General features: G+C 43.2%; 2 protein-coding genes across 3 annotated transcripts; both read right to left on the minus strand.

Moving 5' to 3' along the window:
* Window positions 1–10,950: 10,950 nt before the first annotated feature.
* Window positions 10,951–52,507, minus strand: atf7ip (activating transcription factor 7 interacting protein). 2 transcript variants are annotated; one of them, XM_080854312.1, is made up of 15 exons: window positions 52,381–52,507; window positions 23,106–23,166; window positions 21,387–21,978; window positions 19,696–20,218; window positions 19,081–19,286; window positions 18,479–18,616; window positions 18,154–18,228; window positions 16,223–16,275; window positions 15,882–15,952; window positions 14,993–15,733; window positions 14,675–14,718; window positions 14,304–14,355; window positions 14,045–14,140; window positions 13,329–13,399; window positions 10,951–12,770 (listed from the first exon to the last, which is right to left on the minus strand). In XM_080854312.1, the coding sequence occupies exons 3-15, from the start codon at window positions 21,969–21,971 to the stop codon at window positions 12,240–12,242; spliced, it is 3,186 nt and encodes a 1,061-aa protein (XP_080710438.1). In that variant the 5' UTR covers window positions 21,972–21,978; window positions 23,106–23,166; window positions 52,381–52,507; the 3' UTR covers window positions 10,951–12,239. The 2 variants fall into 2 exon arrangements, with proteins under 2 accessions (XP_080710438.1, XP_080710439.1); XM_080854313.1 differs by lacking the exons at window positions 23,106–23,166; window positions 52,381–52,507 and adding an exon at window positions 22,499–22,530.
* Window positions 52,508–57,744: 5,237 nt separating this feature from the next.
* Window positions 57,745–67,648, minus strand: septin3 (septin 3; the record flags this gene model as incomplete). The annotated part of the gene is made up of 9 exons (XM_080855372.1): window positions 57,745–58,000; window positions 58,531–58,582; window positions 62,507–62,603; window positions 63,881–63,976; window positions 64,128–64,245; window positions 64,910–65,047; window positions 65,337–65,418; window positions 66,914–67,042; window positions 67,420–67,648. The coding sequence occupies 9 exons, from the start codon at window positions 67,646–67,648 to the stop codon at window positions 57,868–57,870; spliced, it is 1,074 nt and encodes a 357-aa protein (XP_080711498.1). The 3' UTR covers window positions 57,745–57,867.
* Between the last annotated feature and the right edge of the window lie 4,441 nt (window positions 67,649–72,089).

Consider the following 72,089-nt stretch of genomic DNA (forward strand, 5'->3'; position numbering starts at 1 on the left):
TCTCTTTCTCTTGCTCCCACTCTCTCGCTCAGTCTCAATCTCTCTCCTCCCTCTGTCTCTCTCTCGCTCAGTCTCAATCTCTCTCCTCCCCCTACCTTGCTGGAGTGAGAAAAATCAAGTGGGAGAGAGAGAGAGAGAGAGAGAGACTGAATATGAGAAATAGGGGAGGGAGGAGGCTTATGGAATAGTTTGAACGCTGAGAGATGGGTCCCTCTACAGGTGCAGAGAGGTAAGTGGAACAAAAATAAGGGACGCAATGAACAGACACACAGAAAAACAGAAAGGTTGATGGGGGGGTTAGGGGAAGAGGTCAAGTTCCTGGAACTGCTGCGTCCATGAAATTGTACGTTGATTCTGGGTGAATGAGAACTGTCCTCTCACATCTTAAAGGGTTGAGCCTGTCTATCTTTGTAGTCTTTTTCTGTCTCCATCTGTCTGTCCCGCTCTTTCACACACAAACACACACACACAAGAAGTAGACAATAATGATCTTCCCATCCACCATGGCCCTCTTTCACAAACAAACAAACACACACACTCACACACACACACACACACACACACACACACACACACAGTACACATTCAAGATCTACTGTATCTATCTACCCATCTGTTGTTGTCTGGTGTGGAGCAATGCCAGTTCAAGGCCAGCTGTTATATCAGTTACTGCTCTCTGGTTTCTTTTGATCTCTATTTTTGTCCTGGCACCTGTCCTTATACGGATGCTTGCTTCAACTCCTGTCCAGAAAAAAAAAATCTTGAAAGACACAGATTTACCACAAAAGTGTGAATAAAAAGACCAGACAGAAGTTCAAACCTGCTGAAAATGTCTCAGAGTGAAAGAGCGACTGATATTTTCATCATAAAATAGCAGGATAAGAAAACAAAAAACTTACTTCGAGATAACGGACCAGATGGAAAAGCAATGAAGAGCATTGCTGCCATCTAGTGGTTAACGTGGTAAGCTACACATTTATTGACTGTAGCGCAATGACTGTATATTACTGTAGATTCACAGCAGGAACCGGATGTTCCTTCTCAGTAGCGACCTTTTGCGGTCTACAATGTTATACTCTCTACATCGTTATTGGTTTTACTGTATTTAAGTACAAGTGGAATAATACGTTTTACAGTTCAATCATAGACACATGAAAGTCCATGGATCTAAGAGCTATGCTCCGCTTACGTTCTTTAAACATATAAGAGAACTAGTATTGTGGGCCTAAAGCATCCAGTGATCTATACACTATAGAATTTTAAAATCAATTCTGTAACTAACTGGAAGCCATGGTAAAAGGGAAAATATTTTTGAATGGTCTTGTTTAATGGTCTTTTTGGAAAGACCAGTTAAGAGACTGTTACAGTAGTCAACCCTTCTTGAAATAGATAGATAGATAGATGGATACTTTATTAATCCAGAGGGAAATTTAGGTCATCCATAGTAGCTTATACATTTATGCACTTGTGCAACTCACAGACGTACATACATAAATCACATACACATAGGGAGAACATGTTCACAAGGAGTGGGGTGTTTACAGATACAGGAAAGGATCTGACCCTATGGTACATTATACATAGATTGGGATGTCCACGAGTAAAGTGTTCTTGTGCTGCAAGTGTGGATAGTGCAAAGAAATAGTGTTCATGTGCTTGTGTGGATAGTACAAAGTTCTTGTGCTTGTGTGTGTGTGTGTGTGTGTGTGTGGAAAGTGAAAAGAGATATACATTGTTCAGTCTGTGCAAGGGGCTAGAATAGCCAGTAGAGGGATGGACAGTGGGATGGTATATGAAGAGATGAGAAGAGGAGGGCAGACTGAGGTAGACTCATGCAGAGAAGTCCATCTCCTTCCCCCTCCCCTTCTGCGTGGCGTTATAAAGCTGAATGGCCCTGGGGACAAAGGACTTCCTCAGCCTGTCCGATGAGCATGACAGTGAAAGGAGTCTGCCACTCGCTATGCTCTTCTGTCTGTTAAGAGTACTGTGTAATAATTAAGACCTTTGTCAGGTTTTGAATGGCACACACGACACCCTGGAACACACACACACAAGCAGTGCAAGCACCTGAGCCACCGTGCCGTGTGTGTAGTGGGTGGTGGACATTGTCCAAGATAGTCAGAAACCTACTCAGGGTCCTTCTCTCTGCCATTGTTGTGAGGCAGTCCAGTTCGATGCCAACAACAGCTCCCATTTTCCTCATCAGCCTGTCCAGTTGCCCTGCATCCCTCTTCTTTATGCTGCCACCCTAGCACACCACAGCCTAAAAGAGGACGCTGGCAACCACAGACTGGTAAAACATGCACAGGTGTTTGTTGCAGGCATTGAAGGACCTCAACCTTCTCAAGAAATAGAGCCGGCTCTGACCCTTCTTGTAGATTGCATTAATGTTGGCTGACCAGTTTACTGTCCAGATGCACTCCTAAGTATTTGTAAGTGTTGACCACCTCCACACTGATCCCCTTGATGGAGACTGGTAGCAGTCCATCACCATCTCCTCGGTCGGTGGTTGTGCCTGCACTACTGCACAAAGTTGTCCACCAGGCTCCTGTACTTACCCTCCTGTCCATCCCTGATACATCCCGCACAGTCATCAGAAAACTTCTGGATGTGGCATGACTCCGTGTTGTAGGTGAAGTCTGATTTGTACAGGGTGAACAGGACAGGTGAGAGCACAGTCCCTTGTGGAGCGCCGGTGCTGCACAACACAGTCTCAGATATGCAGTCTTCCAGCCTGACAAACTGTGGCCTCTCTGTCAGGTAGTCAGTGATCCAGGATACCAGGTGGACGTTCACACCCATCTGCACGAGCTTGGTCAGTCTGGAGGGGCTGGATGGTGATAAAGGCACTGGAGAAATCAAAGTACATGATTCTCACAGCACCTTTCCCCTTGTCCAGATAAGAGTGTGCCCTGTGCATTAGGTAGACGATGGCATCTTCCACGCCCACCTTCTCCTGGTAGGCAGACTGTAGGTGGGTCAAGTGCATGGCGTACCTGAGGTCTGAGGATGGGAAGCAGCAGTCATTCCATGGTCTTAGATAAATAAAAGCATGGATGAGCTTCTCTTGGTCTTTTTGGGATACTAAACCATTTCCTTCAGGCAATATTTTTAAGATGATAGAAGTCTGTTTTGGCTATTCCTTTGGTATGGCTGGTGAAAGTAAGATCCGAGACTATTAGAAAGCCAAGCCAAGATTTCGGACTTGGTCCTGGTTTTTAGATCCCGAGAGTCGAGGTGTCTATAATGCTAATTCTCTTCACTTTGCTGCCAAACACAATAATCTCTGTTTTGTCCTTACTTCATTTAAGGAAAATGTGGCCCATCCAATAATTTATTTGCTGATCTTTGTTTTAACTACAATGTGAATCATTCTCCCCGAGAGATAGATCTTGCTTTACTATCAACGTCAAACCTTGCTGGAGGTCAGAAATCTCGGATTGCTCTTGTTGTGTTATAATATTCAAGCTATTGGTACAGAATTCTAGCTTGACGATGTCATACTCATAATTCTAGTCAGAATAGGAGTCTGATACTGCTCCATTGAGCTGTGATTATGGGGCGTGTTTCAACGAACCAGGGAAAAAAATGCCTCTTCGCTCAATTGGATACCTAGAACCAATCAGAGCAACGTAGTATGACCATCTGATACATTAAACTTTTATCAGATCCCGTAGGAAGGACGGCAAAAACCTTGTTCACGTTTCTCTGATCCTCTTTCAAAATGAATGCGCTGTCAATATCTGTGAGATATGCATGCTCACGTTATACTTATTAGCAGCAAGGCTAGCTAGCTACTATGTGTTTCAATGGATTTTTGGTCTAAGCGTTAGCAGTAACCTAATAATAATGGTCTTGAGCTTCAGCTAAGACCTACAATAATCTGCAACATTCGTGTAGCACATACACAACTAACCTCGTCAATGTAGACATAAAAAAGTCGTGTAGATAGCTTAATTCACAAAAAATATTTCCCACTAACAGGCTCCCGAGACCCCGCCATCTTGGTAGAATTTCGAATCTACCGTTAATTCAACTCAAGCGTTGGTTGATCATCTGTCCATCATCTTATAAAACCCACCCTGACAATTTCATTGGTTAGATCATTTTGCTGAAACTGATCATTTCTCCCCAATGGAGCAGTGCCAGTCCAAACTTCCAGACCTCAAATGTTGTGGGCGGGGTTCGTACTGGTATCCAGGCTAACTGAATCCAAGTGAACTATAGTTCCTGTTTCGTAGCCGCTGACATTGCCTTTGTTTGAAATAAGTTATCCTTACTAGGGGTGTAAATCACACCCATCATGGCGATTCGATTCAGTATCGATTTCCTGACCCAACGATTCGATTATTTTCGATACTCATGAATACACCACGATACGATTCGATTTCGATTCGATTCGATTAATTTGTTCTTTTTTTTACCTTACAGGCTAGACAATGTTTCAGATTTGAAATAAATCAATGAAAGCTGTTATATCGTTATGCATTTTATTTGAGAAACAACAGCCAGTAACAGAAGTAGAAAAGTTGTACTCCACCTAGGCCTATGACAACCTCATTCACTGAAAAATAATAATGCCCCTGTTATAGATTCTGAAAGGCCTTGCATCAAAAAGTACTGTACAAAGTACAAAGTGTTAAGTAACAAAAATAGGCCTATACCACATTCACTATAGAATAACAATACTCAACAAAATCAGTGCAAAAGTGCACTAGCAGCAAACGGTAACAAAAAATAGGCCTGTAGTTAATTCAATTTAAAATGACAATGCTCCACAAAATCAGTGCAATGAGTGCAAATGTGCACTAGTAGCAGCAAATGGTAACAAAAAATACCCCTGTAGGCCTACTTCATTCACTATTAAATAAAAATACTCATCAAAGTGCACTAGCAACAAAAAGTAAAACAAAAAAAAAACAAAATTTTTTTATTTTTTTTTAAAATCGATACTCTTGCGGACGTGTCGATGCATCGTATCGTCGGCTGTTGGATCGATGCATCGATGCAAAACGATTCTTTTTTACACCCCTAATCCTTACATGGCCTATAGTTATCCAAAATAGCCTTCTTACTGGAAGTCTGCCACCAACAACATTCAGGCCTGTTTCACACTGCCTGTGTTGCGTGTGCGTGGCAAATGTGCTACCTGTTCTTGTTCACAGGTTATAGCACATTGAGGCGCCCATGTTCACAGGTTAGACTAGAGCATGCACACTGCCAAATGGAACTCTGCCAAAAAGTGTATTTAAAAGTTTTCTAGTTAGCATAGCAACAAGACAACCATAGCAACCAGGAATCACCGTTTGAACGCCTGAAGCGAAGTTTCATTTCTCAAAATCAGCTCACCAATGAAAGGTCGTCTTGGGTTCAAAGTAGGGCTGTCAGCGTTAACGCGTTAATCTATGAGATTAATGTGACCGCGATTAACGCGTTAAGATATTTTAACGCCGTTAACGCAACTTTGTTTACTTCCGGTGTGCGGAATTAATCACCATAATACAGATAGCGCCGCAACAGCTAACTCCCGATTGTACAAACAACACTTTGTATTTTCCTGCACCACTATCCATGGAGATGTTGATTTTGTGTTCAGAGCCTGGGAGTGACTGACATGTTAAGTGAAATGCAGCACGTTACTACAATCGTGAACAATTGCTGTGCCTTATCAGAGCTAAACTCTCCTGTCTTAGTTAGTGTTCTAATAGTTAGCATGCAGAAATAATAATTATAATAGAGCTATCTGTTGACATTACACTGTAGGAATATATACTCATTTTTAAGAATCAAGATTCAACACAGCAAAACTGACACCTAGCTGGCTCCATGCACCATCGAATTACCTTTAAAAAGAGCCCAGATTTAAGAAATTTGAACTTACATGAGAGAAACCAGACCATTAAGCATTATATGTATATCGCTGGATTCAAATATACTGGCGGCGCCGTCTTTATTTAAAATTCGCCGTGCATATGTAAACTATAGCGTTTTTGCCGGTTTTCAGGGTCAAACACTAATAATTTAATTAGCTCATTTTTTTTAATCTATTGACAGCCCTAGTTCAAAGTGATCACAAAAACTTGTGAATGATGTTAAATGGCTTCACATAGACGTGAAACAATCATGCAAGAAATAATGGGACATAAGTGGAACTAGGGCATACTCTGATAATGATGGGGGAGAAGTCCCCCTCCCCTCTTCTCGAACAGATTAATTCAATGATTATGATTTATGGTACAAGGTTTCCAGGGGATTTATTTACGATTTAAATTAAACGTTTAGCGCCCATTTCCACAGACTCCATAACACCAATTTAATGCTCCATAAATGTTCTTCACTGTGAGTTGAAATGAGGTATTTGTGTGTGTGTGTCTGTGTGTGGGTACTCATGTGGAGAGAGGGTGTAGTATTTTTTATTGAAATGCCCATTCTTATTTCATACAACTTTTAAATGGCTTTAAGGCTAGCGCTCGCACCTCAACTACAACTTTTACCTGACAAGATCAACAACAGTTGCACTCAATGGTGGTTAGCTACTTGCGAGAGGATGCCAAAATGGGCATGAGCCAAGTCTTTGCCTTGGCAGCAAGAGATGTACATGCAAGTCTACTGTAAAGCGAGAAATGTACTACAATCTGACATTAAAGAACCATCCCATCATCATAAAAACTTGTAAGGGAGGTTACATAATCAAAATTGGAATTAACCTAGACACTCTGGAGAACTTGGGTATTTTCATGATTTATTACACAACTGTCCCAGAGGAGCAAGAGATATCCATTATATCTTCACTGTCCATGATCTACTGTCCTAGAGGAACAAGAGGTATCCGTTATAACTTTATTTCACTTGTTCTCTCAGCATCGTTGGTCTCTTCCGTCACAAACATTGAAGGCAAATTTGCAACAGCTACTACATTTGGCCTAATGTAACCTCACAGCTGTGTGTCACTTATGAACACCCTTTGGGCTGAAACACACCAAACCCGTTTCTAAAGACACAGACGCTTCAAATACATCTTCACAGGCGCACCAGGCTGTTTTGCCCGCCGCCTATGAAGCGGAGCTGCGTGCGCAACCTGCCTGGGCCGTGTGTAACATTGATAAGCAGTGCACCTCCGCGCCTTGTGCTAAAAAGTTGAGAATATTTCACCTTTAAACGACCTAAAAAGCGATAGAAAGACGTGATGCACAGTGGATTTAAGGCGCACACGAAAGGCACACCGTACCATAGGAAACAATTGCTTTGCTAGTCACGTTTTTAGAAACGCGTCTGGTGTGTTCGTACCCTTTCTCTGCCTCCTACCTAGTGCTCTGCAGACTTGGCCGTTGCTGTGAGCCCATCGTACCCTTAGGTTTCATAGGTGGCCAGGGTACCCAAGGAGTTCAGTGACACCAGAGAGGACACGAAACTGAAGACTGAGAGTGTTAATACTGGCCCTGGTGTGCTACCTGCATTGCAGGTTACTAGGGCACTTTATGTGTGTGTGTGTGTGTGTGTGTTTGCTAGGTACACCTCCTGCTAGACCATCTGAACGTCAAGAGGCCAGAGGTGGTCTCTGCTGGATAACCTTTCCTCTGTGTAAAGGACAACCACCTACAACTGCCACCGAATTCAGAGTCTTCCCTGGGGGGCAGGGCATCAAATACTCAAGGTAAATTAGGGAGTGGAGAGGAAATGGTTCAGAGTGCGCCTTTCAGGTGTCTTCAAACTCAAGGACAGCAATCGCACTAGGATAAGCTTCGGTAGTACTGGTCGATTGGTCAATTTTATGAGGGTTCTTACAGGTCAAGCATGGGTGAAAATATTAGTCACTTCGATTGGAATGTATTTGTCGGATTTGGTTCATTTTTTTTGGCTGAAACATTACACTGAATGACCCTTCGAACCTATTCTTGTAGAAATTCAGGCTTTTCGACTTATGAAAGCGTTAGATCCTAGATAAGGTGGGATGCCCTAAATGGCAAAACCACACAGCAGAAATGAATCATCATTTCCATCCAAGCTTGTGTATTGCCTTGATACACTTGACCGTTGTTATTCCCAGTGTGACCATCCCTTAGTGGGGTAGGTTGCACAGTGGCTCTTATCTGGTAGCTCTCAGGAACTTTTTTATGTTGGGTAATAATCTACAGCTGCCTTTGGAGCTAGACTACTATAGCCTTGAACTCCCCTTAACATCAGTGTAACGGAGTGCCAAAGAAGAATTTGGCATCGTGTGGTGGGATGGATTCTTCCCTCCTTTTTTAAGTCTTCAAATTCAACTTCCAAACCAATCAAGCTCAGACTAGCAGTGCTGACTCAAACAGTGAACACGACAGCGGGAGATGCATTTGCCAAGTTGCAGGCAGCTTTAAGAAGGAAAGCGAGTTCTGTTTGCATTGACAATTCAGTACCAATATTTAGACAAGTATACCCCCAGACTGTGTCAGTTCAGTACCAATATTTAGACAGGTACCACCCAGACTGTGTACCAAATTCAGAATACTGGTTACAGATTTTCAAGTAAGCCAGCTAGCTACTGCCCAGGAGTGGGCCAGCCTGTTGTCAAGCAGCGTTTCCCAGCTCTAGCCCCAGCAAAACTGGTCTTAAAGCTGGGCGACAGTGGGTCAGGAGGTAAAACTGTTGTATAGTTATCGGAAGGTTGCAAGTTCGATCCCGAGTCCTCCAAGACACTGAACCCTACCTGCTCCTGATGCGCAGGTTGGCAACTTAGATAGTACCCTCTGCCATCGGTGTATGAATGGGTAGATGTTTGATGCATAAATGTGTAAAGTGATTTGAGTGCTCTCGGAGTAGAAAAGTGCTATTTGCCATTGCCATTTCCATTTTAAATCTGCATTGTTCGGGAGAGTCTCATTTGCACACAATTGGTTAATCTTGTTTTAGCTTGTTGTGTTTTTTCAGCTGCAGCAAGTTACGTTTTGCAGTCCCGTCGTCTCCATCAGCTGTATAAAGAGCAGCAGTCACGTCGTCTCCATCAGCTGTATTAAGAGCAGCAGTTACATCGTCTCCATCAGCTGTATTAAGAGCAGCAGTTACGTCGTCTCCATCAGCTGTATAAAGAGCAGCAGTTACGTCGTCTCCATCAGCTGTGTAAAGAGCAGCAGTTACGTTGTCTCCATCAGCTGTATAAAGAGCAGCAGTTACGTTGTCTCCATCAGCTGTATAAAGAGCAGCAGTTACGTTGTCTCCATCAGCTGTATAAAGAGCAGCAGTTACGTTGTCTCCATCAGCTGTATAAAGAGCAGCAGTTACGTTGTCTCCATCAGCTGTATAAAGAGCAGCAGTCACGTGGACTCCATCAGCTGTATTAAGAGCAGCAGTCACGTCGTCTCCATCAGCTATATTAAGAGCAGCAGCATTTTAAAGCAGATCGAGTTCCTCAAGACCAAACTTGCTACCGTGTCATTAACACAAATAAACTGTATTCATATCCTGAGAGTTTTTCGGTCATCCGACCTACCTAACCTGGTGCTTCACCCATTTGATTTTTTGAGTAGGTTGTCTTAGTGTGTGTGTGTGTGTGTGTGTGTGTATATTCTCTAACTGGTGTGATTCACAAGGAGTAGGACATGCCAATGTCACGTCTGGGTCACTCAAGACAGTAACAGGATAGGTAATGTTCATGGTAAATAAGAGAGAGCATCCAAACTGATGGTCTCCCGATCATTGACCAACTTCCATAGCAAACTACATTTGGGTTTGCGTCGGCTCAAGCATAAGCTCTCCACTGCAGTGCACTGCCCCCTTCTGGGTGATCAACTACACTGCACCTACAAGTAAGAGAGAGAACATCAAACGTGATGTCTAACAATTGTTATGGCTTACCACTGAAAAGACTATTCCATCTGAATAGAAATGTTAGTTTAAGGCACGAAGGGTCGAAGTCTCTGATGTTGGTCAAAGCAGCTATAGCAGGTTAGTCGCTATGCAGGACCTTCAACCTCCCGGACATCAATTAGATGCAAAACGTCATCCACTCTATCAGTTAGGGATTAAGATGACTGGATAGCATTTGCTACCGACAGATCACACTCATTGATCTATAGACATCACATGAGTTTTGGTCATCAGTTATCTGGGTAATAATGCTGAAGGAACAGATGAAGGCAGTGTGCATTTTATTGACATGATGTGGTAGCAAGCTAGCACACCGACTGAGCGGTATAGAGCCATATGCACTTTGAGGTTCTCAAGGAGCTCCAGCACAAGTTCCAGGTTGCTTCATGGCCAAATTATAGCAAGAACCGTTGAAAGGGTTTTATGAAAATTCCTCGGAAAAGGTTTGGAGGTAATCCAGAGAGTACCAAGTAGTTTTCACAAATTGCGACCAAGGATTGGGCAAGTACATCCAATGAACACGGGTAAGGTTTAAAGTTCATTCATTCTATATTGGTTGAGAAGGTCAGCTGCCATCAACATCTACTTAAAGGACTCTTCACCGCAAGAACAGGCTGAAGGCCAAAGAACCTTAAACAGAGTTCTGTTTGAAACAAGTCAACCGGTTTTTACAAAATTCAATAGAATATTCTGGAGAGTCCAGTTCATTTCTCTCTAGAGGAATGACAGAAACTATTCGCACCAACACGATTGGTCCTCCACAGCCAGAACATAACAACTCGATTGGTCCTTCAAAGCCAGAACATAACTCGATTGGCCCTCCACAGCCAAACTCGATTGGCCGTCCACAGCCAGAACACAACAACCGACGGCTGAAGAACCTTGAAGAGAGTTCTGTAAAAGAGACTGCCACCAGGAAGCTCCAAGCAGGGTAGAAGTGTACTTTAGGGTGCTAAAACATCACCCAGCAATGCAGAACAGGTGAACATAAAAACAGACGCCAGAATAAGCTTTAAGAGACTTCTGTAAAAGAGACTGCCACAAGGAAGCTCCAAGCAGCCAACAGGTGAACACAACAACAGTTTGCACTTTATTATTTTTGTATCAACACTTTTATTCATTGTTTGCACTGATGTACCGTCTGGTTACCAGACAAAAACCATAGAAAAATTAACACCATCCTTTTACAGTAGCTTCAAAGAGAGGGGGCCATACTCTTCTGTACAGTGTTCAAAGACATGGCTGTCAATTAAAATAAACAAGGGCATGAACGAAACAAAGGCATGAAAGTAAACAAATATATATGGAATTAGGTGAACATTTAACCTCTGTACAATCAAGCTACATACAAGGAAGAAAAACAGTTTTGGGGCGCAAAAGGTCAAAGGTCCTACCCTTTGCAATTCAGCCATTCCCTCTTTGCTGGATAACGTGTTAGTGTCTCATGTTCGTGTTTTTAGAAGGTGCCCGTAATCTAACGCATTCTCTCAGCCATGCAACACTTAAGCCTGTTCTTCTGCAAGCATAAAAAAAAACTAAAATAAGACAAACAATTAAAAGCATAAAAAAGACAATATACAGTAGAAAAAAAAGAAAAAAAAACTGAACCAAAGCAGGGCCATTTAAACGGGCTGAATCTGAATTGACCTTGTTTTGCCAAAAAAGAAAAAAAAGTGCCATTTCAGCTAAGCCAGGCCCACTGGGTAGCAAACTGTGTCAGAGAGTGTGTGCATACGTGTTTGCACATGTTAGCATACAGTACTTGACAGTATCTAATGCATAAAACTCAAACCAAAAAGAACACTGGTCCCAAGTTCCAACACAGGCTATTCACACACACACACTCTGTGGTCGCTTATGTCCCAATACTGCAGAGTGAATGTCTTTCCTGACATCATCCTCCTGTCACATTGACGTCCTCTCAGCGCTCGACAGCAGCAGGTGGAAAGGAGAGGTGTCTGGGGGTGTTTGGTGGACGAGGGCTGAGGTAAGCGGCGTGATCTCATCTCTCAACACCGCTACATTCTCCATTGCTGAAAGGGGGGGGGGGGGGGGGGGGGATTCTTGTCAATAACCTTCCATTGAACCAGAAAGTGGAGCTCTTCATTAGTAAAAGCATTCCAGTGCCCGTCGTTTTCCCTTAACTCTTCCTTCCTTAACCTCCGTTTGCCTCTCCAGGTCTCATATGATGGAGGCGAAAGGTTTCCACCTAGTTTCTGTCAGTGGCTGTTGGTCAGCCGGACAGGCAGTAGAAAATGTTTTTCGTGAATACTAGCTTTCTCCTTCTCTCTTTGCTTATCTCAGATGGCTACAAAACACTAAAATACCCAACGTGGAAGTTTATTATTATTGTCATTGTTCAGTCAATCCTTTCTTCTCTCGCTCTCCATCTCTCTTCATCCAGAGGTAGACGAAGCTGCTGCTGCTACGGCAACACTGCTCGTCGCCGCGCCGATGACGTCAGTGCACTGCGGCTCGCAGAAAGGCCCGAAGCGGCCGTGCACGTCCCGACCCCGCACGGCGAAGTAGTACGTCGACCCCGACACAAACTGCGTCAATGTGCAGGCCATGGGAAGGGGTAGAGCCTTCACCTCGCCGATCTTCTTCCAGTGCAAGGTACTGCCGTTGCTGCCACTAGCGCCCCCTGCAGGCGCCTCCTGGTGGTAGGCGTAGAGGTGGTAGGAGTCGACGGCTGCACAGCTGTGGTTCGTCTCGGAGACGCACCAGGAGAGCACGATGCCGTTCTGGCTCTGCACGCGGCCCAGCTTGAGCTGAGGCTGCTGCGGAGGGACGCTGAGGGCGGCTTCAGGGGAGAGGCGAGGATGTGCCGGGGCAGAGGGGAGAGGAGGGAGAGAGGAGGTGGCGGAGGAGGAGGAGGTAGGAGGTGTGGAGGAGGAGCTGCCGAGTCGTGATTTGGAAGGAGAGTCCTGTGGAGGAAAGAGAATAAACAGGGGGGGCGGGGGTGGGGGGGGGGTAAGAAAGGGAGAAAGAGATTTAATGTCACATTTACATTTTTACATTTAGTCATTTAGCAGACGCTTTTGTCCAAAGCGACGTACAAGGGAGAGAACAGTCAAGCTAAGAGCAATAAAAACCTGGTGTAACAATAAATACTGCTTTTTTACGACATAGAGAGAAAACGAAGTGCGGGACTGTCAATGCTTAAGTGCAAGTTGCCAGTTAGGAAGGGACACACATGTCACACAAGCCACAGTGACGATACATAAGGCAGAATGGGATGTAAGAAATGCTAACGTCACAGAAATTAAAATATGTCAGCTATGAACACTGTAGTAAATACAGTGTCAGTCTAGGATGATCAAATCTTTTTGCCTCTTCGCTGATGGTCAAGCAGCATCCTATGTATCTCTGCTGCAGCTAATGTTCATTTCGACCTCTTCATCCACTTTGAAAATCTCAGTTCACAAGAGGTACTGGCTTTTAGTTGTGTATGTGACATTGTATGTTGCAGTTCCTGGACCTACCAGAGGGGGGCGGTGGTGCACTGTGAGCAGAGGCCGTTGGCTGTTCTGTGGTGAAGCCCTGGCGGTTGTACCTGAAAAGCAGATGGATGTGTGGGTTAGCATTTACCATTACTCAACTCGAGGGAACAACACAGGTATGTGTGTTTCTGTGTGTGTGTGTGTGTGTGTGAGAAAGAAAATAGCAACTAGCTCTACACAAAGGAAATAAGACCTACGAGATATTTAAGTATATAAGACAGAGAAGTTTGAGCAGGGAGTGTTAGAAAGAGACTCTCAGGCCCTTGATTGCACGGTCGTGTGGATAAGGTACCAACAAAGAGGGAAATGTATTAGCTGACAGACTGTCCATACTGCAACCCCTAACCCTAACACTGACCCCAACCCTAAATCACCGGTGCGGATAAAGAACATAGATCACTAAAAACAATAAGCATGAAAGAAAGAGGAAGAGTCTCTCACACACACGCACGCACACACTCCACAGAAGGAATGGCAGAGCCCTTGAGAGAGGGACAAACACAGAAAGAAACAGGGAGCTAACGGGACAGAAAGAGCGAGAGGGGTAGAAGGAGGGAGAGAGAGAGGGGGAGAGGGAGACGGAGGGAGAAAGAGAGAGAGAGAGAGAGAGAGAGAGAGAGAGAGAGAGAGAGAGAGGTAGAGAGAGAGAGAGAGAGAGAGGGAGAGAGAGAGAGGGGAAAAAAGTGAGGTAAACACACCAGAGGCGGAGATGAGGGGTGGAGGAGGCCTACTTAGACGTTGGGCGGGAGTAGTGGACGCAGTGATGGGAGCTGGGCCCTTCTTCATACCCGTCACTGTAAAGAGAGAGACACATATTTAACGTTAACGCTAAGTTACTTACATAAATTAAGCCTTAAAATCATTTCCAACAGTCGGTTAAGATGAAGAAACTGGAAACTGGAAGAAACAAAAAAGGAACCGGAAGAGATGAATAATATGAATGAAATAAGTCGTTACCTAGGACATCATCGTCATCCTCCGTCAGATCGATCACAGGACCTTTTCCAGGCTAAAAGGGCAAGAGAGAAAGAGAAGAAAGTGAACGAATGAAAGTCGGTGAATGAACGAATGAAAGTGAGTGCACCATTAACGTTATGTAAGGGAAGATAACACGCAAAGTTGACCGGTGACAAGTGACGAGTGACTACCGGAAACACACGGATGTGTCAATGTCAAAGCAGAAGCAGATTTCATACATACTGTGCAAGTAGAGAACGAGACATAAGAAAGGGCTTTTGCCTGGAGTGCTCGCACCCTGTTGCTGCTATGACAACCCCACAGCTACGGTCTGGAATTTGATGTTTCTGTAAGGGGGTCGGAATAGTTACCTGAGCTGCAGGTTTGGCGGCTGTGGAGTTCGATGCTTGATTATCTGTGGAAAACACGAGCATTATTGATTAAATATATATTGATAGAAATTGGTAGGTAAAGCACTGCTTGTGTGTGTGCGCTCTTTGGCAGTTAATAGTTTTTTCTGTGCACTTTTTCCATGCAAGCTCACACACACACACACACACACACACACACACACACACACACACACACACACACACACACAAACACACAAGCTAATCTCACACACACACTCACACACTAATCTCACACACACACACACACACACACTCACACGCACTCGCTATTCTCACCTGTCTTTGAGGCCATTGCACTAGCCGACGGCGTGGCTGAAGCCGCTGCTCCTGTCGCCGCGGGAACGCTGCTTGCCGGGTTGGTTGACGAGGACGTGGCCACGCCCACCACAGCTGCTGCCATCTGGGTAGGCGCACGGGCTGTTGTCACGGAAACGACCCCTCCGGCCCCTCCGCTCGGATGCAAGGCTCGGGCGAGCATCACCGGTGTCCCGGCAACCCCCGCACTAACAGTAGGGGAAGACGAAGCCATCACCGGCGAAGCTGTTACCGCCGACACAGCCGACGATAACGGCGTCACAATCTGGGTGCTGGCACCGGGGGTCGTCGCCATGGAGGCTGGCTTGGGGTGCAGGATGTAGGCGGTGGTGGTGGTGGTCTTGGAGTTGCACAGCGTGTTGGCGACGGTTTGCAGGGAGGAGACGGGGATCAGGTTGCCGCCCGCCATGATGAGCATCGGCTGCAGCGACGTGCCCGGCTGACCGCCCGCACCCGTCGTCTTCAGCAGCAGCGTCTGGCCGCCCGCCTGGATGGACTGCATCTGGTTCTGACCCATGTGGGCCAAGACCTGATGGTTAGTGGTGGCGGTGTTGCTGGTTGTCGTGGCGAAGCTCGTGGTGGTGCTGGGCGTGGTGCTGGTGAGGATCTGGAACATGGGGGTGGGGGCGGCGGACGAAGCCAGTGGCGAGGAGGTGGTGGGGGTAGCAGAGGTCGAAAGAGGCTTGGGCAGGTTTGGGGGCGCTTAAGAAAGGGAGGGTGAGAGAGGCATGAGGTTAAAAGTTGTTTGGACTTCCCCGGTACTACTTTGGATAATACTGCTCGTTTTTGTCCCTAGTGGTTGAAGTTGGTATGCCCGCCCAGGAGTAGTCTTGATGAGTCCAGCGCTTACCTGTGGAGCTGGAGGCCGCCAACGATGGGCTTTGACTAAGGTGCTTCTCTTCAATCAGTGCCCGAACAGTTCTGTTGAAAGGACGAGAATCCAGAAAAAAAAAAAAATAATAATTACTAATTTAAACTATACTAATACAATACTAATTTTAAACAAAGCCCATGACTACACATAAAAATGAGAGAAAGATTTATCACTGATTCACAAAACACAGTAAAAGCAGACAAGCATTCTACTGGACAGTAGGCTATAAAATATTTATCTATAAGACTGTTAAGGATTATCAGATAGCCATTTTATCCTGGCATAGGCAAGTGTGCTAGTCGTGTAAAGTGGCATACCTTCCAGCAGTCACAGTAGCAGTCTGTACTTGAGGCACAGTCTTTTTGACCGCCTGAAGAAAAAGAAAAGAGAAGAGAAAGAAATAATGTGTGTTAGTTTTGGACACATCAATGCTGCCAACGTACGGTTGATTTATTTGCAGGTGTTACTACCACTGTGGTGTGATTGACCAAGATAAGATTAAAAAAAGACGTGCATTATTATTATTATTATATTATTATTATTATTATTAATGTGATTGTGTGTTAGTCTGGACGCATGCTGCCAACGTACGGTTGATTTGTTCGAAGGTGTTACTACTACACTACTTACACTAACTAGCAGGATTGTCCATTTTCACGGAAAAGAGTAAATGTTCTCATATGGAAAGCTTCAGGTGTCAACCCTTTTAAATCTTGCAAATATATGAGACTGGGATAGTGGAAGAATGAACAGGTATGGATGCCAAAAATGAACGTCACAACTAACAAACTAAGAAAACTAAGTAAATAAGCAAATAAATAAATATATCGCCTTGTGGCTTATCCAGTTCTTTTTAAGAGGAACGAGGGAACTGTGTTAAAGCGACCCTTTAATCTCTCTTGGCTTCAGAGTGGGAGATCAAAGAATTTCTTTGAAGCTCCCTGTGATTCTCCTGCTTGGACTGGATGGCGACATGTTTTCTTTGTGTCCCCCTTCGGAGCGAGATCTGCTCTCGGACATATTTTCTCCGCATCGTCCTACGGAGGGAGATCTGCCGTCTAACATGTTTTCTTTGTGTCCTCATACAGAGTGCGATCTGCCGTCTAACATGTTTTCTTTGTGTCCTCAAACGGAGTGAGATCTGCCGTCTAACATGTTTTCTTTGTGTCCTCAAACGGAGTGAGATCTGCCGTCTAACATGTTTTCTTCGTGTCCTTGTACGGAGTGAGATCTGCCGTCTAACATGTTTTCTTCGTGTCCTCGTACGGAGTGAGATCTTCGTCTGCTTTTTAGATATGTTTCCCCCGAGGAACAACCCGTGATGAATATATAAATAGGGGGACAAGATGGAATTTCTGGTCACAAGGATGGAGAAACCAGCAGTGAAGTCCGACGTCTGGGTCTCACTGATCAGTAATAGAGATGAGACCAAAGAGAGACACCAAAGATGGATGGACTGGCAGCTGTCCACGAAGACAGGAGTCAGACGAAAGTAAAACAGAGTGGAGGGATCAACACCACTGCAACTTCGAGTCTCTAAAAGTTTGACCAACGGTCATCGACTCTCAAGTTTAAGCATAAAGAGGAAATCCATCTGGCTCTCCTTCCATCACCTAGACTTTTTTTTTTTTGCAATGCAACATCAGACTAAACCTGATATTCTGTTTATGTGTTAGCCCTAATGCTGTCAAAATAACTAATATTTCATATTTGTTCATTCATATTAATAATGGTTAATTTTTGCAATTAATTTGATGTTAAAAAACAAGCTTCAACCTTTGGCGAATTGTGTGTTTAATTAGTTAATATATTTGTAATCGATTGACAGCACTAGTTAGCACGCACTGCTGAAATTGTTCATTAAGACCAATGCCCTTTTCCAGGTGAGGTCGATGATGAAGGCTTTTGTTTAAGAGGAATTTAACCTAAATTGTAAATTACTTTTTAGATCCGACGGAGTCATTTTTTTTTAATTCATTTTTTTAATATTGAAGACCATGTGGTGGGCTACATAAAGCCAGGCTTTAATCTCGATTTTGTTTACTGGGATTCGAATGATTGGTGGGTTTTACTTCCTCGTCTTCCAGGACATTCAAGAAATTGTTTTTCGTCTGCTAAAGACAGGTTTGCTATACAAGACTTTAGGTAAAATAGTTTGGGTCCAGGTTTGATATATTGTTTAGTTGCATTCAAGACTTTAGCTACAGCCAATCCTGTATTCCGTACCAACATCTGCACAGTCACTCACCTCCTGGGCCATCCTGCTGTTTTCCGATGACTGGTTAGCAGCTCCAAATTTCTTGGCTAGTCGAGCGATCTTGGCCTAGAAAACCGGGAACCGACAAAAAGTGAGGTTACGCGCAATCAGGCTAAATCTGGTAAATATTTATGTCACATCTTCGTTAAAATCAACATCTAGCCATGCACTCACTTTGTTTCTGTAGCCTCACTTGTACCTTTTCTGTGCTAAATGTTCTTTTTAGTTAAACCTCTACTGCACTGCATCCCAGCCTGTGCCTGTGCCTTTGCCTGTGCCTGTGCCTGTTTTGGGGTGAGCCATTGCTGTGTCTCACCTGTAGTGTGTTGAGTGTGCCCTGGTGTTTGGTAGCACAGTCGATCTTATCCACGCGCTCCTTCAGCTCCTGGAGGCTACGGTCGAACACGGTTAACTCGAGCACGCGCAGCCGCTCCTCCACCAGCTTCTGCACCATCTGAGCGAAGAATAAGATGGAGGGAGAGGAGGAAGGGATAAAAAAAAAAAGAGGGAAATCGTAAGACAGGAAAATGTATGTGAAAAGTCAATTTGTGAACAATCTGTACATATGTTCCAAACTCCATGACATCATAAGAACAAACAGGGCGGTGATACCCACATTTTACTTTGGCTACATACAGCACATCAATCTGATTTCAATAATTCAACAATTTCAATTCGCCACAAAGGCGAGCTGTGCTAAGCTACATCTATTGTTCTCTAGCATGCACACTACCAACGCAAACAGATACAAACACAAACACAAGAATATGACGTGATCGCGTGCATTGGCACATAGCTATATCTTCTGTCGAACAAACACAACATGTTTAAAAAAAATGTTTTAACAAATACAAAAAATGAGGACTGTACGACACTAAAGCGTGTGTGTGAACAAGTTCCATGTTCAGTCCCACTGACCTTCTCGAGTTTCAGGCGGCTGCCAGCACTGCCAGCACTGTCTGTGATCTTGAGCTCCAGCTGGGCCTCCAGCTCAAGGCCCTGCTCTACCCTGGCCCGCTTGCCTCCCCTCTCCTCCGCCGGCGGCGACGTCGTCTTCTCGTCGGCCTTCGTGTCTTCATCTGCAGACAGGCTGCGCTTCTTGCTCGAGGATGTGCCATCAGTGGCTGCTTTGATCATGGGGACACATTTATAATTCTTTTAGGCACTGAAGAAAAACCTGCACCATTATAATACGAATAATAATAACAACAACAATAGCATGCGTTGGTGGATCAGAGTGGTCTTCTGACTATTAAATTCAATGATTTTTTTTATTTATTTATTTACATCGTGCCAAAACAATAAAATTGTCCCAAGGAGCTTATCTATCCTTTTTTAGTTTTTTTGTTTTGTGGGGGAAGGGGCTGAATGGTCTCATGCAACACCTGCACTGTAATAAAAGTGCCAAACAAAAAGGTCTTTGAAGCGAGCGCAGTAGTCACAGAAAGTAACTCTACATAAACCATATCTTCTATTTTTCTTCTTTTTTTGACTCTCTGAGCCAGAGGAGTCCTTCCAGAACCCTTCACCCACCTGGACCAGCAGACACCACCGCCATTGGACTGGAAGATCGAGAAGCCTTTCCCTCCTTCCTCTTAGCCTTCGTCTTGTCTTCCACCTTCGTCTTGTCTTCCACCTTCGTCTTTTCTTCCACCTTCGTCTTTTCTTCCACCTTCGTCTTGTCTTCTACCTTCGTCTTCTCTTCCACTTTCTCCTCCTTCTTCTCCTTCTCTTTCTCTTTGACTACGTCCGTGTCCACCTCCATCTTTTCCTCCGCCTTCGGTCCTTCTTCCCGCTCGGCTTTCTTCTCTTCTTTCTCCGGCGGACACTCTTCCTCCTCGCTGAGGAAGAGGAAGCCCTCCTTCACTTCCGGGTCGGACTCCAGCGTGGCGGATTTAGGGGAAGGGGGCGAGGACGGAGATGGGGAAGACCTTTGGCTCTTTGGCGTGGCCTTTTCCACCACGGTGGTTTTGCCGGAGTCTGTGGCCTTTGACTCTTTGCTGGCCCCGGTCTTCTCATTCGAGGCGACGGATGGGCTGGGTGATGGAATGACCTTCTGTGAAACAAAACAAAAAAAGAGGAAAAATTATGAAAAAATGTAAATGAACAGGAGAAAAAAATAAAAATCTATACAAAAATAACATCCATTGACAAAATAATCCACAAATAATCTGAGAAAAAGCAAAAATAGCACAAAAAACTGCATCCACTGACACAAATAATCTGAAGACTCTCACTCTATTCTGAACATACGCTTGAAAACACCGTCTTCTCCAGGACAACCTTATGATTTAGTGTTACAACCCCTTTGATGGGCTGAGGAAGACACTATGCAGCCATTAGTGTTATTACTATTACTGCTCCTGCTCACTAAGCCCCAACCTTATCTATGAATGACCTGCACTCTTTCACAGGAGGGGATGAATCATACAGTCATTACCCACAGCGATAGTACGAGCTCTAATGTGCTTCTCTGGAGCTATTAAAATGTCTGGGTCATTAGTTAATTGGGAAATTGTGTATGATTGGAAACCCAACTAGCCAACATGAAATCCACATGTCTTGAGGTGCTCAAGGTGTATGTACCTCTGATCTGGCGAAAGCCTTGATTTATAGTCATCGAATTAGTGAACAATAGCTAGTAATAAGTATGTATTTATTATTAGTTGCACCTCTCCTCAGCTCCGCAGCTGCAGGCAGAGGATGATTTAATCCATAATTTGCCCCTCACGCTGCTGCACAGGCACAGAATCCGTTAACTTTGATCGATTTTCAGAATCAAGAATTTTTTTGTGCCTCTGGTCCTCAACTGATCCATAATTTTAACCAACAACCTTTCTGTGCCCCTAGTACTAGTACCAGGGACCAGCTAGAACCGTGTCCTTTTCTGTGCCCCTAGTACCAGTACCAGCTAGAACCGTGTCCTTTTCGGTGCCCCTAGTACTTGTACCAGGGACCAGCTGGTAACATGTCCTTTCGGCCCCAGAGAAAAAAATCCACGTGAATGAGGAACTGGAAAATGTATACACTTTTTTGTATTTAAACTCATCCTAATATTAGATTAGGAGCAGACTGCTAGATTATATTGAGATAAATACTAGATAAATGGACTGATAGATAAAATGAGACTGCTATGTAATTCATGTCATTCCCTTCCACGTAGCATCCTTTGGTCTACGGTTCACTCGGTTCCCTCGACATGCACATACGTCTCTGCTACACACCTTCTCTTTCTCCTTCTCCGATTTCTCCTTCTCCGATTTCTTCTTCTCCTCTTCCTTGCGTTCTGACGAGGCCTCCTCCTTCGAGCTGTCTTTGGTCTTCTCTCCTCCCTTCACGCTCTTCTCTGCCTTTTCGCTCTCCTTCGGCTTCGGGCCGTTCTTCGTCACTTCCGAGGTCTTGGGGCTCTGGGCACTGGCCGTGGACGGGGAGGAGGACCGCGACAGGCGTGGAGAGGCGGAACTCAAAGCAGAACCGGGCGAGGTGGTGGCGGTCATGGCGGAGCGCAACACTTTGAGCGGAGCGGTCTTCTCCTTCTCCTTTGCCTTCTCTTTCCCTTGTTCTTTGCCTTTCCCCGCCGCGCCTTTCACGCCCTCTTCTGAGTGCGTGCCGTTCACCATAGGGGTCGCGGTGGTGGAGGAAGAGGAAGAGGAGGATGAAGGTGTGGTGGCAGTGTTCGGCGGGGAGTTTGCCGACGTGGTCGACAGGGTGTTGTGCAGAGCCTCCAGCTGCTGCCGATCACTGGTCTTCATGGTTTTTCGGGCGCGAAAGATTTTCTTTTGCGGCTCCTCTGGGACGGCGACTTCCATTTTTCACCTGAGAGAGAGAACGAGATAGATAGAGCGAGAGAGGGAGTGATAGAGCGAGAGAGATAAAGACAGACAAACCTCCATTAGCCAAAGTGGGCCCAATAGACACAGCACTACAAGGTTAAACAGCCTAATGATGTGACAAGCTGGGCACACCTGAGGATCAATGCTCCTGTGAAGCATCACTAACAAGGTCAGTGACTGCCCCCTTCCATGTCTGCAGTACCCAAGCTCATTCACTAGGGGGCACTGTAAAACCTCTGCAGTCACTTCCCCCTGGTTTGTTTTCTAGAACCTTCTCTTGGCCTAAAACCAGCTGAATCTAATAATCTACCTGCTATACCATTCTGCCAATCACAAGCAAGGAAAAAACAGGTGTCCAATGCACTCCTGCATCACAAACTCTTCAAACCCACAAACCGAAAAAAAAAAAAAAAAAAAAAAACAGGTTCACTGAAACACCTGGCTTTCCAGGATTTCTAGAAGACAAGGTCACAATCAAGGCGAGCAGCCCTGTCCTAACCCACCCTGGCTCTTGGCCTACTCCCCAGGACGCCCGTTAGGAAGGATTTGCTTGTTGAAGCTGAAGCAGAGCAGCGCTTCTGTGGTCTGACGCACCAAGGCAGCAGGAAGCACAGAGACCTTGCCTTTGTCTCCTCCCCCTGATCACTCATTGGTTACTCGCAACAGCCAATCGGAGAGGCAGTCTACGCTGTCTGCTTTTTTTGCGACCAAGAGGGCAGGGATTATGCAACGCTGTCGGTATGGCAATATAAAATTCCATCTGCGGTACATAGCTGGAGACCTGCCTGAAAGGTTTCTCTACGCAGGGCCAGGGGCAAACAATCTTTTATTTTATGGGCAGGGTTCCACTTATGGTGAAGAATGTTAACAACAATGTTGACAAAAAATATTAATTACGTAGAGAACGATGATTTATTAAGTAAATTTATGAAGTGATTTATGAAGAATTCATAACATTTTCAGTGCCGTTTTGCAATACTTATATGAAGGCTTAACAAAGAAAATTGCACAAAGTCTAATGCACACCCGCTCATAAACCAGCCTAAAAAAGCTGCTGCTCTCTCTCTCTTTTAAAGCTTATGCTAATTACAGAAAATTTCAATGTCTTACCTGAGTGCTAGGATGCTTCCAGGTGTGCTGTTCATGGATCATGCAAGCAAGATTCCGGAACCTAAAAGGTGAAATGACAGAAGGAGAGATGGCAGTTTAACTTCAAGGGCTTTCAGACCACAACAATTCCAATCATTGTTCCCATGGAAACCCATATAACCTAACCTTCAGTGTTACTCTACAGTTTAGCATCTCTGTTGGTTACTATGGAAAATCTGCAGATCAACTTAAAAAAAAAAAAAAGATATATCCCCCAGATTAAATTGATAACAAAATGGGGCAATCAAAAAGAGATAAGTCGACATAAAATCCTTAGTAAATCAGACTCCACATAGGTCTGCAGTATATTTAACCCATGTGGAAATAACCTAAATAATGGACATATATAAAGTATAATAGTCAGGTCAGATGGTAAGGTCAATGCCCACTGGGACGTTCGGTGGTGCGATGAAATGCACACCTATTAATAGTGATCCGGTCAAAACGGTAAAAACAAGACTTTTTTATGCGATAGTTTAAATCCTAACAATGACAGAAACACAGCGTTTCAGTGCAATTTAAACGTACTTAAATAAAATGACTATGCCATGAAGCCATCACATTTATTAGCTAACTACTTGCTCTACCTGAGTATTGTTAGTTATGTTTACTAGTGGTAATTGTTGCCAAGGAAAGAAAAGTCATGTGCCATAAAAGTTGAAGACGGTAAAAATACATGGCAGTCCCCCTCGGCAACTGGCCTTTAAATCACCACAGTGCAAAGCCTTCATTGACAGCTGATTGAGGCCCGTACAAACATGTCAGCAGCAGGATATGAGCAAAACAGATCAAACCGATAAAACAATATTGCACCCTAGCAAAGGGCCCCAATTGCTCAATCCTCAGATAAGGAACACAAGTATGACGGATGATGACTAATGTGCCGACCGAGATAAGAGAATCAGCAATAACATTTCCACAGATATGACTGTTAGTTATGGCTAAAGCATTAGGATGTACCACTACAACCCCCCAACACACACACACACACACTTCCAAACAGGAGGCACCAGAAACCCCTTGCAATGGACGCTTGGACCAATGCTTTCTCACAACTGTGTGACTTACTTCCTTATCATTTTTGACTGGCAGGTGCCACAGAGGATCATTTCTGCACTAGTGACAGGGGTCAAAAGGTCAGCCTCTGCAGTGCCGCTGTCGAATCGCCGCTTAGCTAGACTGGTCTGCCTCAGCACTGCTGGGTACATACACATGTATCTCCCCCGTCTCTGCCGCAGTGTGCAAAAATCAGTATCCTCATCTTCTTCCTGGTAGGCTACGTCAATATGCTAACCTTCAGTAGCACACCACAAGCCCGGGCACGCAGAATTGATTAGGCTAGCCTATATGTGCTAGAAAGGGCAGCACAAATTGTGTTATATGTCTGCTGTTGCTGCCTCTTGAGTTACACCCGTAATTTAATAATAACCAATTAAATAAAGGACAACATTTCGGATGATGCTCATAGATCTGGGCGCAGTAAAGCTTGTATATGTACAGAATGTCCTCATTCCGCAGTATTCCCAGGCACAGCCTGCATCTGCAGGACACGTACGTTTAACACTCTACATTTAACACTCTGCAGTCAATTCCTTCTCAGGCTGAATTGTATCTCCCTACTCCGCTGCCCGTGATGGCTGACTGCTAACCACCAGGCGTCCCCCATAGGTTCCAGCTACTGGCTAGCGCTTCAGGGAATGTGTGTGTGAGTGTGTGTGTGTGTGTGTGTGTGTGTGTGCCTGGCTAGTGCTTTAGGAAGTGTGTGGTGTGTGAGATTGGCTAGTGCTTCAGGAAGTGTGTGGTGTGTGAGATTGGCTAGTGCTTAAAGGAGTGTGTGGTGTGTGTGACTACAGGGACAGAGCCTCTTCCAGGGAGAAACTCCATCTCAGCAGCCATTGTACTGGCTGTTACCAGTTAACATCTGGTGGAAGACATTGAATAGACTAAAGGGTATATAACCATGTCGAGACCATACTCGGAAGGATTCCCTTCAAAAGAGGCTGGGGTAAAAGGTACACTGCTTGGGTAAAATACCCAACTGTATAAAATTAATAAATTATAACATTAATAAGACCCTGCAACCCCACCCAAGCGTAACATAAATGATAGCCTATACGTATACGTACCCAGGCAAAGAATTGGCATTCTTTTGCATCTGCATTGTATTACCTAGATTTATTACATGTATAATATAGTTATTTTGCATTTATATCCTATTACGCACATACAATTTGAATTAGCATCACATTTCACTCACTACACTTCAGTTCTGCACTGGCTGCATTTCACAACATAGCAGCTCATTAAAGGTAATTATTTCCCACGGTCTCCACCTGTTACTTAAGCCTCGGGTGGTGTGACTACCTTGGCAGAGCCTCCCTTGATCTTGACAAAATACTTAACATGCTAGGGCGCATAAACTACTGAAAGACTCCTAACCACACACTAGTGCAGTACTTTATTCTCTGACATACTAGATTGCATAAGCATGCTGTAAGACTCCTAACCACACACTACTGCACTGCTTTATTTTCTAACATAATAGTGCGCTTATATAAGCATGCTAAAAAGACTCCTAACCACATACTAGTGCGCTTATATAAGCATGCTAAAAAGACTCCTAACCACATACTAGTGCGCTTATATAAGCATGCTAAAAAGACTCCTAACCACATACTAGCGCTTATATAAGCATGCTAAAAAGACTCCTAACCACGTACTAGTGCGCTTATATAAGCATGCTAAAAAGACTCCTAACCACGTACTAGTGCGCTTATATAAGCATGCTAAAAAGACTCCTAACCACATACTAGCGCTTATATAAGCATGCTAAAAAGACTCCTAACCACGTACTAGTGCGCTTATATAAGCATGCTAAAAAGACTCCTAACCACATACTAGTGCGCTTATATAAGCATGCTAAAAAGACTCCTAACCACATACTAGTGCGCTTATATAAGCATGCTAAAAAGACTCCTAACCACATACTAGTGCGCTTATATAAGCATGCTGAAACACTTCTTACCACATACTAGTGCGCTTATATAAGCATGCTAAAAAGACTCCTAACCAGTAACCACAAGGTAGTCCACTACTTTAATCTCTAAGCAAGGTCTGATGTCAGTCAGGTAATAACCATCATCAATAACACTCTACCCAGTGTAGCCTCTTCATACAGACTCCCTCATTTTACTGGTAGACTCAGGCATTACATTGCACCGGCAAGACAATCAATGAATGCAAGTCTGGGCAAGGCTGTATTTCTGCCCACAATGGATGACTGCTGTCCTTCAGACGTTCCAGCTGTTTCCACCTGCTAGCTAGGACTCTGGGGGTGGTGGTATGTGGTGTGTGTGTGTGTGTGTGTGTGTGTGTGTGTGTGTCTGTGTTTGGTGTGTGTGTGTGTGTGTGACCACAGTATCTGAGCATCCATCAGGGAGAAGCAGATTCAAGGCAGAGCCTGCGTGTAACCGGCGCATGTCTCAGGAAACCACTGAAGAGACTACGGTGCACAGTCTGCACACTGAAAATCTCCTCAACATACTTGACCAAAAGCATGAACACCATTTCACTCTCTTAGTAAACATGAAGGGGAATAACCTCTCTCTTATATATCGCTGAGGTACAATCACCACAAACATGAGACAAAATAACAACAACAAACAATAAACAGTAATAAGGAGCTCCCCAGTCTCACTTATTTGCACAAGAAGACTCCCTCTCTTTCCTTGGCAATAGATTCAAATTTCATTGGCTATTCCACTGGCATAAATGGCACACGGCCATCAATTCTGCACGGGCTACATATCGGCTGCATCGCTGCTCATGACGGTTGACTAATGCAGACCAGGTTCTCAAAGCTGTACCCAGCTGCTAGCTAACGCTGGAGTGGGTACGTGCCGGGAGCACAACGGCTTGGAGTACTGCCGCAGAGGGAGAAGATCTGATCGAAATACTGAACGGATTAGCACGCGCGCATACATCATACATGCACAGAGACCCGCACACCATACTTTAAGGACTTAAGCACTAGGTCATGCACAGAGAAGCCACTGGGGCACTGACTGCAGGATATCACTGAGGTAAAATATTCAAATAAATGCACTTGCTTTTAAATAGGAAATCTGATTACAACAGGGAATATAGATAGTACGCCTGTGCATTAGCACATAAGAAACATTCTACACCATTTTTATCAGTAAAGGAGACACCATTTCATTTTCTGAGCAAAAATACCAGGAGTGCCCAGAGAGGTCCAATGGGTATATAAGCATACTGAAACCCTTTACAGTGCATTAGTCTCTTCTACGGGTTCTCTGTTGGAACCCTCCACTGTCTGTCCCAGAGGTTTGGCTACAGTGATCACTGGGGATCGTCTTGACCACATTCCTACCCTTCCAGTGAGCAGGCCAGTCGTTTCCTGCGTGCTGCGTTAGCGCAAGATTTCTCCCCCTCCCCCACACTTCCCCTCTGTTGTCATGGTTGCAGCGTTGGCTGCTGTTCAGTTTCTAGAGCAGCCATCTTAGAGAGCCTGTACAAACAGGCCAAGGCTAACTAGCCTGGGAGGTACAATTTCAACTGAACTTGTTGCTAAAACGAGGCAAGGCCACCCCTCTATCTCTCTCTCTCTCTCTATACAAAAAAAAAAAAAAAAAAAACACTTCAAAGATAAACTTTCTTTTTTTTCTCCTTTACTCAACCCCCAGATCAAATAACTCCCTTCAAAAGACACTGGGGTAAAAGGTACACTCAGATAAAATTGAACAAAGGAAGGTTTTTTTAATTAAATTTTTCCATTTCAGTTGAGTAAACACCTGACCAAACCATCAGAACTCCAGTTTAGGTCTTTAAGATTAAATCTTGTTCTTTTCCTTATCTTATTTTGTCTAAGGCTATTTGGAGTCAGATCCTCAACTCCAAACACTGACCTTTGTCTGCCCTGCACACTTCCCTCCTCTCCACACCACCAACAAGTACACCGTGTTCCCCTTAGAACACGTCTACACCACCAACTAGTACACTGGGTTCCCCTTAGAACACGTCTACTCCACCAACTAGTACACTGGGTTCCCCTTAGAACACGTCTACTCCACCAACTAGTACACTGGGTTCTCTCAGCATAGGCCGTGTGACCTGTCCCAGTTTCATTTTTTTTTTTTTTACGGACTTCCGTCCTCTACTACTACTGTAGTTCCATGGGTGGTCTGAAACTCAGTGTTGTATAGACTCCATGTTATGCCTACTACTATTCCTACCTTATAACCCATCACCACAGAAACCCAAACTGCTGTAAACTCACAGTAAATCCATTAGAGAACGACGTTGCAGCTGTGGGAGCCCATTCACAAAAGCAACACTGATCTGTCACATCTGAGCTAAACAATCGATAAGATAATCGATGACAACAGGATGGCTCAGGACAGCTTACATATTACATACAGTCCAACACAATGCAGAATGTAATTTTGATATAATTTTTTTTGAAATTGTTTTTGCCCCCAATAGCCATGTAGTGTTGTAATTCTAAAATCATCTCTACTGATATAATAACCTATTCTAAATGATAAGCTTTTAAACCGTGCCACCACACTATACATGTAATACAGGCCTATGCGTCTCCTGTTTTAAAGCAATCATTAAGCTAGCCTATCATGCAAAACCATTAGTTTGGCTAATGGCTGAATTGGAAGAATTTCCCTGTCACCCATTTCTCTCTTTGCAAATCTTAGCGCTCGCATACATTCATCTTCTCATTACTCTGTCAGAGGGACGTGTTTGCGGTACAAACAAAGAGGCGAGAGATGCCTGTTGGCCCCGAGGAGCCTCCACTCTGGACATCCTGGATCCAGAATGGAGGCAGTGAGGAGAGGCAGTGAGGAGTGGCAGGGGACAAGAATACTTAATGACGCCGTCAATGACACACAATCTGCTGTATTTGAGCATCATGCCTTATTTCGGGGCACTTGTTTATATTGTATTTATTCAAGACACAATTTGTAATTCACGTCGGAGAAAAGCGTCTGCTAAATACCATAATCATAGCCATATCTGCCATAACCGTAGCCATGCTACCATAACTATAGCCATAAAACCATAACCATATCTGCCATAACCATAGTCATAATAACATAACCATAGTCATATGACTATTACCATAGTCATAACTCCATAACCATAGTCATAACCAGACGCCTGGGAGAACAAGGGGCAGATAGACACACAGGCAGTCAGATCTGCCGTCTGAAGGGGAACCCCCCTGGCAGATTTCCACAACACCAAAAGCAGACATGAACAACAAGCTGTGTTTCCTGCCTGTGCTGATCATGATGTGCTAGGACATAAGCCTGCACACCAGCCTCTCGGGTTGCCACGCCTTAATCATTTGCCCTTGAAAATAAATGTAAAAAAAACAATGACACAACACTGCCATTGTTCAATCTGTTCATTGTTTATTTGCTTATTTTGCGCAATGCCTGGTGGGTTTTGCTCATGAGTCAAATGTGGCAGTTGAAATCCAAACATGCACACAGACACAAAGGTGAAGTTAGCCGTCTGCACTGCTGTACCCTTAGCAAGCAGCTAGGACCTATTTAGGCACAGCACACATGGGTGAAATAGTGAATTAGTGCTACTGTTAATAATAATGTATAGAAAAATACTACATATATGTCCCAGATCTTTGCTATTTTTTACATTTAAGGCGTTGAAAACGCAATAAAAGGAAACTGCATCAGCATAACTAAATTAAACTGATCTAAAAAGTTGGACATGAGCTGAAAAAGACAAGTAAAGAAACAACAACAACAAAAACACAGGCGAAAAATAGCTAGCTTTGCTATACTGCACAAGCAACAACTCTTAGAGGTTGTCCTGAGAGACACAAACAGGGTGGGGGAAGGGAAATGGAAGCCAGGACTGTACCATTTGAGCAAGGCACCTAACCTTGCTCAAGTGTCCTGCTTACGTGCTGTATTGCCCAGTTATTGCCCAGTTAGTTAGTTTAGTTAGACCTACCAAACCTGTTCAAGGCACATAGCTGTCTCCTCCTCCATTCAATAATGATGGAATATGTGATCTTTCTTTGCTCATTTGTCCCCATCAGAAGAGATCAATGACATGTGGTGCTGTTGTTTAACACTATTTTCACAAATGGTCCTAAAAGATGTCATGTGAGGTCACCTTTGACCTACCAAACCTGTGCGGACCGCACAAACCGGGCAGCACAGCACGTGCGCAAAAAAAGAAAAAAAAGGGAGAAAAAAAAAATCCCCTCCCCCACTCCAGTGTGCTCCGACTGAGCTCACCAACTGCAGAGTGGAAAATTACAGAACTGAAGATGCAATACCAGGATAAAACAATAGGGGGCAGATAGGCTTTAATGTCCATGTGAGAACTTGGCCTAGGAACAATATTTAGAACTAAATATACGATATATCTGTCTCAGATCTTTGCTATTTTTTACATTCAAGCCGTTAAAAACGCCATAAAAAAAACTGCATCAGCAGAACTAAACTTAACTGGTCTAGAGGTCAGACATGAGCTGAGAAAGACAAGTAAAGAAACAACCACAAAAAAATGCAGGCGAAAAATAGCTAGCATTGCTGTTAGTGCACAAGCAACAACACTTAGAGGTTGTCCTGAGAGACACAAACAGGGTGGGGGAAGGGACATGGAAGCCAGGACTGTACCATTTCTTACAGGGAGGGGTAAAAGCATGTGCTTCAGTCAATGTAAGAAGGCAATTCATGCCCCAAGTGAGGCTATTAAACCCTAAAAAATTGTATTAATGAATAATTGCATCCATTTGATGTACTGTTCAAGGCACAGAGGTGTCTCCTCCTCCATTCAATAATGATGGAATATGTGATTTTTTTTTTTGCTCATTTGTCCCCATCAGAAAAGATCAATGACATGTTGTGCTGTTGTTTAAAACTATTTTCACAAATTGTCCCAAAAGATGTTATGTGAGGTCAACTTTGACCAACCAAACCTGTGCGGACCGCACAAACTGGGCAATACAGCACGTGAGCAAAAAAGAGAGAAAAAAACCTCCCCCTCCCCCAGTCCAGTGTGCTCTCACTGAGCTCACCAACTACAGAGTGGAAAATTACAGAACTGAAGATGCAATACCAGGACAAACCAGTAGGGTACAGATAGGGTTTTGTGTCCATATGAGAACTTGGCCTAGGAACAATATTAAGAACTAAATATACTATATATCTGTCTCAGATCTTTGCTATTTTTTACATTCAAGCCGTTATAAACGCCATAAAAAAAACTGCATCAGCAGAACTAAACTTAACTGGTCTAGAGGTCAGACATGAGCTGAGAAAGACAAGTAAAGAAACAACCACAAAAAAACGCAGGCGAAAAATAGCTAGCATTGCTGTTAGTGCAAAAGCAAAACACTTAGAGGTTGTCCTGAGAGACACAAACAGGGTGGGGGAAGGGAAATGGAAGCCAGGACTGTACCATTTCTTACAGAGAGGGGTGACGAGCATGTGCTTCAGTCAATGTAAGGAGGCAATTCATGCCCCAAGTGAGACTTTTAAACCCTAAAAAATGTAATTAATGAATAATTGCATCCATTTGATGTACTGTTCAAGGCACAGAGGTGTCTCCTCCTCCATTCAATAATGATGGAATATGTGATCTTTCTTTGCTCATTTGTCCCCATCAGAAAAGATCAATGACATGTGGTGCTGTTGTTTAAAACTATTTTGACAAATTGTCCCAAAAAATGTTATGTGAGGTCACCTTTGACCTTCCAAACCTGTGTGGACCGCACAAACTGGGCAATACAGCACGTGCGCAAAAAAAGAAAAAAAAGAGAGAAAAAAAAAAACTCCCCCTCCCCCACTCCAGTGTGCTCTCACTGAGCTCACCAACTGCAGAGTGGAAAATTACAGAACTGAAGATGCAATACCAGGACAAACCAGTAGGGGGAAGATTGGGGTTATGTCCATGTGAGCAAAACTTGGCCTAGGTACAATATTAAAAACAATCTAAGTAAATGCCAGTCTGCTCTCTTTGACCTACCAAACCTGTGCGGACCGCACAAACTGGGCAGCACAGCACGTGCGCAAAAAAACTCCCCACTCTATGGTGCTCTCACTGAGCTCACCAACTGCGGAGTGGAAAATTACAGGACTGCAGATGCAATACCAGGACAAAACAATAGGGGGCAGATAGGGTTTAATATCCATGTGAGAAAAACTTGGCCTAGGTACAATATTAAAAACAATGTAAGTAAATGTCAGTCTGCTCTCTTTGTGCTTCTGCAGAGTAACAGCTATGGATACTGCCTTTCCGAGTCATACTATCACACTGCATGGTGTGGGAACAGGTATTTTTCACAAACAAGATTTTTAAAGATTTATCCAAGGCCTATCTGTTTCGAGCGCAATAACTGGGCTCAATGTCTGTATTTGTGTGGCAGCTAGCAAGAATCCAACAGCAACACATTCAATGCACAGTTAAAAAACGATGAGGCAGGGTTAGGGTTAGGGCAGTAATCACAACAGGCAACTAGGGTGTTACCAAAAAAAAAAACTAAATACTATTTTTTTTTTTTTTAAAGGAGGTTAAAATAAAATACCATAGTTGATGGCTGAGAAGATAAAAGATGACACGTCATGGGATAAATTAATTAATTAACGGACCCGATCGCATAACCTCCTTGCTGGAGGTAATAATAAGGTGTGATGTACGAGTATCAAAACAGAGGTAACCAACAGGGAACAGCGCTCAAGACATCCAGGAAATGTACTTTTTTTCAGTTCCTCCTGTCATCACAGAAGCCCCCCTCACAGCTGAAACACTAGATGTACTTCAGCTCAGGTCAGGCTGGGGGATCCGAGGGTTCTTACTTCACACTCAAAGTGAATCAGGGGCCAAACATTAAAGAGTGAATCATGGGTGGAAAGTTAAACTACCTCCAGATTTTTACAGTTTGGACTTTATTTTACCTTTTAAGAAGGCATTTTACGAATTAAATGTTCTTCATTGTAACAAGACAGCCATGAACTGGGGGGGGGGGGATTCTTTTGAGTGAGAGAACACGAAACAAACTACATCAGTCTCTCAACCCTCACAACCTGTAATCAATTTGCAGTTGCAGGCTTACTGGGACTCACACTGTCTGTATGCATAAGGGACTCCGAACAGCAAACACTGTATGGACCAGCATAGCTGCTCACATACGCCTACAACGCGTAGTCTCATCAGTGTTTAAAAAATGATGGATTCCTTGGGAGTCCATTTGTCTGATCACTGCCGTCAAGCCCGAGAGGATGGTTGTATTCCCTTTGTTGCCCAGGATTGGTGGTGTAATTGTTGATGGTTGTTTATCAGGGGTGTAGGTTTACGTTCATATTTATTCCGTTTAGCGGAGGCATCTGCTTAGAGCGACTTTGAGGCACAATGCAAGCAAACAAGAGATGCCCAAATACTAATCAAAAAAAGGTGCTGCAATGCCCAGTGCAATTCCATTCCACTCAATACACCTGCAACATCATTGCAGTTTTCGTCTCACTGCTGTGCGGAAGATTAACGGAACTGTTCACACTCGATGCTGGATGATGGATCTAACCATTGAGGAGCAGGCAGATGTTTGGCTAACCCAAAACTGCCTTTAACTGGGTCTCAGATGATTCTTCTTTATATATTTTAATAATTTCAATGTCTGTGTGTTTGTGTGTGTTTGTGTGTGTGTGCGTGTATGCGTGTGTCTGTGTGTATGCGTGTGTCTGTGCATATATGTGTGTGTGTGTGTGTGTGCATACATATATATGTATGTATGTGCGTGTGTGTGTGTATGCGTGTGTCTGTGCATATATGTGTTCGTGTGTGTGTGTGTGTGTGTGTGTCTGTGCATATATATATGTGTGTGTGTGCGCACAAGAAAGAAGGCTCCAGATGTGTAACTTGCGCATAGCTACCTAAAAAAAAAAAGTACCGCTGTGGCAATGGGGACTAGAAATAGAAGAAACTGCCGAGGAAGTGGCAATGTTCACCGTGGCTCTAAGCACCAAGGTGTTGCCAAGCGCCTACTGGTTCCGGAAGGGGAACTGCTGCACTCCAAACTGAGCAGCACCCAGTGGTCTGGCTTTCCCAGAGATCCGTTTCCACACCAGGAAATCAGAGTTGATCATTACAGTTTACTGGATTGAAAAGGTACCACTGCAATTTGACCAATAACATAAAATGAATAGAAATTTGAAAACTCTCATGCATCCGGAAAGTAGATTTTTTTTCTCTCTGCATTTTATCTGTGATAAAAAAGTGACGACGAAGCTTTCATTTGGCTACGGGAAAACGCAGTCCTTTCCTGCCTTGGAAATAATATTAAGCTATGTTGTGAACTTTGTTTGTATACTGTGAAAACAAGTATGTGCCCTTAGGCTCAGTGGCATTCAAACCATTACAAAAAAAAATAAACATTCTTTAAATATTTATATTGTAGCCTAATACTGATTACATTACGAGAAAAGAAATCAAGAAAGGTCTCCAGTGCATTCATCTGCACTGCCAGCCAATCAGAAGGCTGCACAGCTCAAACCGGTCGAGACCGGCTGAAACCTGCCCGGGTAATGATATCCTACGGAGAGGAAAGAAAGGCTTTTTACCCCCTCAGTGCTTCTATTGTTCTGCTACTCAATGTAAATTTCACACCAGTGACATTACTGATACTGTCATTTCAGTTTTTTTGTGTTTTTGCATTTACAAAACGTTCCTCCAATGACACATATTAAAGGGATGTCGACATATTAGCTTATCTCTGTTCATATTCAACACTGCCTGAAAAATTCGTTATCACAACCAATTAAGTAATACTCCAAATATTACTATTATTGTTATTATTTAAAAGAAACTGGTACCTATATGCTCACTGTAGTACCATAAAAGCTCCAACAGCAGCAGCGATTCCTCTAGTGACATTCACAGTCAGTAGATCTACTAGTCTCCCAGGAGAGGTTATTAATTAAAATCATTAAATATTAACTTGCTAAAATATTAAATTACTCCCTCCGGCAGCCTAGTAACTGGAATTTAGCTTTTCTTTGTAAATGGCTATGCATCACTAGCACTGCAGTCATATCTCCAGTGGTTAACTGCTAGTCATTTGCTGTGTGAGAATGATTTGATCAGTTCAGTTTCCGTTTCTGTGTGCTCTCGCTGTGAAATGCAGTAGAAATGTCAACTAGTGTGCTTTAATGGTTTTGCACATTTCAGAAGAGTACAGACATTACAAGACTGTGTTAACAATTCATTACATTTCATGATGATTCATTCATTAACACAGTGCATATAGAGTGCCAATCGCTAAGCATCACCGCCTTACATGTCCAACTAACAGGCATGTATAAAAATAATAATAAAAAAAAAAATCTTGCATGTTAATTCCACTGCAGCTTAACAAAGGAATGCACTTCCACTAGGAGTTGGTGAGGCAGTTAGAGACACATTTACACATGGCTCTGCACTGTAAATACCTGCACCAGGCAACCCCACGGGCCTGTGGTATGGACAGGACTTCCAGGAGCATGTTTTACTAAACACACTGCCCATCCCCCCCCTCTTCACTTCTGAACCACATCCGATTCCCGTGCTGTTACTCAAAATGGCCACCGGCTACGTTGCTATGCTAGCTGCGCAGCAGTAGCAGCAGCAGGAGCAGACAGCATGTGGCCCACTAGAACTCTAGCAGAGATCCACTGCCTTTGGACTGGCTGTGGCACTGGCGTTGATGCGCATGCCAGATCAGAGCCAAAACTGGGCCCGATCTGTTCCCAGAGTGACATTCTGTCAGGGTTTCTGCGGTTTGCACTTGTAATTCTGAACATCAGTGTGCTTCTGTTAGCAGAACAATTCTCACCTGGTGTGCAGCCTAGCAGAACCCCCGCAGGTGGGTTGCTCTCACACACTCACACACACGTCATAAAGGCTGTTAAAAAGTCTCACACTTCCTACAATCGACTGACCAGCCAAACCAGTCTGGTCCTGCCTCCCGTGCCCTCAACAACAGTTTCCAACCGAGACAAATTTATAAACAAAAGCACTTGCGTTTTCGCTCACAGCTCTGACGAAAAAGCCATGGCAGGCACCAGCAATGTGGCTTCTTCCTCAGAGGCGTCGCCTCGTTGATCCCTCGTTAAGGGACATTTGTAGGGAATTGGGTCGATGGATTGCATCAATTCAATTTGAGGGGGAATTTAACCCCAAACACAGAGATGGATTGGATTAGGCCAAAAGCAGATATCCCGAGGTAGTTGACCCTTGTAGTCAAATTCCTGTTCCCTCCTCTCTTGAGATCGTGCGAGATCAGCACAGAAATATAAGAGGAGGGGAGCAAGGCTTCCACGCAGGGTTGGGAAACTTGAAACAGCCACCAGGCAAATCTGATACATAAGAGTAAGATATCCCCCAGGGTATGACAGAGATGTTCAAGGGGTGTAACAGGAAGCACTAACCTTTCAAACTCTCTGCACAAATAAACAATAGAATGAAAAATAAATACACGATGACCCAGACAAGGTCGCACAAGGTCACACAAGGTCTTGGTAGCTAAACTCCTCATAACTCATAACATGGGACCTTATATTAGCAAGGTCCATCAGGGTATAGGCTTAGCAGTGACGTAACCATCAAAACAGGATTAATGGTACAGACCCGATACTTCCTTCTGGAACATACAGTGGCTGCACCATGCCGTTACCTTTCACTGCCTGCATCATAAACAGGCTTATTACATATGGATGGTGCACAGCCACATTAGAGCCAACGATGAAGGAGAGGTGCGACCGCGACTGCAGAATCAGAAGTAGCATTGCGAGGCCTGTTTATTTGCTTGGTTGATAATGACATTTCAAAGCAGAAGACCTACTGCTAGATTCCTTAAGGTGTGGAATAATGCGCCATTTACAAGCTGTGCCGTGTAGTCCTAAAACACGATGAATTCATCTTCATAGTCTGCAAAGCACTAGTCCCACTGGAGTGTGTGAGAGTGTGCACGTGCATGTATGTGTGAGAGTGTGCACGTGCATGTATGTGTGACTGCAAAAGATACAGAAAAACATGCAGCATTTAAAAAAACCTTCAATCTTGCTAATCGTATCAAAACACAGACCTATCGCTTAAAAGCAAACTAGATTGAAGACAACGCTACAGCTGCCAAAGAAACCTGCTAATTGACGCTAATTAATTTGTGCACCCCTAATTAACACCACCTGAACATTCCAGGCAGATGAGAAACCTAAACTTCCAGAGCAGAGAAAATACTACAGAAAAGGTAAGAGATGTGACATTAGAACCTGGAATTTATAACGACATGTTTAAATACACAGTAATATCCCATTTATATTTACAAACTATAATAAAGACATAGTTCTACTTATAAATAGTTAGAATAAACGGACAGACATGAATTCAGTAGCTAGTAACTAGAAGGTGTATCTGGTGTGACCACACATAGCTAACAGAGTACCTAGCCATGCTAATGTGCCTGTAACGTAGCTTAACTTCTGTCAAAAAAAAATCAAACTCACTCCCTTTTCCTAGGTATCAATTTCATATGACATGAAAAATATGACCATTAAATCTTTAAATTACAATTAGAGGCCACTACCCCCCCTACCCCACAAAGCTCACCCAAAATGTGAGGAAAAACCTGACAGTAAATTGTTAAAATGTTTGACAAACATTAGCTTGAATATTTAAACTTCAGGACAGTAAAAATGAATTTACTTTAATAGGTGAATTCCAATGTCGAGAGCAAGTACAAAAGTGAATTGTCTAAATATAGCCTAACCTGAGGCTGCAGTCTTCGAACGTAGGCCTTGTGCTGAGAAAGCATGTGAAAGAGTGGTGGTTAGCTGAGATGCACTCTGCTGCTAGGAGAACCAGCAGGAGTGGGGGAGGGTTGGGCAAGCTGTAACCAGACTATACCAATATTGTAGGGGGGGGGGACCATTTGGTTGTGTTACCAAGGGAGTGTTACATGCTCACAGACCAGATGAAAAGGGGAGGGGGGGTGGCACACCCTTTTAAACCCCTGAACAATAGCTTATCTGGTCACATTGTCTTTTGCTGTGTGTGTGTGTGTGTGTGTGTGTGTGTGTGTGTGTGGACACACTCAACTCCACAGGTCATATAAAGTCTGTGAAAGACAACCAAAAAGAAAAATACACCCACACACATGCTCTCTCTCACACATAGCCACACAAGGTATACTAAAGCTCATAAACAAAAACAGAACAGACATAACACAACAGAACTGACACCACGCACAATTGAGTAGAAAAATTAGTCCCCTCCCCCGACATCTAGCACTGTCTCTCTCAGCAGTGCAAGGCAAGCAGAGTGAGTGGAAAATTACCAGCTCTAGAACATACCATTGTTGCAACATTCCAGGGGTGTGCGTGTTACATCTGAACACAAGGGGGAGCATGGCTTTGGAGCAAAATTAGCAAATTCACAAAGTCACTGATCTCTACCACTAGGTCTAAAAATGAAACAGCCTTCAGACAGACCTTCCTTTACACCTGGTGTTACGATCCAAATACTTTCCAACTTGTCTGTGTAAAAGGGTTACTTCTCACCTTTTGTGAGACTTCTGTGTCAGTATTTCAGGGGCATAGGTACACGGTCACACTGGGAGCATGCAACAACACTGCTTTGCTCTTCAATTCATTCGACCTGAGGTCAGATAACAGTTTTACATTTCCGATGCACCACAACCACTTGAACATGCACTAAAATCATAACCACCAGTAATGGATTAAGAGTGGGACACCAGAGTGCTAATACTAAGGCCTAGCTGAAATATGATGATACTCGCAACAGAAATCATCCCCCTTTCATGGGCTAGCCACACAGTAAAGACAGAGGCCCTCTCTGAGGTGGAGGGGAGAAAAAAATTATACTCGCAAAATAAATAATTTTCCCCTTTCATCATCCATATTTGCCTCCGTTTCCTCCTTATGTGTGATGACCTCCTTCTGTGCTGATCTAGACCGGCAACACCTGGAGTACCCTGGCACGAGACAGAACCCACACTACCCACAAGGCTCCACACCATCTGATGGATCAGCGGACTAATAACACGAATGTCTTCCAGGAGACTGTGCAAGGGTACCTGCACTCAAAATGGCGGCTGATTGCAGCTGTTCACGCAGCATCAGTCCCTTGAGTCGGGGCCTAACAGCACCACTGTGGTTCCCAGCGCTGTGCCCCGCACCCAGATCACAGCAGTTACATTCCTGCACTTCTTCGTCTTTTCTATATTTTCTTTCTGTTTCTTATGTAAAGTAGTAATTATTGCTACACAAGGTCTTCATTGCTCGTAGCTTGACTGTTCTCTCCCTTGTATGTCGCTTTGGACAAAATGTAAATGGCATCAGTACTGCAGACACCTGAAACACGACAAAGGCTTTTGTGTCCTTACGGGGGTAGGTCCAGAGATCGTTGGTGCAGTATTAATGGTATCTACAATCAAATTGATGAGCACCACTGTTTGATTTGCAGCGATGAATCACAACTTTTTTTTTTGTGAGTGCAATTGGGAATGCTGAGTCATCCTGCGATGTTGAAATAGTCGTCACGTCATCCTGTAATAATGTAGCGTAATAGTCTATTAAAAGTAGCCTAAGTCACTATTAAGGGGGTGTAAAAGACAGGAATTTATTATATTTTTAATTTAGGAACAAAAGCGTTGGTAAGGCATTACAGTTCTGTCTGTCTATCTAAACATAAATCTACGTATGGGGTTCTTTGAGCATTTATTCTTTTTTTAAATATTTTTCATGAATCAATATTTCACAATAGTTTACAAATAATGCGAGAGTGATGAGTTAATGTTTGACACCATGACTGATGCATCCTCAAAATGCAAACAATTCACTTTAACTCTTTATTTAATGCATCATCATTGTGTTTTAAAGAGTGGTGCATTCTCTGTGTTGGCCTATACAATGTCTTAGCAGCTGATGTGAGCTGTTGAACCGAGTTCCACAGTGCAATTGCACGGATATAAACTGGAGAGACTATACATGCTGCAGAGTAAAAATCTTACATTTTTGCTAACTCGGTAAGGAAGTAGCCTCTGACACTTGTGATGATTATAAAAGGAGCGTTAAACTAGATTACAACTCTATGTAAATCAGCCCTTAAAAACTCTGTGCTAAATGAGGACCTGCCAAGACAATAACGTTGTCTTTCAGGGGAAAGTCCCCTTCACAATGGCATCTTTCCAAATCAGACACATGATGTTTGCTAAAGAATTCTGGGCACAGTTTAAAATCAGGACCTAGTTCACTCAGACTATGACCTAAGGAATCCAAGTCCGGAATACTAGCATGCGGCAGCAGCACATCAACATTTTCCAAATGTCCGAGCTTGAGGAAATAGGGGGTGAGTCTAATTTGGTACTATTTTAAGGAACCACACAAAGCTAGGGAGCTTTGTGTGGTTCCTTAAAATAGTACCAAATTAGACTCAGTCAGTCAGAATACATCTTTGTGCTCAAAGGTGGAAAAGTCTACTCACATAAAGTTACCGTCTATCATGTAATGAAGTTAAAGTCTGCATTTGTTGATTGGAGAGAGCCCAATTTTAGTAGCCTAATGTCAAAAGTTTCAGGACACTTCTAATTCGACATAAAAAAAGTGTGTGTGTGTCAATTCAGAATTCTTCATTTTGCAGATCATAATTGTCAGTTCTTTCCAACACACGTGTTTGTAAGCTAGCCAAACAATTAGAAAAAAAAGCTTCTGCCATAACCACCAACCTTCCCATGCAGGCATTTCCCTCCAAATATTTACAGCAGTTACACAAAATGGCCGGCAACTCTGGCAGAGCCTGAGAAAGGGCGCATAAAATGAAGCACAATCACCACCACTACAGATTAGCAGTCTCAGCCATTTCAGATTACATATCATGAACTATTATAACCCAAAGAAATACAAAAACAGGCAACTGTCTAAAAGTGTTTTTATCATTTAGACCAATCATTCAGCAGCTGGGTAAAATGTCGGTGAAAGGATTAACTAAAACCGTGTTTATTTTGTTTATACACATCAAGAGCCCTTATTCTATTAATGGGCAATGCGGCTGGCAAGTCCACCACACCTATAACCTATAGCTAATTTAATAATTTGGCAAGATTCTAAGTGCAAACATGGGTGGGTCAGAGAAATGCTGGGGTCTGTCTGCGCACAGACGTGGGAGTTCCATGCATAAATTAGGTCCTTCAGAGCGACACCGTTTCCCTGGAACTTCTAAATGATTCCATGGCAGGCAACCACTCCGTTTGTGATCGGAAACTTGACGTTCCCTCTGATGTAGTACAACGACAGAGCTCCGTGTGACAAATGAATACAGTATGGTTCGAATCATTGTGATTGGCTGATGCAAAGCCAGTTTACACTGCTCGTTCTAAACCATACAAAAATGAGGGGCCCTCTTGAGTTCTAAACCATCTTTGCTATACTGACAATGACATTGTTCGAGAATAATCTGGTGGAGGAAGTTTGTTATTTATGGGGAACAATGGGCTCATATGACCATCCGGAAATAGAGCACGTCTTCACGTTCACAGACGACCTGCATGACGTTGTTGAATGTACCTTGACGACTGCCTTCTAAAATCTAGGTTTGTTTATTCGGCTGTGCCAGTAGACAGCGATAACCTTTTGTTGGTGTATCTAGCGAACATTCCTACCGACCAGGTTGGTTTTGGTGACAAATGCGTAATGAAAAAAGTGATGCAGATGGAGCCGGTAGAAGGGAAGGAAGATGGAATATTCAGTACTACTCTCATTAGACTTGAGCTGCATAATTTTGCCAGATGTCTTCAGGGCAAATAAAGTACATGCATCATCCACGCACTATAGAAGTCTCAGGTGTGACAGTGTGTGAGATGGTATTTCCCACCTACGGATGTCAGACCACATGCCAGTAGGAAAACGTCGCAGTTTCGCATTCCTCCGTGTGTGGGAGTACATTTGTTTGAATAATAAATAATAGTGCTCTGTGGCATTACCATAGACAAAATAAGTATGGATTAATCTAGCACACTAGTGTGAATGAGATAACCCATAAGTAGATTATGTTATATGGGATATGACCTTGATGAGGAGTTGGATGTCCTTGGGATTTTACATTGTATTGAAATAGATTCTACAGATGTGTTACATTGTCGGCAGTAGGATGGTTTAGCATCTTTATGTCAATGGCCTTGATCTTTGTGTCAAAAAATGTCTGTTATAGCCGCCCTGTATCTTTGGCTTGGTTTACTGAAGTGAGGGTTGGTGTAATTGTTGTTCTTTAATTGCTCTGCCAGTTTATTTGTTTTCGTATTACCATTATGTTAGTTATTAAGGATTATGTCAAAGATTATGTCAAAGATTTCACATTTTCTTATTTTGCCTATCATTTATTAATCCAAATGCTAAAATGTCGTTAATCATAAGGGACTCCTTAATAGGCAGCGTCGGAAATTAACGAGGGCAAAGGGCAAAACTGCCCCCAAGAAATATTCTTTTGCCCCCAAAATTACTAGGAGAGGGGCAAAAAAATGCCCCCATAATTTTCTGTAATAATAATTTAATGAACTTGTCAAAAACATCGTAGCCTGGTCCGGTTGCAATCAAATGTTTAGATTTTCGCCTTAACTGATTGTTGCGTGAAGAACCGAATGTTGTAACAAAACTATTTGGAGCGCTTCTTAACCAGACCTGTGAATGCGAGAGTGAGGAGGAACGAGGATCAGCGAACACAGACTGTCACAGTCTCAGGTTCTAAAAGAGTAAATTCACACACCCAGTCACCGTTGAAAAATGGAAGCTATATTGGCTTGGGGTGGAGTGTGACGACCCTATGACGACGACGAGAAAAAGACGCAATTTTTTTCCAAGGCATGACGGGCTTATGGAAAACGAGTTGCCCAAGGCGTTGTCAATCCAGCACAGGCAAATTCTTCTTCTGACTTCACCAAGGGTAGCGAAAACATACAGAAATACATGGCCTTTCGTCACAAGGTGCCAGGCAACAAGCAATCGCCTATGGTGAATGATAACTAGTAATAATAATTTTAGAAATTATTAAGTTCGGTTTTGCTAGTTCAATGTTAGTTAGCTAACGTTAGATAGCTCTGATAGTGCGTTAGCTACAAATGCATGCTTGCAAGCTAGCTAACTAGTCCCATCTGTATTTCCTGTAGGCCTACTATGGTAGGTAGGCTATAACATGATTAAAGTTGACTCAAAAATCCATAAACATAATACATTATTATTATAAAAAAGAAAGAAAAAATTATTGTTGATAGTTGTTTAAAAGAATGTTATAGTAACAATAAATATCCACAAAGAAATAAGAATACATTGAATTTGATTGTTTTAATCATATGTTTTCTGTTTGGTTTTTGTTCAAAAAAATCTAAGAAAACATTTAGATTTGTAGGCTACTGCCTAATAGTCTTATCATTGCCATTTGATGACAATTGCTCATATACTGTGTGTTTATTATTTTTGAACAAAGGTTAAAGTAACACTATGCAACAATTTGACACTTTTTGGGATATGGTTTCATAGGCAACTAGTTTAGGTACCAACCTCAAATTTATTTTGATAGCAAATGGTCATGTGAAGAACAGATAAACACCTTTGTCTTCCCCACTAGCCATCCCGAATATGCCCTATAGTTCTGTGTAACGGGCTGGTACACCCTGCAAAAATGGAAAGCTTTTAGACGCATAACATTGCCAGCTAAACTGCCAAAAAAACACCAGTAAGTGTGTTGGCAAGCTTCTATCAATGTCAGCTGGGCTGTTGGTGGCGTTTGCAAAGCTTTTGCATGCCTTTTAGGTAGTTCGCTTACTAGTAGTTTGGGAACAGAACTCCATATTGCTGCTTTAAATGTTATTTCACAAGTTTTTAAAAGTGCCCCCAATTTTTTGTTAAATGCCCCTGGATTTCAGTAAGTGGGGGCAAAAATTGCCCCAGAAAAATTATGTAAATTTCCCACCCTGTTAATAGGATGAGGCTATTTGGAATATGTTAAGCCTTATCATCATATCCATCAACGCATACCTTCTTTTGTGAAACAATCCCTCTTTAAAAAAAAAAAAAACATTAAAGTCGTTATAATTAGTAAAAAGTGTAAACCCACTAGGTATAGGTTGCAGTTCTCTTATGTGAAAGAGGTTACACTGCGCGGGTGACTCAGTGATATGAGATGATAATGTACTCTGTGTGATGTACAGCATGTAGCCGAGACAGTTAACCTAGATGCCTACATGTGAGAAGATCCCCTCAGGTCACTGGTCACTGCAGTCACTGCCCATTACAAGTAGGCTACAAATTAAATGTCTGGAAGCAGAACATCGTGAAAAGCTTTTCAAAGATCAAGAGGGCGTACCATGTGTTGGTGTAAGGTTTGGGGGAGGGGTGGCCGACGGAGTGAGACAGAGTGCAGTGCTAGGACTGTACCATGTAAGTCCAGGGGCCCTGAGAGTTTTTCTTTTTCTTCTTCTTGTTGTTGTGTCTTTTTATGCTTGAAGATAAGAGTCAATGCTACACACATGTTGACAAGAAAAATATTATAAGGCGTTGTAGGAATGCCAGCTGTCCTAACACTGAGCAGAATTCTGACCTTCCTTTTTAACAGGTTTTGTCCTTCAACAAGGACGTAGTTGATCTTTCTCACAGTGTTGTTTTCAAAAGGCTCTCTCTCAAAAGCAAAACACGAAAAACACACACACATATAAAAAAAAACACGAGAGCTAAGGGCCACTCTTGCGCACTTAAAAGCACAAAAAGTACAAACAGCCTGAAGAGCTCCTCCCATCCCCCCTCCCTCCCTCCCCTTCCACAGACGAGCAAAGAGAGGAGAGCAAACAGAGTGGAAAATGACTGACCAACCAGAGAGCAGCGTTCTGACTGGCCCAGACCCAACACAAGAGGGAGCCCCGCGATGGCATACAATTAGCAATTTATTAAAGACAGGGGGAAAAAATTGGTTACCATACACTTAGAGGCAATTTCATAGGCACTTTGACCTTAGAAAAAATATCTTACTACATTCATATGATCAGCACTCTGATCAGGTTGTGCTACCTATTAAGGGCTTCAAGAGTGTACATGTGCCCCTGAAGGTCCGTGTCGACTCGTGAAGCAGTCCCCAGTGCACTCACTAACACTCTGTCTGTCAAGTGTAATGCAGAATTAAGCACTTTTTTATCTTTCTTTTTTTTTTTTGAGAGACAAAGTGATTTGGGATTGGGTGTTTTTATGAGACTGAGACATTCTTTGGCGCTTTGGACATTAGAAGAATGTTAAGAATTTCTTTAGTAACTAATACATTTAGTTTGGTCTTTAAAGGTCGTGCTATTGCCTTTTTATTGTCACAGTACAGTATTATTTGTTTCCCCCTGTAGGGGGCCCAGCTTGCTGACAGCAGTGACGCCCATCCCCCACAGTGTTCTCATTTTGACCCAGCTTCACAACTGAGGCTCAAAATGGCTGCCAAAGCTTTTTTTCTGACAGGATAGGTCTGTACTATGCATCTGCTGTGTACAAAAATTATCGATAATTCACTGTAGATAAGATTTTTTTTTACCTAATCTCTTGTCCAAGAGTATGTTAAAAATGTAATAATGGTAATAATGTACAATTGTCTTAAACATGATTTACAATTACATTAAAAACATTCAACAGTATCTTATTTTAGAGTGTTTAGCCTAGGGGACCTAAAAACAGCAACAGGATAATGTGAGCTTAGACCATGCTTTGAAATAAGCCCCGATAACCTAGTTCAAAGTCTAAACTCTGTTAATAATGTGGGCCTACAATTTGAAGTCCTTGGCAAAGCGACCTTTTCTTCGCTTTATGGTGGCTTGTGATATAGTGTTCTTATCATCTAGTGTTCTACTCGTCTAGTGTTCTTATCATCTAGTGTTCTACTCGTCTAGTGTTCAAATCATCTAGTGTTCAAATCAGTGCATCCTCATCAAAGCTAGTGTGCTCCTTTCATACTTATGTTTACCAGAACAACGAGGAACGGACAGGGTGATCCTAACCTTGTAGAAAAAAAAAGTGGTCATGCGTGTTCTGTTTCCAAGGCCCATCTATACAAAGCATGCGATAGTTTGAAGGCGGGTAACCCAGCAATCTTTTTTTTTTGTTGTTGTTTGTTTTTTTAGTGACGGATCATGTCCTTACTAGTCTGTTTACGCAGGGACACAAGTTTACAAGAATAGCGAGGAACGGACAGGATGATCCTAGCCTTGTAGAAAAACAAAGGGGCCATGCGTCTTTTCTTTCCAAGGCTCATCTATACAAAGCATAATAATAATAATAATAATAATAATTCATTTTATTTTTGAACGCACTTTTCATTCACAAGAATCTCAGAGTGCCTACATATTAGAAACTAAACTAAGCATGGAACTCTGATGGTGCAGATGGTAGTTTGGAGGTGGTTAACTTGGAATTTTTTTTTTGTTGTTTGTTTTTTTAGTGACTCATCATGTCCCTACTAGTCTGTTTACTCAAGGACACATTGTTCTGTTGCAGCATTGTTCTTGCCTCCAAAAGATGTCAAACTGGTCATACTGGATACTATCCAGTGGATAGCTTTCACTCATAGAAATGTCTGAAGTAAGATCTATGCTTAGATGTTCAATCAATCATTGTGATTCGGCTTAACTTTTCTTAGATGCTTCCAAGAAAGTAAAGACAATTTTGAGAGAAAAAAAAAACAATATCACAGAATATTTGCCCAGTTATCCAGAGATGCTGGACGCCCAAGTTGGTGTTCCTGACCCGACCTATTTTAAAATCTGCCAACCTTGGCTGATTTCTGCTGTATATAGCCACTGTAGGATAGAGGCCAGTAATGACACATGTGGACTGAAATCTTACAATTAAAAACGTCTGAACCCCTCCGTGGTAAACATACGGGCAGAATTTATAACAGATTTTACTTAAGGGATATAATGAGACCTACAGGCTAGCTCTTACAGACTTCACCTTAAAAATTACTATTATGCAATCTAACTGTGCAGACATAAAAAAAGATACAATTTTTTTTAAATCACTTAACAATAACCTACATCATAATCCAGTGATGTGTTCCAAGTCACATGGAAAGGAAATGTCAAACCACCACTAGCCTTAGCAGACAACATGCTACCAGACTCAAAGCAGCAGTCTAGACACTGCAGACAGCAATTACATTTGATGATAAGATGACACTCTAGTGGAAGTAAGGCGGTACCCTTATGTTATACATACAGACACACACACACACACACACACACACACACACAGATATACACACACACACACACACACACACACACACATATATATATATATATATATATATATATATATATATATATATATACACGTGTGTGTGTTTGTTTATATATTTGTGTGTGTGTGTGTATGTAAAATGTATAACATCAGACTACCACCTATTTAAATTGCCTGTATAATACAAAGAACATAACATATTGCAATTTTGTTCCATCTATCAAAACAACCCTCCTCTCTCTCCAGCTAACCAATCAGAAAACAGTGCTGCTCTAGCCAGTCTGAGCTAGTTCAAACCAGTTTTATTCAGAGAGAGAAAGGAGAGGGGGGGGGGGTTGCTTGTTTGGCGCCGTAGCTAGAGGCAGAGACTAGGCAGTGTGTGCTGTGTGCTATATCTATGGTACTTATTTTCCACCTTCATTGCTTGCGTAACATTGTAAGTGTTTGCTGAACGTTCTAGAACTTATACCTAGAACATGATTCCAAAACTCCACCTATTGGCTTGAGGACATCGAAATGAATGTTAAGTTCTAGTTACATTCTAGCCCATGTAATTATGCTAGAATTGCTATGCCAAAAATATGAATATATCAATAGCCATGTTATTTATTCGCTTATCATGACCTCATGTTTACATTCAAGGAGCTATACTCGTGTTTCATTGTGAAGGCACTGAGTGTGTAAGAAGCAGATTTGTCTTGACCTGGCAGACTAATAATGCAAAGTATATGCTAGCTACTGGTGTGAATTGTTAATACTCTCTGTGCAAGCTAAACAAACGGTCACACACTGCACAACATGCATATTAAAATGGGGAAACTACTTCTCTCCACTTGGGTGGGGCCGTTAGTAGGTAGGTATTTTCCCCCCTTCCTGACAGAAAATGACCGTCAGTTTAGAGGTTACGGCACAGACTTAAATTCTTCTGAGGTTCCTCCTTGACTGAGAATACACAGTATCACACGACGCTCCCAGTTCCCACTGCCTGGATTCAGTTAGCTGGATGCCCTACTGCTAGCCCAACCACTTATTCCTGTGTAGTCCTCATGCAGACTAGTCTGGAAATTGTTCCCTGTGCATTCAGCTTTCCTAAATATGTCTGCAGCAGGTGTCTGAGGATATCTGACAGTGTTTACAACTAATTGTGGTTTGGTTGGTTTTTAATATCTTTTTTCAGTAGACTGTAGTTAAAATGATACTGCGCCAACTCGCTAACCCACGCACATCCTCACTCATTCACAACACATTAATCAGGCCTCCTGTGTGTGTATAACGCCTAAGGCTCACATGACAGGCTGTACCTTACTAGATCTTTTAGGCAGGCTATTGTTTTGTTTTGAGGATGGACAAAGATGACTGATATTTAATCTCAACCTGGTCAGGCAACTGCTGTTTGCTGATTGCTTCTTGATTTTTCACTTCTTTTGTGTTGAACAGGTCCACTCATTTTGTGTAAGAAATTGTCAGCTTGCAATCTAGTTCTCATCACCAAAGCTTTCCTTCTTGTTTTTCCCTTTTATTGCCTCCTTCTTGTCTCGGCAATTTTTGGCTCTGGATCAAAAGGATTTTCACCTAGAGGTTTCAGAAGGCACATTCTGTTCTTTTAACAGATTTCAGTAACAGGCAGCATATTTAAATAAAAAAAGCCTGCAGACTAGCTATGTTGCATGCTTCATAGCCTCCACCTATTGCTTGAGTTTAACTGCTCCCAATTAAAGACATTTTTTTCGTCTGCTGTGTTCGACTAAAAACCATAATCTTTGTTTGTATATTATACATATTTTTTCATGTTTGCTTACGTACTATTTTTGCTGTAGCGCTGTAGTAAGTATTTTTCATGGACTGTATGCTATGCTATCAACCTGACAAGACTGACTTGGCCTTCTGACAGTTGGTGTCAGGCCTTCTTATACCATTTCGCTTAGCTTCTTTAAGCCCCCTCCGTCAGGAGTCCCAGCGATGAGCTCTGGGGGATAAGACTAACCTAGGCCTAGTACAGTACTTGTGGCAGGCCCCAGATAAAATGTAGCGGGGGAAGGGAATGCACATGTGTTTGAGACCAAAGCATACCACCGTGAGGCGGGAGAAAGAGGGAAACATGAGTGGGGGAGGGGCGTTGGCCTGGGACTGCACCACTATTTAGGTCACTTAGTCCTGTCTCGGTTGTCATGACTGCTAGTCTAAACACTACTGGTGTGAATGCTGATTCGTATATGAAAGTTGAACTGATTAAAACTGATACAAATAAAATATAAATGCAATCCATAAAACTCATATAAATAAAATAGGGGGGTAAAATAAATGCAGCCTATCGAAGCACTTAAGAGTCAGGACTGATAGGAACAGAAGCTAGCTCAAACACATTCTCATGCATGCGATGCAAAATGAAAAACAACATTCAACAGCACAACAAACCTGTGATTTGCGTAACCACACTGTGATACCCCTCCCCCACTCACAAAATGGTCTTGTAAGGCAGGCAATGCAGATGGAGGGAGTGGAAAAACCCTGACAACTATGGACAGAACCATTTAGAGGCAGAGGAAGGGGTGGGTCTCGGACAAGTAGCATGCTTCTCAGAGGTGACTATTAGAGAATGATTTCTTCAACAGACTGCTTTAGCAACCACATGCACTTAGACTGGTGGTGTGTTGGAACATGTACGATATTCTTTATGAATACATCTGTGCATTCTAGTATTGAGTAGTCCATCTTGCTAGAATTCGGTAGTTTGGGTAGTTTAGTCCACTATAATTGCTAGCAATGCACTCAAACTAATGTGGTAAAAATGTTAATTTTTTATTTATTCCAAAGACCAAAAATAATAGATGCTCTGATCTAATAACAGCCTAACCTAATCAAACTATTTGCTAACATTAACTTGACCTCTGGAACTGTCATGTTGGTTACAAACACAGTCTTAGTTAGCTGTATTGAAATATGACCTAGCTAGCTACACACAAAATAGCTTTATTTCTCTCAACTAATCCTACCTAATTTTCAAGGAAGTTTAGCATCCCTGTCTGCCTGTTTTTTGTTTATACCTTCCAACTGTCATTAAGAGCAACTAACACCCTGCCAAATGCATTTCTGCCTTTACACTCATTTTTCAAGATCTCAAGCAGGTCTGCTCTTTGTTTGCGGTATACGTTAAGCAGCTCACAGACACCAAAACTCCAGTTAATTTTCTCTGATTACATCTGATGATAATTATAGGTGCAGCATATTTTAAAAACCTGTTCTTAACCAAAAACAGATAGGCTAACTCCGATAATGGTGTTTCCACAAATCACATTCACGTCAGTTCACCTGAAAAGGGGTTTGTTAGAATTGTGGAAAACACAGAACACCTTTGTTGAAATAGGCAACAATGGTGGTACTGCTCAGTTTACCAGCAGTCCCCTGCCAAGACAGACCGAGCAGGATTGTTTTTCAAGGGGACCTATAACTACAGAAAGCTGACTTTACACTAGGCCTTCACACAGCGAAACACAGAACGAATTTCGCTTACAACTATTTTGCTCTGGGGGTGTCTTTAAGAACAGCAAGCATGTTTGGCTATCCTGTTAGTAGCAAGTGCAATAGTTGCAGAGAGCGTAGCCGGCAAGCTAGCCTGTGATTAGCCTGGCAGCTAGTTCAAAAGTTTGAGCGCAACTAAGTTGATGTAACATAAAAACAACAGTTCATCTTAACCGAGACAAACATGCTAACGTTATATAGCCTGGACTTACAACAAAGTAAGTTGTTGTACTTTAAAATGTCTGTCACTGTCAGCTAGCTCAGACGTTTGAGTGCTAAAAAGACAGTGGTCCATTTACCCTAACTATGCTCATGTAACATGTAAACAACAATATGTGTTGATGCATACACTAATGGTTGCCATGTCATCTTTAAACCATTTAATTGTTTTCAAGTCAGTGGTGTAGGGGTGGCTCAGAGGCAAACTGAAGGAGCTTGCAGGGAAAGAGCCACAGTTCTCACCAAATGTATTGATATGAATTCAAAAATGTATGTTACACTCTTCAAACATGTCTTAAGGAAAAACTGAATCAGTTCAGGACAGATCACTACAATGCATATTTTAAGATTAATAAATAATAGGTTGGAAACTATAAGTGACACAGACATATTGAGATTCCACATATTTTTCATGAAATTAATTAGCAACTCAATTTCTGCAAAATTGTGACCACCTACTTTCCATTCCATTTTCATTGATTAAGTTAATTTAGCCCACCCAATCTAACTTCTTCAAAACGAAACCCCTTGGCCATTACTTATTAAATAATTTTCTTTTTTCAAATTATGTGGATTTTATCTATCTATTAAATCTATTTCAGCATGGTCCCTCCATACTAGCACAACTGTCAACCGTCAAAGAGCGCCATCACTTTAAGGGACTAGCTATGCCAATATTCCTGACTAACTAACATTAGCTATCTAACGGAGTTAGCTAACTGACTGACTAGGCAGACAGGTCAAAGGCTAGGTTCAATACAAGTAACACACGTTCTCCCATGGACACCACAACTCAACTGTTTGCCAGAATTGACAAGACCATCAACTGTGTAACTGTTGTTTGATTTTCAGGTTCACAGTAAAAGATGCCCTAACTGTAGTAACGTTAACGTTAACCTGGCGATCCCAGCTAGTTTACGAAGTTAACTAGCAAACTAGCAAAAATAATATTTTTATCAAGGAAAGAAAATTGGAAAATATCACAAAGTGTATATGATCCACATCATTAACTCTGCAAACCGATTGTCACAGTTTCATGCAGTTGCAAATATAAAGGACACTAGCTGAGTTAGCTAAATTGCTAACGTTAACTAGAGTTACTTCTGGGTAACGTTAACGTTACAGTACGTTCGGACAATGGACGAACTAGCTACCCCGCAAGACCAAACGGTTCTGGCACTTACCGGCGACTTTTTCCAATCTGCAGCAATGCAAATGCACGTTCGTTTTTCTCCAACTCCAGGGATTTACTATGGCAAGATTTTGTCCAGTGCACGTGAGAATTGTGTTGCAGTATGTTACCGATGTAACCTTTACTCAATCCAACACCAGACGTGAGGGTGACAGAGAAGTACGATCGGGAAACGAGAAACCACAACAACACTGTCTCTAGTGGTTCGCGGTGGTTCCCTCGCTGTACTGTCCCGCGCTCTCCCTCTTCTTGCCATCAGAACCTCACAAAGCGGGGACAGATGGGGGTTGGGCTTCGCGAGACAGCGTGGGAGACCAAAGAGGTTAGGCGCCTCCCACCAGCTGCTGTGGACTACAAATTCATGCTAGAACCAAATCCACAGATGTAGGACTAGTTAGTCACTAGTATGTTTGCCTGTTGCTGTTAGTCAGTATGTTACCGTTATGCTATTTGTGTGTCATGCCAGGTTCTGTAAGATGAGTTGACACTTGTGTTGAGAGTTTCGGATGAAGACACATGCTAGGCTTTGCATGTGTATCTAAAATAAAATAGAAAATAATTTGATGGAGACATAGCCTATGTTTATACGTCGAAATGACTGTTTAGACGAACGTAAATTTCGGGGGTTGTGGGGGTGTAATATGAACGACTTGGTGTAAGAGAATTAGAGAAACTGCTCTCTATGCTAATTGATCGCTGACTTGCTGGTAGACTTTAGCTGGTTTCCCCTAGTCTTCGGTAAGGTGGGCTAACTGTGTCATTAACACAAACGTATCTGCGGTCGGGACTCAGTGCAGAATGTATTGAGTACCGAAGTTCTTTTTAATATACTCTCTCATATTGCTATTCTAGTCAGGGTCATGTATGCTAGACTTGTTTCCTGCGCCCTTCCCCCACGACGCCCGCAACGCACATACTGTTCCCTCAACCCTTCCCTGTCCTAGAACCAAGTGTCATTGCGGACTGAAATCTTCACGCAATAAAACCGCGATGATAAAGCGTGGTGTTTTAACGAGGGCGGGAGTGGTTCTTTAACTGTTCCTTAGTTTGAAATTGAAACAATTTGAATAATTTGCACAGTCAAAACCAATGCACAACTGACTGTTAGGGCACTTATTTGAATAGGGCGCACACACACAAAGGCGGGAGAGACTGAGTACGAGGGGGGAGGGGTAATTTTAAAACTAGGAGGAGGAGTCAACGCGTGTTTGCTAAACCTGTCTCCTGCCCAGACAAGAGCAGCAATCCCTCTCGAGCCTCACACCTAAAGGAGGCTAGTTATTCACCAGTTCTCACATTCAGTCACAGTAGACTTTATTCTGACATATGTTTTTGGCAGTTTAAGGAGGCTGTCAATTACTGACATACTGTTTCTTTGAATCTGCAATCAGACATATTACAGTTTCTTTCAGAAAGAACTTTAAGTCTTCTCCATTTCAGTGAATGCTCCGACAGGGATTCTTTTTTTTTTTTTTTTTTTTTTTTTTTAAGATTTAGGGAGTTTGTCGTTCTGATCTAACATGAGGTTGGTGTCAAAACAAAAGCCTATTCAAACTCATGTATGTAACCAACATATTTAGCATAAAGGGTCTTAACATTGATGTTCATCTAGGTCATAGCTCAAAAACATTAAATACTCCACATGTATTAAGCCCTTATAACTTATTATTATAAATGTATACATACATTGACCATCTCACTTATAAACCCAGAACACAGATGACCTTTTGTCATCAGAATGACCTTCCTAGCTGCCCTTCTTATCAATCAGCCATTTTGTTTTTCTCTTCTCTGTCCTTCCTCAGTCACTAAAATGTCTACTCTCCACTGCAGTTCCACCACTGACCTATAGAGGGCGATTAGGTGTTGAGAGATTTTGTTTTAATTGTACCACAGTAGTTGTTAGCTTTCCACCTCATAAGTCTTGAGTATTTGTGTGCTTCCACACAGGGCCAGCACTGTACTTGTATTCTATACAGCCTTCATACCTGATAACACTGAGGGGAGAGAGGTCTGTACCCGTCCACAGTAGCCTACTCAAGTTAGTACTCAAGTGAGTAGCAGATGTTAGACCTGCGACTACAGCGTTGTTATAGAATATGTAACCTATTTAAAACCACCAGTGGTTTGTTCTAACACAGGTTCTGCCAATTCGGCCAGCTGAAGTGGTTGTCCAGTTTAGCATGTCACTGTGCTGCTGCACCATGCCATAAACCGGGTAAAGAAAAAAGGAGAAGTATGCTGCGGTATACCTTACTATGAGGGTAAGCCAAAAGATATAATGGGAATAATACCTTAAAACAACCTTATAGCTCAACCTAACTAAGAAAAATTAACGAAGCCAAAGGCAAATTATGAAAACAACACCTTCACTAGCACAGACAGACAGTGCAACCGCGGTTGAAAAACTGGCTCCTCCTCTTTTCTGTGGTCTGCCAAGGCGGGAGTGTGTGTGTGTGAGAGTGAGTGAGTGTGCAGGCACAACAGCATAACTGTGAAAGAGAGAGGGAGAGGGAGAAAGAGACAGAGAGCAGGGGAGGGAGGGGGAGACAGGCAGAGTGAGGCGAAACGACATGTGCTGCTACAGTCAGACCTCCACTACACTACCTCGTGCTTGTCGCTTGGCGGAGGATAATGGTAAACATGAGAAAACAAAGAGGTCCATTGACACCGCGTGGAGAGAAGAATGCTTGTAGCCTTGGCTGTAGCGCTGCAGTTGATGACAACGAATAAGAATGAATAGTGCCCTCATTAGTTTGTTACAGCATTACAACGAGGGTGTAATCCATAAAGTTACATTTGTTGGATTACCCATATTTACCAACTAGCTAAACAGTTATGCCCTCTTCTACGTTTCACTACTCATCATAATTGTCACTTATGGATTTAAACAGATAGCAGAATTAGGCCTAGACCTACTTCATCATTATGGTAACAAAAAGAGACAAAAAAAACCAAATGGTTCATGTTAACTGTGGCTACGCGAAGAAAAGTAAAGTTTAAAATCCCGTCCGAATGTTTTTTTTTTTACAATACATTTCGTTGTCATCAAGCGCGCTAACACACAACTATTACCCCACATTTGCGAAAACGTGAAAAGGACGTGGCTTTAAATAAATGGTTTGTGAAGCTGACGATCGATGAAGCCTATTTCGATTCATGCTCGCTTCAACCTGGTTGGTATTTGACCGCGTGCTTCCTTTGGTTCAGCGCAGGACAAAGCGCGATCAGGCGGCAACAGCGGGTACAACCTAAAAGCTCTGCTGTGGTAGAATGGCTCCACCTACCGACGATCATAGCGACGGCTTTATGGGTTTGAAGGGATTGTCTCCAAGTTTCCAATGGACCATACGTTTTTGTTGATCCCTCTTAACTGTACATTCCAAACCATGACACAGCCTAGCAACGGACATACACATTGCCATTCACTATTCCCCCGTTTCTGTGTAGATCTGTACACACAAATCCCTCTTTCATCACTGGTTACACCATGCGCTCATTTAGTAAGCACTGGCATTCGGTATGATTAATTCAAGTCACCAAAGCTCGAACCCAACTAACACACAATTCCAGCTGTAGACATAAAAGGCACTATGGGTCACACACCAATCAGAACCTCAGGATAGATGGATAAAAACAACCATGAGACAGATCAGATTTTTCTATATGGGTAAAAACATACAATTATTGTACTGTATTCCACATTCTTCATATCATTGTAATATTGGTGCAGCAGGCCTGCATTTATCTCCCCCCCCCCTAAACCATACCCACCATTACTCGGTTACCTGCAGTAACAGGTTTTCAGTAGTGTTTTGAATTTATCTCACAAGTGTGTAATGGCTTTTGTTGTGGATGTGTATTTGACTACACTTTTTTTTAAAGGTAAGTTTATTCTTTTATAATAAATGCAATAAGTTGTATCCAATGTGTACATGATAAGGAATTGAATTGGCAGTTCATGGATATGTTTTCATCTTCATGAGTTTCAAGCCAACAACAAAAAAGACGCATTAATGTGATCATGTTTATTCAGTTTAAAAATAAGTTACAATAAATAGTACATAATATCAAATAAATAATGAACACTGCAAAAGCACTTCAATGAAAACCCAATAGCATTAATGAAAAGTAATGTTAAACCAAACAGGAGATTCACATCGAGAGACCAAAAGAACTGGAGAGATGTGATCAGTATATTAGCCGGGTTTTCAGCAGTAACTTAGCAACCTGACAATCGCTCTCAGAACCTAAGAATGGTTCCAGAACCACTCATGACAGGTCAGTGTGCTCTGATCTACTGGTAAATTGATAATGGACGTATTTATATCATAATCGACTTGTTGTTTTGGATTAAAGCAGTACATGCACACACAAGTGAGCGTGAGCTATACTGATCACGGTTGGGTCTATGGCAGCCTCTTACTTTTTCTTGGTTGCGACAGCTGGTCAAAATGCACTCAACAACTGACACTACTGACAGTGTACAAAAGGGAGCAAAAGACCACAGTCAACATACATTCACACATTCACACACACACACACACACACACGAGGCGATACAGATATGATTACATCAAAATTGGGTGAAGTTAATCGCACACAAACGTAACTTCGAACACAACATGTGGCTCGACTTGAGATCATTTAGTTTGTTTGCTTGCTTTCCCCAGTTAAGTGCCCAAAACTGGTGTACAATTACTCAGTGTATATTACAGAGTGTCATTATCAGTGCAAGCTTGAGTAAAAACCATGGCAGGTTGACACTGGCATGCATTGTATTTGACCTGCTGTGTTATTCGGAATTATTTCCTTGTGTGCTGGAAGGTCCGTTTGGACGTCATGGCACTAGATGGGTTGTAAACTTTGTACTGGACAAGGCTTGCTGGAGCAAGAGGACTTGGCGGTCAGTTTGCTTGTCCCAGAGGCAGTACAGCCCTCTTTCCACTAGGTGGCACTAGACTAGAGAGTGTGCTATGGATCAAAGGCTTATACATTAAAGGCAAAAGTAACAAAATAATACTGAGAATTTGAACAAGTTTAAAATTCATAAATGTCTTGGGTTTCCTCAATTAAATTATAACCACAAAAAATGTGATTGTTCCTTCCCTCTCTCTCTCTTTTTTTTACCGGGTGCTTCAGGACAGGGAAGTTTACTATTGTGAGCTGTGTAAGAGAGTTTAGATCAGGACAATAGTAGTGTGCGGACAGTAACACAGTCACACACACACACACACACACACGTTCACACACATGGAAAATAAAAAATAAATCTTAAACTCAAGAGGCAAAACTTGGGCACAACAGCGAGCTCCCTTCGAACATGCAGTGATCACATGGCACGACACGAAAATGTTCAGCTAGCAAAAATAACCCAAAAAACCTTTTCTTTTTAATTTCTCTCTCTCATTCTCTTAAGCCTTCTTTCTTCCTATATGTCTTTCTTTCACTCTATCTCTCAGTCATCTGTGCGTGTGGTTTACAGGTTGCTCTCATGTGTGTCCACAGCCGTGGAGATGGGGTGCAGGCCGCCGTTATCGTTGAGGCGCTTGGCCCGGTAGGTCTCGTAGTGAATGTTGTGGGTCACCTCCTTCAGGTCCTGGAGGTGAGACCTGGTCCAAAAAAAGAAAAGAAGGAGAAATTAGTAAATATTGATGAAAAAGTATATCTGTGATATAAGTCGCTTTGAATAACAGTAAAATGTAAAAAAAATAAATTAAAAGGCGTGAGATTAGATGCAACATGATCTGTGTGAGTGTGACATGAGGGATTTTCTAGTGCTAGCTGAGGCACAGTTAAAGCTACTTATGCTCATGGGTTTTGTCTTAAAGCTGTAACTAGGGCGGCTTCCCTGATGCTTCTGTCAAAAAGATACAGGGAAAATGATCAATGATAAAAAGCCAATGCAAGTAGACAAGAATAACAGGAAGTGAGGTGGCTTTGCTATTTGAATCGGTCAACTAAGTGGTGGGAAAGTGCAATGCGAAAGATTTCAAGTGTTTTGCTTAAGTCTGAAACAAAGATAGTTTGGCTGGTAAACACCAACGACATCCAAGGCCAATGACAGAACCCAATGACAAAAATACTGAAGTGCAGTGGCTTTATTATTTGTGTCTCCTGAAAGTATGACAGAATCGCTCACCTGATGATGAAGTCTCGAAGCAGAGAGAACTCGCAGTGGTTCAGATTTTCAACTGGAGAGGAAGAGAGAGAGAGAGATATAAAGAGAGAGAGGGAGAGAGAGAGAGAGAGAGAGAGAGAGAGAGAGAGAGAGAGAGAGCAAGTGAGTAATGGCATCTGTGGCTTCATAAATCATATCCATGTGAACAGTAACATCCTCCTCAAGACAGACAGACGGACTGGGGGGCACTGTGGCGCAACCAGTTGCCCCAACCACATTCGGGCTTGATGCCCATGGAGGACACAAGTTCAATTACGGCCTGATGTCATTTCTCCTGTCCACTCCCCACCTCTTCTCCCTCTCATTTTCTGTCCCACTCTTCACTACAACTATCGATTAAAGGCCAAAAAGCCCAAAAATAAATCTTTAAAAAAAAAAAGACAGACAGACGGACTAACAACTAGACTGGGGGCAAACACTGGACAGACCGCTGGAGGAACGTGGCCGAGAACTTAGCTGAATTTGGCGAAATGTGTAACAGGTTATAATCAAGGACTGCACCTTTAAACCTGGAGAAGCAACGCTAGTCAGCCTGCACTCCAGTGATTGGCTGAGTCATCTAGTAAGAATAATTAAACCAATCACAGAGCAGTTTGGCCAATGAGAGCGAGCAAACAATCCAGTTGAATCAGGCAGTCTGAGTGCGTCTGCATGACAGACGCATGAGCAGCCATTAGAGGAAGGGCAGAGGAAACGTCTCTGTGAGATGGGATCAGAAACCAAGTCAAGCGAAAGACCCATGATGCCAGTCATCCGTTAAAGCCATGGCCCAGTCTCCTCCACAGACAGACACACACACACACACACACACACACAAACACACACACACACACACACACACACACACACACGTCAGCCGTCCTGACAAAGCTACCGGGGTGACTGATGCACAAAACCCGCTGTGTCTCCACACTGTGTAGATCACAGGAGAATTCTAGCTTGAACCCTCAGGCCTCAAACACACACACAGATACTCACTCACTCTCTCTCTCACACACACACACACACACACACACACACACACACACACACACACATACACAGATACTCACTCACTCTCTTTCTCTCTCTCACACACACACACACACACACACACACACACAGATACTCACTCACTCTCTTTCTCTCACACACACACACACACACGCACATACACAGATACTCACTGTCTCTCTCACACACACACACATATACATTCCACGCACACATTCCACACACAAAAACGGTTCCACCTAGACCATGGCACACTGAAAGACAAAGTCTAACCTGTTTATTGTATGGCCTATCACATCATTGTCTTACATAAAGCCTCCAACGTGTGTGTGTGTGTGTGTGTGTGTGTGTGTGTGTGTGTGTGTGTGTGTGTGTGCTTAATGTATGTTGCAGGCGTCATGCAGTTTCTCCAGTCCTGGGCTTACCTAAGAAACCGACCTCACTGATATTCTGTCTGAGCATTTTTGACATTCTGAGGCTCTCTTTCTCTGTTCCGTTCCGTGGGTGCGGACATCTTTAAATTAGACCTGTTTACTTGTTTTTTTACTAGGTATGGAGAATATATGTATTATATACTGTGATTTATCTAAACTATTTTTTTCTCACTGAATGTGGTATGCTGCCAGTTCATGAGAAATCCAACTGCGCCCAAACTTTGAACTGCTGTCAGTTTATGTTCTGACGATGAGAAGTATTGTGGGGAGGTGCTGTGAACCCGCACCCTCTCTCAACTCTCACACGCTGCAGACACAAGTGTAGCCTACATGCAGATGCTCGGGTCAGAACATTCAAAACCGCGTGATTTTTCGTTCCGTTGCTTTTAGCTTCAAATTGTATTTTTAAATCTAAAAAACAAAATGACCGGAGGACTGGGCTTCTGTGATCTCATAGCTGCTTATGGCCCTTTGCTTATTTATACCATATAGTGGCACATATAGTACAGTTAAAATCATGCTATACGAGACAATTCAAGGTATTTATACCATACAACATACAGTACACAGTAGAAGTCATGCTGTACGAGACATTATAGAGGTATTTATACCATACAACATACAGTACACAGTAGAATTCATGCTATACGAGACATTATAGAGGTATTTATACCCCTGCCCTGCCTATGTCACAGTGCGCTAATTAAATCCCATCTGTCCATTTTCACTGAGATAAAAGACCTGGAGACGGGACATTCAGTAGCAGGGCTGGATGATCTGATTAGGTTTAATTAACCTCAGGGTCAGTGAGTCTCCATGTTGAAGAATATGCTCTGGGTGGCCTGGTGTGTATCTCTCAGTGATATAGTTACAAGAGGAGCTCAATTCTGTTCAAAGCCTTGACCTGGATATGACGTCTTGCTTGTAATGTAGTAGATACAGCACCATTAGTTAACTGAGAAAGAGTATTCGTTTTTTGGACCATCTTTAAATGTTACATCCCTTCTGTCTCCCTCTCCCCCATCCTCTATATGAAAAGCACACAACCACACACACACACAAACACACACACACACACACACACACACACACACACACACACACACACACACACACACACACACACACAGAGCAGCAACACACAAACACACACACACACACACACACACACACACACACACACACACACACACAGAGTAGCAACACACTGAAGTGCCCTCAAGCATCACTAGGAACAGAGGTCCTCATGTGCGGCTCAGTCTTTGCCGCAAGCTAGCCAACAGACGTCAGTCTCTATTACACTAACCACGTCATGTGCATCCTATCAGGATATGATTTATCCATATGACATTTACCCTTGGTCACTTACGAGCAGCTCTGTTGGACAGATAGAAGCAGGGCGAGCCCTGCGTTTCAGCTACTGTGTGGATGGTAGGAGGCACAGTAAAAATCGACATGCTAACTATCACTTAGCAATGCAAAAGCTTAGCCACCACGGCACGGAAATCAGTTCCTCTCGTCTCCAACATTTTAAATTAGAATCACTGCATGTGTCGACGTGCAATATGTTAAGTTCACAGCACTGGGTTAGGCTGAGCTGTATTTACGGCTCAGTTAGGACCTCTTCAGCCGTTATTCTGTACATCTGTACTGTTGCTATGGTGAGTAGGCTGTGTGAGTAGGCTGTGTTTTAGCATGTGGTTGTGCTGGCCGCATCTCATGCCAGTTTTCACAGAGTTTATAGACTGGAGAAGAGCCATAACAGGAAGTGCTCAACAGGCTACATATCTGTATCTGCAATCAGTAAACTGCTGCTATAAAGCCATTTAAGCTCTTGTGATAAAGCACGCTGCGGTTCATCTCCATACAAGGTGTTGTGAGTCTGATTAGTCTTGTTGGCCCAGTATTGCCTACTGCCTGCTCCACAACAGTTAAAACTAGGTCCTAGCCAGACTGGAATCCAATGCAATAGATCCCGATCACAATGGTTCACCTGCGTACCGGGTTTAGTGAACTTGACTTCCTGTCTCTGTTTTAGCCCACTGATGCCTGCTCTCTGCCTGGTTTGCTCTCTTGGTTTCGGTCATGGGTTACAAACTCACCATATGACCTTCAGCACACACACACACAAACACACACACACACACAAACACACATACACACACACACTCACACACTTGTAATGTAAAGCTTTCCTTCCATCCCACAATTTACCTCAAGTTCAGACAAACACATACACACACACACACACACACACTTGTAATGTAAAAGGTTTCCTCCATCCCACAACTTGCCTCACGTTTAGACAAACACACACGCACACAGGAATGTGCGCACACAAACACACACACACACACACACACTTGTAAAGTAAAGGTTTCCTCCATCCCACAACTTGCCTCATGTTTAGACAAACACACACCCACACGCACACAGGCATGTGCTCACACACATACACACACACCAAAGTTATGAAAACAAGAAGACTTCCTGCGGTCTACGCTACATACCTTCTACAATGCCCCATGCGGTCTTCCGTCCCAGGACCCGTTTGCCGTTGACCTGGTACTCCTTATCACTGCCCACCACTGCAAAGGGCATGACCTCCTGCAAGACAGAGAGGGAGAGTGAGAGGAGAAAGAGACAGAGATGGGTAGAGTGAGTGATTGAGGAAAGAGAGACAAAGTGAGAGAGAAGAGAAATAGATAGAAGAGAGAGTGATTGAAGAGAGATAGGGAAAGAGTGATAGAAGAGAGAAAGAGATATGTTAGAGACAGTGACAGAAGAGAAATATAGGCAGAGAGTGATAGAATAGGGAAAGAGTGATAGATAGACAGAGTGATAGAAGAGAAAGAGATAGGGAGAGAGTGATAGATAGAGAGAGAGAGTGATATAATAGGGAGAGAGAAAGGTAAAGAGAGAGTGATAGTGATAGTGATTTTAAAAGCTTGATTCAAGAAGACAGAGGGAGAGAAAGCTTAATGAGACACATTTTATCACTGCCCACCACTGGAAAGGGCATGCCCCCCCTGCGAGGATCTCAGAGAGGCAAAACAGCCGGAGAGAAAGAGAGACAGAGAGATGGGGGCGGGGGTTGAGAGACAGAGAGATGGGGAGGGGGGATGAGAGAGAGAGGGGTGGGAGAAAGACAGAAGAGAGAGAGGAGAGAAAGAGAGAGAGGGATGGGAGAAAGACAGAAGAGAGAGAGGAGAGAAAGAGAGAGAGAGATGGGCGGGTGAGAGAGAGATGGGGGCGGGTGAGAGAGAGGGAGAGGGTGGGTGGAGAGAGAGAGAGAGATGGGGGTGAGAGAGAGATGGTGGGAGAAAGAGAGAAGAGAGAGAGGAGAGAAAGAGATGATTCAAAAGAGACACAGTGTGATGCATGCGGTCATGGCCCTGTGGAGACAGTTTCATGAACTGACTTTGAGGAAGGGAGGGAGGGAGGGAGAGAAGGAGAGGGAGAGAAGGAGGGAGAGAGAGAGTGAGAGTGAGAGTGAGAGGGAAAGTGAGAGGGAGAGTGAGAGAAGGAGAGACAGCAGTGCAAATAGTGGGAGAGGCTGAAGCTGGACGCCTTTGGAAGAGGGGAGAAGAGGGGAAAAGAGGGGAGAACCCAACGGAAACAACATGTGAGAGGAGGAGGAGGGGAGAGAAAGTGCATAGGAGGACACACAACAAACAGACAGAAAATGAACACAGGGAAAAGAGGGGAAAATAAATGAGCGAGAGATGACTGAGAGAAAAAGACAGGGGGGAGGGAAGAAATACAAACAGAAGATGAAGGAGCTGAATGTGTCAGAGAGTGACCTTAAGGTTTGCCCATGTATACCACAGATGAGGGCGGCTAAACGAGATTAACAGCAGCGTCAGATGCTGTACGGCTCATACCCGGATCTTGTCGTTGTCGCTCTTGTCCTCCATGTCGTCGTCAAACTCCTTCTGAGGGTAAAACTCAATCCCGCACACCTCTAGCTCCTTCCTCACCTGACAGAGAAGAAGAAAATAAACTATTAATTCAGATGATCCATCACACAATATAATAATATAATTAATATAATATCAAGATTTAAATCTGTTCAAAGGCTTTTTCTTTCTTTCTTTCTCTGCTTTCTCTCTCTGTCTCTCATTTTCTTACCCTCTGTTTGAACTCAAACTTCTCCTCAGGTGTGAGCGTGTCCGATTTGGCGATGACGGGGATGAGGTTGACCGAGCCGCTCAGGTGTTTCATGAACTCAATGTCCAAGGGACGCAGCCTGAGAGACAGAGAGAGAGAAAGGGAGAAAGAGAGAGAGAGAGACAGACAGACAGACAGAAAGAGAAAGAGAGCAAGAGAAAGTGAGTGATGATGAGGGATTACAATTCTGAGAGCACAGCTTACTGCAGACATGATGTAAGCCTGTCAGACAGCTAAGCCTGGCAAAAATGAATTAATTTTTCCAATTCAGTCCGAATCAAGAGAGACACACAGAGACCTGATGTGTAAGAGTGAGTGTGTGTGTGTGAGTGTGTGTGTGTGTGTGTGTGTGTGTGTGTGTGTGTGTGTGTGTGTGTGTGTGTGTGTGTGTGTGTGTGTGTGTGTGTGTGTGTCTGTCTGTGGAGGAGACTGGGCTCAAGGGCTCAAGTATACTCCAAAACATTTCATGAGATCTCCGTGGTTACAGCGTGTACAGACCAAAACCTAGCTGTGTCTACGTGAGTATACTTAAGACTTAAGTATGAGGGCCTTCGTCTTTCCATCTATATCCCTGTCTTAACACGGAGCCCACTTCAACACCACTGTCTGCACTTGAGTGCTATGACACATCCTGGAGCTCAGTCAGCCAGAGTATTATTACTGAGTATTATATGTTTAACGCGGCTCATATTTGATGGATTAGCGTATTAGCGTATAAGGTGCTCTGTGCCGCTCTGACTCACGAGTGGCCAGTGGGGGCGATGAAGTAGAGGCAGCAGTGGACTCGGGTGTCCGGGATTCGCTTTTTGCGGGCGATGTTCACCTCCTCCTTCAGGAACTTCTCGTACTGCTCGTTGATGAACTTCGAGATGGGCTCCCAGCTGAACAGAGAACACAGAGCGCCCGCAAGGAGTCAAAACATTGTCGAAAGACTCACGTTAGCAAACGACTCACTGAGCCGTCAAAAAAAGAGTCAAAAACTGGCGAACGATTCGTGGGGTAAAGCTGCTAAGAACAAATCCGGATATTTGAGGTTTTAAGTGCCTGTTCCACTAGGGTGGTGTTAAAGGAGATAATTCCCTTACTTTTAACACCCCCAACCCTTAAAAAATCAAAAGAGCTTAGCGGCTTAGCCAGAAGCTAGTGGAGTTAGCTAGTGGAGTCACTCACCAGTTGTCATTATTGATCTGGTCCCCGAAGCCTGGTGTGTCTGTGATGGTCAGCTTCATCTTAACGCCCCCTTCCTCAATCACTGAAATACACAAAGCAAGTCAACTCAAGTCAACACAAAGGGTGGTGTGTGGGAGGCAGCATTGCACTGGCCCTCCCTACCATGTTTGCACTTAATACCATCTTGCTCATGGTATTAAATTAGCAAAATTAATTTGCCAAGTTATTAAATTAGCTTTAGGACTTTGCCCACTGCTTTGCTTGTCAATGAAATTAGGGCCCAAACAGCCCAAGCTGGCCTTGATGGCTCAACGCACTGCAACTTAAGAAAACACAAGCAAATACACAGAACACAAACAAATACACAGAACACAAACAAATAGACAGAACACAAGCAAATAGACGGAACACAAACAAATAGACAGAACACAAGCAAACAGACAGAACACAAGCAAATACACAGAACACAAACAAATAGACAGAACACAAGCAAAAAGACAGAACACAAACAAATAGACAGAACACAAACAAATAGACAGAACACAAGCAAAAAGAAAGAACACAAACAAATAGACAGAACATTAACAAATAGACAAACACAAACAAATTAAGAGGACAACTTAATCAATTTGACTGCACAGGCACAGCATTAAGAGAACGTGCAGCAAATTCAGACAAAACATTTAAAAAATACACTGCCAATTCCAGACAAAACATGAAAGAAATGCACTGCCAATTCAGACAACAAATTAAAGAAATGCACTGCCAATTCAGACAGGACATAAAAAAATGCACTGCCAATTCAGACAAAACAACACATTACAGACCTTTTACATTCCCTCTGTACTGGGCAGCTATTACCCACTCCCTTTCTTTCTTTATCTATCTCTAAATGTATTAATTAATTTCCCCTATAGCCTGTAAATGCCACTGCGCAGTGGAGAATGCTAAGTACCACGTGTGCCAGCTGTGGCTTTCCCACCAGCATCTTTACAGGCACTCCCCCTGACCCCTGGGGGCCATCCTCTCATCTCTACAGGCACTCCCCCTGCCTCTGGGGGCCATCCTCTCAAAGCCACGCTAGAGAGACGAGCAATGCGTGCCTGGGTGGGTGACAGGGGAGAGAAGGTTCCAGATGGGACCCCTAACAAGAGAGCATGAGGTGTATGACACCTATTTTTAGTTCAGCGTGGCTGGCGTTTGTGTTCTAAACGTTCTTATAAGTAGTGCCTGCACGGTGCTCTGGCCTCGATAGCTCACCCAGATAAATAATGATGGGATGAATTAAATTCCCTTGTCTAATGCTCTCGCTCTCTCTTTCTCTGTGTGACTGTCTCTCTCTCTCTCTCTCTCTCTCATGTGTTCTCTCTCTGCCCTTCTCTCTTTTTCTTTCTCTCTCTCACAGCACACAGACACATACATATACATACACACACACACACACACACACACACACACACACACACACACACACACACACACACACACACACACACACACACACACACACACACACACACACACACACACATACATACACAAACATGTCATAAACAGACACACACACAAATTCATACCATGTGACACGGCCTTGATCTCTACGGTCTTAGGGATCTTGTCTTCTCGGCCCCACTCACTGCATTTCCTGCTGACCTGAGACTTGAAGAGTGTGTTCACCAGTGTGGACTTGCCAAGGCCACTCTGTCCTAGTGGGACAAATCAGAAAAGAAGAGAGAGGGATGAGTCCATGGAGAGAGAGACAGAGAGAGACAGAGAGAGAGAGAGAGAGAAAACAACACAGTTGGAGTTGGAGAGAGAGAGAGAAACAGTCCATTAACAATAGAGAATGGGACCATTAGGACTTTAAGGTGCTACAAATAGCAACTGGGCCATGTAGGATATTTAGGGTACTCCCCTTTAATTTGATGTGTAGCATGTAAGCAATAAGCAGTAAAGACCTGAACATATAACAAAGACTGCAAGAGTGGGAGAGAATAAAGATTACAGTCCAACACAGTACAGTGCAGCTGACGGGTAGTCGAGGACGGTTTTGAGCAACAAAAACCCTAGAATGTTCCCTCACCTACAACCATCATGTTGAAGTCAAAGCCCGTCTTCACTGTCTTCTTTTTCATCTGCTCAATGATGGTGTCAATCCCAATGTAGCCCAGCAGCGTGGACCCCCCTGACCTTTGAACCGCGGGCCCTGAGGGCGGGGCAGGGTGGGAAGGGATCGGGGGAGGGGCCACATGAGGGGGCTTGGCCGGGACCACGGGCTTGGGCCTCACCTCTGGAGGGGCGACGTCTGCCATATCTGATGATGCAAAGACAAAAAAATAAGAAATTACAGTGACAATGAGGCGGACAGAAAGGGATACAGCATGACAGACTGTCACACTGGATAAAGAACAAGGAAATGCTAGACATATAGACCCTACTGTATTATTCTATTATGAAAGAGGTTGTCATGAAGTGGCATCAACACCAGCTTCAATTAGAAGTATGAAATGCTATTTTAGTCAATAACCATTGGTTGTTGTTGTTACATATGAAATAACATCTATAACTGTGTCATTGCAAACGATAATTTTGAGCGATTCATGCCTCGCCAGTTAGGCTATGTTTTGTGTTAACAGACAGACATTCTTATCCAATTTCTGCGGATCATCACACATTTCCCAGCTTCTACTACCTCTCTCAATGTACACGATGCTCATTTAACAAGCGATGAACGACCATTAATTTTTAAGAGCGCAGTTCAGATATGGTCAACATGCCGGCCAGCATGCAATTACATTTCTTAGCTACTACTTCGCTACACACAGTTTTGGGTGCTAACGTTACTGTACAAATACTCTACTATTAGCTACAATGACGCAAATGTCGACAACAAATTAGGGTGTGATTTCTGTTTTACCCGATATAGAAATTGGCAAGCGAAACAAATCACAGATCACCCGTTGCCAAATCCTTTCAGTCAAAACCCATTGTCCCCATGCAACGTGAGCAAGGTGGGTGATGCTAGCTTCAAAGAGCGACTTACCAAATTTGGTGGTTCAATCACCGGATTCTATTTTGAATACACGCAGGTTGCGATCCGTGACCAGGCTTGCTGACGTCGGTATTCCGATATTAGCTAAAAAGTCTCAAAATAAAGACCATATCCACAAAAGGCAGGATGATAGACCGATATTTGGAAAATATCATGTGACCCGTCTGGGTACCTCTTCTCTCGTCCTCGCCTCTTTTTCTGTGCTCCGTGCTCAACCCCCCTTCTCCCTTTAGCGTTGCTAAGGAGACGAGAGACTTGGATGCAGCACGCATGCTCATTTGCCCTGGAATCTCATATCGGTGTGAAGCTCTGGGTTGGGTTAGAAATGTCCAAGTGTTTGCTGAAAAGTCTTCGTACAGTTCCATATTAAGTATCAAAGCTTCGTTAAGACATTCAAAATGGCCTTGCCTTGGAATGCATCTAGTAGACCGAACCTAAAAAATGTCAATTAGTTAAAACAGCGTCCTGTTATTAGAGCTGGACGAATGAAGAATGTATATATCAAAGTGAGATTTCAAAGTAAAAAAAAAATTACAAAAGCATTTGTTCGAAAGAAGTGCACCGCCGTAACGGAGAGAACGCTGCCATAAGCTTTTAATTAGATTGCGGTTTAATGTAGCGTAAATAAGAGACTTATTAAGAGATCAGGCCACTGTGCTGCTCCACTGTGTGTTTCAGGACAGACCAAATCCGAGCCAGTTTTAATTAAAACATGTTATGTAAGATCTCAAACCGCCCATACAGCCATAAAATGCTGGTGTATAGTTTGTCAAATGATACTACTAATAAATTATGATGCAAACGAACAGGGTATAGGCTAAATGACAAGACAAAACCCCACAGCTTGCAGTTATCCCACAAGACCTGCAGTGTTTGAACACAACAGCGCCGTGACGACAGTCTTGGCAGGACAAACCCTTCGATACTCACATTTTTGGCGTGTGCGTCACCCGCCCTTCGAGGTAGGGGAGCCTTCTTTGCTCGCCAGAGACCTTTAGCAACTGGCCTACCGGGCACGCTCTCCTTTATCTCACAAGTTCTCAGCACGCCTGTCATTCAGCTGATAAGGACTTGTGCTTATTTAACGTTTTCTCACCCTTCATTTACGAGCAAAGTTATGTGTCAATCGTGAATAAATTTTTTTTTTTTTAAAAACAGGCCTCTTATTGACCTCTTCCCTGACGGAATAAACGTAGGCTACACATCAAACATTTTCCCAGTTATGTAAATTAAAAATAATTAAAAATATGTGAACCTTTAAATAATGACTAATTAAAAATGTTTCAGGCCTCTCCTCCACTATGCCACTCACTCACCCATTGTCACCCACACCCCTGAATCCAACACAGGCCCCTGCAATGTTCTCATCGCCAGGGAAACAGATGGCTTGGATAGAGGGGGGTCCGGCGTGACCAGAGGAGACATATCCATGTCTGTGTGTCTGTAACTGTCTGAGCCCAACAGCCGGAATGACTGTCTGTCCGCCTGGTGTGGACTGTTGCTGAGCCGGGACAGCAGCGCCGAAGCCTGCAGGTGTTGGTGTTGGTGTTGTTGATTGTGCTGTTGATGGTTAGGTTGGTGTTGGTGCTGGTGCTGTTGATGGTTAGGTTGGTGTTGGTGTTGTCTGTGTTGGCTGTCAGTGGACAACAGCCCCTGAGCTCCCCATTCATCGGCAGAACATTCTGGAGTGCTCGCGACGCGCTCACTGTCGCCCCACTGGTCAGGTGGTTGACCCATTCGTGGTGTTGTTGTGTGAGACGGGTCAGGCAGCACCGAACGGTCAGCAGACCTGCTCTCAGTAATGGCTGCATCCACACCAAACATGTCGTGAGTCACACAATGATTCGGCCGTGAAACCTGCCCATCCCTCTCAGAGTGGCAGCCACTGCTGTCACCCACTGGGCATAGTATGGACTCTGTATCAGGGCATGGTGGGCTGTTCTGAGGGGGATCAGAAACTACTCTTTGCTCTTCCAGTGTCTCAGCTTGGCTTGCGGTTTGAGCCGAGAGAGGAGCAGAGGTCTCGTATGGCTGAATTGGTGCCAGGTATGCCGGCCGGCTGTCAGCTGCCATATCACCCTCTTTGATCTGGGCGCCGGGCGGGGGGAGTCTGCCTAATTGACCTGCTTCCTCCATCGACCTGTCGCACTTCAAAGGGAAGCTCTCCGGTCGGGTGGTCTCATCTGGTGAGCTGCTGTGAGGTGTCATAATTTCACGATGCCTTGGTTCTGTTTCTGAACTGCAGTGCTGAAGCCTGGTCCTGTTATAGCGAATGGGTGAAGCTCTGCATGGAAGGCAAAGAAAAAAACATGTTTAATGTAAGATATTGTAGGTTCATTTGTGTGCTTTAAACCTTAAGGTGCTTGGTGGAAATACGTTTTCTTTTTCTGTGTGTAAGTTTGAAAGAAATGCTCTTCTTTTCTGCCCCTAAGGTCATATGACTGCAATATGCATTCTGGTGCATACACATTTAGTGCATTCCTTGTCCTAACGAGAAACATGAGAAACATATTAGCAGGTCCATTGGGAACTCCTTTAGGCAGACACAAGCCACAATGTTAAATATATGTGGCCTAAACAGTAGCAGGAGAGGGTGCTGACAAACATAATTGACACCATGGGATGAAGCATGTTATGACAATAATTGGAAGACGGGGGGAGGTATATTGTGCGTTGTGAAACCCCCCTCGAGTCATCACTTTTTCCTAGTATTGATAGAAACCACCAAAAACTACTTTGATCATATGTCTGTTAGCCACGTGTCTTTCACTGAAATGAGGAGACTGTATGTGTGACATGAGTTGAGTTTCTAATATGAAGGGGCTTTGCCCCGCAGAACTTTGATTTGTTGCTTGACTCTTGTGGTGCTTGAAACGTTCCCTAATTCTGGTGCCGTGAATAAAGCCAGTCTCACACTTGCCTGAGTTGCCTGAAAGTTTTTACCACAGTTTTCAAGAGAGTTGTCAAAAATGTTGTCAGAGATATACAGTATATGATCATCGTTTACGACTTTATGAAAACAAAATACTATCAGAAGTACGAATGACTAGCCTGGCTACACATGCCTGCCTACTGCTCCCAGCTTAGTATTCACAGGAATTGTATTAGCCTATATTCAAAAGTATAGTATGTGAGTCTGGTTTTTTTCAGGCTATTGTAGATCCACAGTTCAAAACATGTGACCAATGTGAAATCATTTGCACTGAGAAAACTTGCAGAGAAAACAAATTAAACATTCCATATCTTATCTTACTAATCGTATCACAAATCTTGGACGATACCTTTTTTTTTGGGGGGGGGGATTATTGCTCCCAATGCATCAGGGTAATATTGTGTTACGGGGTCTCCACTGGTTCTTAATAAATGTGACTCAAAGCACTCACTTGGATGTAGCCTCTCCCTGCATGCGGCCCAGCAGGTCTGGATGACCTCTGTCCGACCTCTGCTCAGGTGAGGGAGAGCCCTGCACTGGTCTGGGCGGTGTCAGGGCCTGTCTGTTGGTCTGTAGGTCAGAGGCTGTACTGCCCCTGAAGGTTCTCGGAGACTTTGCGATGGGGGGTTGAATCCTTGTTGGCTTCACATTAGGAAGGGATGGGGACACACTTGTTGGCGATGTTAGATGGACGTGTGCTGTGTGAGAGTCCCTTGCCACTGCTGTGGAAGTGTTGTCCCTTTGGGTCCTCTTTGAGGCCTGCTCTCCC

Source organism: Sprattus sprattus, assembly GCF_963457725.1.
Source record: "Sprattus sprattus genome assembly, chromosome: 1".
Taxonomy (NCBI): Eukaryota; Metazoa; Chordata; class Actinopteri; order Clupeiformes; family Clupeidae; genus Sprattus; species Sprattus sprattus.

Excerpts from the sequence above, each read along its gene's own strand:
- atf7ip (XM_080854312.1), bottom strand. The coding sequence starts at position 21,971 with ATGGAAGTCGCCGTCCCAGAGGAGCCGCAAAAGAAAATCTTTCGCGCC. Across the intron at positions 18,617-19,080 it reads GCCGCCTGAAACTCGAGAAG|ATGGTGCAGAAGCTGGTGGA; the intron begins GTCAGTGGGACT and ends TTCTTCGCTCAG. Across the intron at positions 14,356-14,674 it reads CCGCCAAACCTGCAGCTCAG|CCTGGAAAAGGTCCTGTGAT; the intron begins GTAACTATTCCG and ends TTGCCCTTTTAG.